The sequence below is a fragment of the Cydia splendana genome, chromosome 12, assembly GCF_910591565.1.
Source record: "Cydia splendana chromosome 12, ilCydSple1.2, whole genome shotgun sequence".
NCBI classification, from domain to species: Eukaryota; Metazoa; Arthropoda; class Insecta; order Lepidoptera; family Tortricidae; genus Cydia; species Cydia splendana.
This window is the reverse complement of record NC_085971.1, coordinates 15,246,328-15,318,416: the sequence shown is the minus strand read 5'-3', so window position 1 is coordinate 15,318,416 and position 72,089 is coordinate 15,246,328. Positions and strand designations below refer to the sequence as shown.

The 72,089-nt window shown below is 38.2% G+C and overlaps 2 protein-coding genes, 1 long non-coding RNA gene and 1 other non-coding gene across 4 annotated transcripts; 3 read left to right on the top strand and 1 right to left on the bottom strand.

Moving 5' to 3' along the window:
- The first annotated feature begins 5,078 nt into the window (after positions 1-5,078).
- LOC134795604 (uncharacterized) lies at positions 5,079-7,249 on the top strand. The gene is made up of 2 exons (XR_010144830.1): positions 5,079-7,018; positions 7,053-7,249. It is a non-coding gene; the product is annotated as an uncharacterized LOC134795604 (long non-coding RNA).
- Positions 7,250-15,986: 8,737 nt separating this feature from the next.
- On the top strand, positions 15,987-16,059 carry Trnas-cga (transfer RNA serine (anticodon CGA)). The gene has a single exon. It is a non-coding gene; the product is annotated as a tRNA-Ser (tRNA).
- Positions 16,060-45,003: 28,944 nt separating this feature from the next.
- On the bottom strand, positions 45,004-47,324 carry LOC134795695 (uncharacterized). The gene is made up of 2 exons (XM_063767629.1): positions 47,047-47,324; positions 45,004-46,162 (listed from the first exon to the last, which is right to left on the bottom strand). Exons 1-2 carry the CDS (start codon positions 47,322-47,324, stop codon positions 45,265-45,267), a joined length of 1,176 nt encoding a protein of 391 aa, XP_063623699.1. The 3' UTR covers positions 45,004-45,264.
- Positions 45,033-47,124, top strand: LOC134795702 (uncharacterized). Its single transcript, XM_063767638.1, has 2 exons — positions 45,033-45,228; positions 46,189-47,124. The coding sequence occupies exons 1-2, from the start codon at positions 45,033-45,035 to the stop codon at positions 47,007-47,009; spliced, it is 1,017 nt and encodes a 338-aa protein (XP_063623708.1). The 3' UTR covers positions 47,010-47,124.
- Positions 47,325-72,089: the final 24,765 nt, after the last annotated feature.

Below are 72,089 nucleotides of genomic sequence, written 5' to 3'. Positions count from 1 at the left end.
ATTAAGCCCCTGACTCAATAAAAAGTACGTCCAAGCTTTATAAATAATGAGTCAAAGACTGAAAGTATAAAGTTCTCTGGCGGAGTATCGCCAGAGTACCTAATTGTGTTAAATTGGCCGCGCCGCGCCGTGGTATAATCGCGTTACTAATTTGTTAACATTGAAAACCTCGTATTTTCACAAATGATACACTTAGAGAAGCAACCTTATCTATATGAAAATAAACTTCACATTTAAACAAAGCATTAAGAAAGGTGCGCTTTTTAGTAAGTTATCGGGTGATTATTCTAATTTGAGGTTGGCGGAATCCCTCAGTGACTGGAGATGTGTCTTGAGAATCTTGGTGATAAATAAGTAACAGGATTTAGAAGAAACGTAGCTGGTTTGAACACCGCGTACTTTAATCTAATTTTACTTTAGAGAAAATGGCAAGTTTTACCGATTTGTTAACGTTGAATGAAAAACATTTTAATGTATTCAATAAATTGAATCGTACATACCTACGACTAATACCTATAATTTGTAGGTTAGGGTAGTTTAATAATTGCTGATAATTGTAAGAGTGACAGTTAAATTGCTTGGTCTATAAAAGTGGATAAGTACCAAAAATATAAAATTGAGCATCAAAACACGATTGTCCAAACAATTTTAAAGATGCTGGGAAATAATATTGCTATTTAAATTATTATTTAATTGCTTTGTTTGGTTAAATGTCACTATTTTTAGGTCAAAAAACCCAAGCGTGCCTGTGCGAGTATTGCATATTTGTTTATTAGGACATTGTTTACATCGTTTCTCGTTTCTTCACTATTAACTCTACTAGCGTGTGAAGTCTAGACCGGATATAACAGTATTGCATTTGACTCGTAATTTGCACTTCCCGTCCATTTCCGGGCGAGTTTAATCAGCCCGTGAGTCCCGTGACGCAGTGGACTTTCCCAGTCCGGATTAGCGTGCACTGACCCCCAGGCAACCCTTCTATCGTAGTGTATCTAGAAAAGTGGATATTGATGAAGCTTTACCTGCCTTTTTTATTGCCCGTAGAACCGATGGCCGTTGGGGCGGAAAGGTTTTCGAGTGGCGACCACGTACCGGAAGGCGCAGCGTGGGTAGACCCCCCACAAGGTGGACTGACGACCTGGTTAAGGTCGCAGGAGTCCGCTGGATGCGGGTGGCGCAAGACCGGTCATTGTGGCACTCTTTGGGGGAGGCCTATGTCCAGCAGTGGACGTCCTTTGGCTGATATGATGATGATGATGACCTGCCTTTTTTATGATATAGGAGGTAAACGAGCAGCCGAATCGCATGATGGTAAGCATTTACCGTTGCCCATGGACAAGATACAAGATATTTATTCATAAACATTTAAGGGACTTAATCGCGTATTTAAGTTTTAAGATTTACCTCCGACGTTTCGAGGACGGCGTTGTCCCCGTGGTCTCGGAGAAGACTCCCGTTGTGTAGTTTGATAATGTTTAATAATCGTGAAAGTTTAAATCAGTGAATGTCAACTGTGTTTGAAACATACAGTAGAAGCATAACATTAAAGAAATTCATGAAATACAATGTCCATTTAACTAAAACAAAATAAAACATTAATTAAATAAGGAAAATAATTTGCCCTTATAGATATTAGATACTTATACGGAAGATAAAAACGTAAAAGTACCTATATAACACTAAATAAAGTCAAGAGTACGATTTAAATAAAACTAATAAAACATTAATAAAAATTAAATACTTTGTGATTTGAAAGTCGTCAATATCATATAAACGTTTTATACCTGCCATGCCAGACGGTTTGCAAGTGCTTTACCGGCCTTTAAGATGGGAGTGCACTCTTTTCTTGAAGGTCGTATAGTTACTTACCTATCTTAGAAAAATCTTTGTGCCTTTTATGGGTTTGCCTGCTTGTTAAGGTAGTTATACATTTCTTTTGAAAAATGTTTGTTGTAATACTGTTGGAAAATGTTTGTTGTAATACTGTTGGAAAATGTTTGTTGTAATACTGTTGGAAAATGTTTGTTGTAGTATACTGTTGGAAAATGTTTGTTGCAAATAAAATTACGCAAATCACGATGCAGATTTTTTTAACTAATAAAATATTTGTGTTACTTCTCTACCTTCAGTATTAATATGCTTTGTCACCCCTTCGCAGGGCTCCCCATCGTGCGAGTATGCGTATACCTGCGACACGATACGTCGCGAAAAACCGCCGCTAATACCTTTAAACCCCTTTGAAACCCCGACACGAAAACATACAAGTCACTAGGGGTCATTTCATCCGCACCTGCGATGTATCCTTTGTCGTACGATTACCGTCGTTACCGATAAAGGAAATTGTTTTTGTGAATGGTCTATCGGCTGTAAAAAATGCTAAAAATGGCCACTATGTACTTATGGTGTTATTACGCATTACCTAAAAGCCTGAATTAGCTATGAATCGTTTGTCTTTATCTGTCATTTTGACTGATGGATTTGTAAGAAAGGGATAGAGCATTTTAACTAATTCGGACTAATGCTGCTAGCAGCCATGTCATTAAATCTGTTGGTATATTACAAAAATCCAAGTCTACCTTCCATTTGTTCATTCATTGTATAAATACATTCATTCACTCATTCACTCAATCTGTCATTCGTTCATAATCATTATTCTTGATTCACTTGAATACAGAACGTTGAACAGTTAACACGTATTTTTACTTTGCCGACCCTACCTATACCTATAGGTTATGGGCCCAGGCCACGTGGTTGTTAAAATTCCGTTTTAAAATTACGTTCTAATATAAATACGTAACAATGGATCAACGAGCAAAAAGAAATATTCAACCGTTTAATGGCGACCGTTATAGCACGTGGAAGTTTCGAATCAAATCACTTTTAGCTGAACTTCAAGTATCGTCCGTTATCGAAGTACCAGTTCCCGAAAACCCTGACGCCGTGTGGACGCGAAAGAATCTCATCGCTAAAGGTACAATTGTGGAATATTTGGGTGACGCATTTTTAAATTTCGCCCAAGACACGGATTCCGCAAAAACCGTTATTGACAATCTCGATAAAATATATGAACGGCGAAGCTTGGCTACACAGTTGGCGTTACGTAAGGAGTTATTAAATTTAAAATTGCAACCTGACGTGAATCTGATCCAGCACTTCACAAATTTCGATAGCTTAATCACTGAATTGATTTCCGCTGGCGCCAAACTCGAGGAAATGGATAAAATATCTCATTTATTACTTACGCTACCTGCTGCTTACGATGGCGTTATTACTGCTTTGGAGACGCTCGCCGAAGATAGTTTAAACCTATCATTTGTTAAAACGCGCCTTTTGGATCAAGAAGTAAAAATCAAGAACGAGACGGTCACTGGATTAAAAGTACTTCATGTGGCAAGTGACAAATTCTCAACACACATCCCATTTCACAAAAGGAAGAGACACATGGATCACACATCGAGCTACGTCCCCGATTACAAAAAGAAGAAACCTAATTACAATCATCAGTTCAAGACAAATCCACAACCTAGAAATTCATCGCATCATATATCTAGAATGTATTGTGACTTTTGTGGACGACGTAATCACTTCAAGCAAGATTGCCGTTACTTCAAGAAATCACAAGGAAACAGCAGTGGCGGCAGCAGCAGCGCGCAGCAGCCGCAGCAAAACATCGCCCACGCTGCCGTACCGGAACAAAACAATGAGGACAGTTTCGCTTTTATGTTCTCGCAATGTAAGTCTTCAAAACCTAATCATAACAGTAATGAAATTATTTTTCTTTTAGATTCTGGAGCCACGGACCACATTGTAAACACACCGGACCTTTTCTCAACTTATACTGAATTTACCTCACCCCTGAAAATAAATATAGCTAAGTCTGGAGCATTCATACAGTCAATAGGACGAGGTCGCATTGATGTTACCACTGACATGGGAATACAAGGTTCCCTCGAGGATGTTTTATATTCGACGGAGGCTGCCGATAATTTAATGTCAGTAAGTCGAATGCAAAAAGCAGGTATGGAAATTGTTTTTAATAAAGTAGGCGTTCGTATTTATCAAAATAATAAGTGTATTATGTCTGGCATAACTTGTAATAACCTGTCTAAGATAACACTTGCTATTAATTTGCAAAAGGCGTTGAGTGTAAATGTAAACAGAAATTCAAACTTATACAATTTATGGCATAAAAGGCTTGGTCATATCCATAAACAGAAGTTCATCGGTCTTAAAAATATGATTGATGATTATTCTGTAATTGATAAAATAATTCCACCTACCGACGAGTTGTGTGAGCCATGCATTCAAGGTAAACAATCTCGACTGCCTTTTGCAAAGTCAAAACCAGAACGCACAAACAACAGGCCCTTATTTATAGTTCACAGTGATGTATGCGGCCCTATAACTCCCACTACAGTTGACGATAAAAATTATTTTGTAAATTTTATCGATGATTATACTCATTACACAGTTACCTACTTATTGCATTCGAAATCTGAAGTCTTAAAATGTTTTCAAGATTATGTTGCTAAAAGTGAAAATCTATTTAATTGTAAGGTAGTTAATTTATACTGCGATAATGGCCGAGAGTATCTGTCAAATGAGTTCAAAGATTATTGTGTAAACAAGGGAATAACGTATCATTTAACTGTGCCCTACACACCTGTCCAAAATGCAGTATCCGAACGCATGAATCGTACGTTAACCGAAATGGCTAGAATCATGGTTGCAAGTGCGAAATTGGGTAAAGAGTTTTGGGGTGAAGCCGTGTTAACATCAACCTATTTAATAAACAGGCTACCCACTAAAGCGCTAATTGGCAAAACCCCGTACGAAATGTGGCATGGTGTAAAACCGAAAATAAGTCACTTGAGGGTATTCGGTTCCACTGCATATGTTCATAATAAAACTAGAAAGACCAAATTTGACGAAAAATCATTTAAATCAATTTTAATTGGTTATGTGCCTAATGGTTATAAATTATTTAATACTGAAAATAATCAGTTTTTAATTGCCAGAGATGTATTGTTTGACGAGTCAAATTTTGGTGAATCTAGACCAATATGCAGCGATGACATTCCTAATAAAATCAGCAAGCCGAACAATGAGTCGGTGGAGTTGATCAAGCCAATATGCAGCAATAATGAAATTCCCGCCAAAATCAACAAGCCTAATAATTCGGTGGAGTTGATAGGCAATACACAAAGTGACGTAAATAACAAGTCGCTAAATGACAACAATGAACAGTTACAAAGTGACGTTAGCAACAAGTCACTCGACACCGAACACAGTTGTTTACGACGCAGCGATAGAATTCGTAATCTACCCCCTAAAAATTATGAATTAATGAATGACCCAGATTTAGCAGTTTTATCGCTTTGTTCTAAACAACAGTTACCATTACCGGTGCATTTCAATGATATTTTCAATCGGCCAGATACAAATGAGTGGTTAAGTGCAATAAAAAGTGAAATTGATTCATTACGTAGCAATCAAACTTGGTGTCTTGTGGATAAACCTAGTGGTGTAAATATTGTAAGTAGCAAATGGGTTTTTACTATTAAAAATAACGAGTTAGGTGAACCGATACGATACAAGGCCCGATTAGTAGCGCGAGGTTTTAGTCAACAGTATTTAGAAGACTATGACGAAACGTTTGCCCCAGTTGCGCGGATTACTACGTTTAGAATGATTTTAGCGTTCGCGAATCAAAATGATTTACTTGTCCATCATATGGACGTGAAGACTGCATTTCTGAACGGCATTTTAAAGGAGGACATTTATATGCAGGTGCCAGAGGGTATTTCTTCTAAGTCTAATCAAGTGTGTAAATTAAATAAAACACTCTATGGCTTAAAACAGTCTTCACGATGCTGGTACGAACGTTTCGATCAGGCGATTAAGGGCATGGGTTTCGAAAGCTCGAAAGTTGACCCATGTTTGTACATATTGAATAAAAATTCGATTGATTTGAATGTGTATATAGTTTTATACGTTGATGATTTATTAATAGTAACTAAAAGTGTACAAACAATGCAACAACTTAAGAACTGTCTAATGAAACAATTTGGGATGACCGATTTAAATGATATAAAATTGTTCCTTGGCATACGAATTGAAAGAACCAAAGATAAAATAACTTTGGACCAATCAACATATCTACAAAATGTTTTAAACAAATTTTCCATGAGTGATTGCAATCCCTCAAAATCACCTTTCCCAAATAAATTAAACTATGACGCATTGAATAGTGATGTACAATACAATGCACCCAGTAGACAAGTCATAGGTTGCCTAATGTACGCAATGCTTTGCACGCGTCCTGATTTGTGCGCGGCTGTTAATATTCTAAGCAGATTTCAAAGTAAAGGCAATGAGGAGTTATGGAAATGTTTAAAGCATCTTTTAAGATATGTGAAGGGAACTTTAAATCTTAAATTGACTTATCATAAATGTGATTATAAACAGCTAATGACTGGTTATGCGGACTCTGATTGGGGAGGCGATGAAACTGATAGAAAAAGTACAACAGGATATTTATTTCAAATGTTCGATAATTGTACAATTTCGTGGTGCACACGTAAACAAAATACAGTGGCCGTTTCCTCAACAGAAGCCGAATATATGGGTCTATTTGAAGCTGTAAAAGAGGCTATATGGATAAAATCGTTACTTATTAGTGTATACATAAAAGTAACTAAGCCTATACTTATTTATGAAGACAACAATAGTTGCATTAGCATTGCTAATAATCCCACAAATCACAAAAAGTCAAAGCATATTGATATAAAATATCATTTTACCCGTGAACAAATAAACAACAATGTAATAATGCTAGAACATATTTCCACAGGAAACCAACTAGCAGATATGTTCACGAAGGCGATTCCAATGACAAAGTTTCATGAATTAAGAGTAAAATTGAATTTAATTTGATTCTATTATAATTGCATAATATAAATGTAACATGATTGTATAAACTAACAATATAAAATGATTAAAATGCAATGTTGAGCTTGTATAACAATACTCTTAATTTTGATTAAAAATAGTTTGATTAGAGTGTATATTAAATGTATAAAATACTTGAATTTTTGAGGGGGACTGTTGGTATATTACAAAAATCCAAGTCTACCTTCCATTTGTTCATTCATTGTATAAATACATTCATTCACTCATTCACTCAATCTGTCATTCGTTCATAATCATTATTCTTGATTCACTTGAATACAGAACGTTGAACAGTTAACACGTATTTTTACTTTGCCGACCCTACCTATACCTATACTTTACCCTTTTAAATCCTTCTCCTTACGTCCTTAGAATCCTAAATTAGCATAAATTATTAATTAACCGCTTCCGACGTAGCTTATATAAAGCTGGCTTTATAATATAACATAAGTAAATATCAAGTTCTAATAATCGAGAATACAAATTATCATACAATATCAACTCAGAGGGTTAAGAATTTAATACAGTGTGATGAAGGTTTGGTGACATGTTTTTTTATGTTCAATATAAATTAAAATACTTAAACTAGATTTTGTGAATTTTCAACCTCAACCGTCAATGTGAAGTGATGGGCTTGGCACTTTAATCCCCGTATGCCCAATTAGGTAACGACGTTAGTGCTCAAAGCTCTGTCGAGTGCCTAGTTAGGCTAGATCCAGGTCTCATACGGGCCCGCATTTGCCCGTTGACGATGCCTAACGTCGAGTATGGGAACCATTCGGAGTACGAACCTTCCAAATTAACCCATTCGGATTCTACTGGCGAGCAAATATTTGATGAGGCGAAGGAATTTGGCGAGACAAAAGCTGTGCCAGCGGCTCAGTCGGCGAGGGATTTCGCCTGAGGCTACTACTCTTTGCACCCAGGAGAAGGACTTTGAAAAATAATGTGACCTAAGATATCCATGCCCAGAGCTTATGCTCATAAAAGCTGGTTTTGTAGCTTAGCTGTGCAAAGGTAATAAACAGACAGAAGGTTAAATAATCTTAAATTATAATAAATATAATGATTAAAAACTTAAAAACAAGCAGTATAAGTAAGTAATAATAAGGTAGACCAGGTATCTAACTACTTACAAACAAAAATTAGTGCAGTAGGTACGTTAACCTACACCTCTGGAAAAGGATCCTTTTGTAATCAAATTTATCTTGTACCTTCAATAAACCTTTGAATCCACCTGCATACACTGTAACCCATCCTAATTTAGCTTTGAGGGAAACTGTACCCCCTGTACAATCTAAACATATACCTACATACTAATGTTGCATCTTGCATCCGCGGGATATTTTACTATGTCGGACCGCTCGCAGTGCGAGTGTGTAAACCTGCTTCACACAACTTAACTCGTCCTAATTCAGCTCTGTACTACACTGCCCGTGTAACCTAGGCCATGAGCTGTGAGCACACGACCTGCATTGCGACGGAACTGGGTCGCGACGTGCGAGCGCTTGACTCGCTCATTACACGACCTTGCATGCTTCTAAACTAGCAGTACTTGGAATATGATAATGGTCTCCAATTTACTTTTTTGGAATTTGATAAGGGTCTTGAATTTACTTTCTACTAGGTATTTTAATTGGCGAATATTATGCAAACATTTTGAAGTCGATTTCTACATAAATGTTGGAGTAACCGGAACCACCGACTTTTCGTTGCAATCAGGAATGCAGCATTCTGTTTGAATGTGGAATAGGTATGGGTCATATCAGTGCCCGGTTTAAAGATTTGTGGTTTGTGATTGATTTGACTTTCTATATCCATAGAAGAGACATAGGTATTATATGATGATTGTGGGGACTTTATTGAGACAAAAAATACAAACTAAACAGTAATAAAACTAAACTACATGGAATATAAAACTTAAAATAATCATATAAATAGACTTATAAATGAACTTATAAATAAACTTATAAATAAAAAATGCTCCCTAGGTCGCTGTCATGAGTTATGGTGCCCAGTAGGCTGGCAGCGTTACCTCGTTGGATGGCCAGACTTAGTCTCTGGCCGAAGTAGCAGCCAGCCCTCTGGTCACCAGACGCATCTATAAGGCGCTCGGAAATTTCTTTATATAAAGACTTCGCACTGGGCCCCCACGGACCCAGAGTTTCGACTCCGAACGGTGCAAATATGTAGCCCTCGCCGAGGACACCATATTTGCGCCGCTTGTTTAGTTCCGCTGTTGTGGCCGCAGCCCCCGCCTTGACGGAGGTCGCCTGTCGGTGGGACGGCGCGAGCGTGTCAACGCAGGTGGCGTCCCACACAAGCGTCCTCCCCAGCTTCCACGGAATGAGTGACATCCCGTCGGGCCGCTTGCCGTCGTCGCGTGCGATACCGTTCGGCTCAAGTATGGCCGGCACGCTGACGGAAGCAAGCGCCCTACGGATGACATCATTCAAGGATGCGTGGCGGGAGATACGGCCGGCGCTCCTCTGGCAAGACAAGCCGTGGTGACCCAGATCGTCTACCATGGTGCCACAGCGGCAGCGGTGGGGCTCGTTAGTTTTGGTGCCCAGTCGTAAGCAGGTGGCAAGAGTGAGGGTCGTCTTGTCGAGCAGGGTGCCAATATTGGCTGATGGTAATGCGTGAAGCCAGTAACCAGCTTCCGGTTCCGCCACTGCCAGCAGACGAGCGCGCTCTGCTGAACTCTGAGCAGAGTCCGTGAGTTCTTTTAAGGTTGATCGGCAGAGCGGCTCGTCCCACTGTTTTTGTGATTTAAGGGAAACTGGAAGCGGGCTGCCTGGGCAGGACTGCAGCCAGACGTCTTGGGCCTCATTCAGAGTGGTGGTGCACTCGTTTCCAGCAGCTGGGCAAAAAATCTTAGCCGCAAGGTTCTGTGTACTATGGAAAGAGGCCAAAAACGCAGGGAGGGCCACACTGACCACTTGGCGTATGCCCAGGCCGCCATGACGGATTGGCAGGGAGGCCTGAGTCCAGGCGCGGTTATCGAGGTGGATGTTAAGGATTGATGAGAGAGTAGTTTTGAGTACGGAATCTAAAGGCTCGATAAGATGGGGATGTTTCCAGATGGGGCTGCATCTGAGTATATATGTGAATTTGGGAACGAACAAGCAAAACTTTATGATGACTAATGCCATGCTGGTATTATATTACGTAGCAAACTCATGGGGTAAAAGAGACACACAAAATAACAAGAAAACACGCTATATTATGGCCACGAAAATGACCCCCGATAGAAATAGGAATTTCTGCCATTGAGGCCCAAGGATTGGCAGGTCATTTAAAACCAAAAATTGGTCTACAAAAAGTCCCGCTAGTTCTATGTTGAGGATAAAAGTGCATTTTCCCCAACTGATGTGGGCGTTATCGACACTGCAGCCGGGATTGGATTCGCTCGGATAATGGAACCCGATCTAAATGGATGAACTTATTTGAAGCAACGTTGATAGCATTTGGATTGTGGTTTCGTGTTGAAATTAAATCCCATGTGAGGCTACAATTTGAAGAACAGGGGCCAAATTCGACATGTACAAACAACTGTCAGATTTCGTATTCCCGTCAAATCAATAGTTGATTTCATTGCATGTTGATTCTATCAAGTGTTGATTCGATCCACTGTGGATAATATCATTTGGTACAACCAAAACCCAATTCTGAATTCGGGGTGGTTCGGTTTGGTTTGGTTGTCACCTAACTGTGGATTGCTAATGTCAAATTTTTACATGTGTACGTATTCGAGAACTTATCTCCCACATCAACGGTAGATCAAAACGATACGGCAAACGTCGCTTGTCGAATAGTTAGGGGTCCAGGGATCCCTGCACATACTTACTGAAAAAGACCAAAACTATTCGTTCTCATGATATGGACTGCCGTGCTTAAATCCCACTTTTTCCTCATTTATTCTAATGAGATTAATTAAGGGTACCGTGTGGCTGTTTCTAATCTGACCCTTTTACATAAACTAGAGTCACCGCCGTAATATTTCTTAGTTACCAGACCCGCGAACCGCAATTACACCTTCAGATTAAGTCTATTATTATACTTCATTAGGTGCTATAATAAAAAGGGGTTGAAATGTAGGGGGTCTATTTGAGCAGGTCCCAGTGACGTGCCCACTGCTCATCATATGGCTACTTTTCTGTAAACGAGGAAAAAGATATTAAGTACTGAAGCGGTGAAGCCACAGCACACTCTCTTAGAGACGAGTTGAATAGGCTATAAAATTTTATCATAATTTATTAAAAAATAACAGAAAGGCAGGGAAGGATATCAAGAGAACAAGATGTTTTAATTTAATATATCAATTATTTCCTACATACTTATTAAACGTCACTTAGAGTTTAAAGCTTAATTTGTCGTTCCTTCTTTCAACATATGTTGTGTCGTTTCAAAACAAAAAGGCCCGGTTTGTCGCTTGTCATAAGGACAGTTTGACAGGTTATTCGTATAAAGATACAAAATCTCACCCTTATGGTAAGCGAAGTGGGACCTTTGACTAGACTTCGACGCATATAAGGATACCTACCTCATAATTTCGGTACAAAGCAAAGCCATCAGCGTAGGTATGGAAAATGTACATATACTTCAAAGACGAATACTATCCGTAGATAAGTTTCCGGTGCTTTAGATACTTTGGGTTTGTGGCTTTTGCTCAAAAAGCTAAGGGCAAAGGGCTAATTTAAATAATTGGTTATGCCAGAGGCTATCGAAGCGCCAACAATGATTAAGCCAATACTTAGTAATTAAGGAAAGGCTCCGTTGCGCCCTTAAAGGGCTCGATTTGATCTTTAGAGGTAATAGGAAAGTGATTAAAAGAAATTTTCCGTTTTTATCGTACTGGGTCGTTTTTGTAACAGGTCTTTTAAATAAACTTTGTTTACCGGGGCCCGAACAAACAAAAATATATACTTACCTATAGCTTGGATTAAAAATGAATAAATAAATATATGTAATAATAAATATTGGACAATATTACCCGAATCGACCTGTCCCACAGTAAGCTCAATAAATGTATATTTTGACATGATTTTTAAGTGCCAAATCATTGGGTAGGTACTTATTCTTTTTATATTTAACCCCGAGTCAAAAAAATAATGTCTGTCTGTGGCATCGTATCTTTCAAATAGATGGACCGATTTCGATACAGTTTTATTTGCGTGAAAGCGGGTTTCCTTGCGATGAGTTTGAAGACTATCAGCTCTTTTCCAAAATGATGTAAGGCATAATTGCTTAGGGGCTTGCAATAGGGGTATTTTTAAGTTTTTTAATTGATAGTTATGCCTAGTATGCTGCGCTCATGGTCCGCACTTTGGATTCGGCTCGGTCGTCCTCTCCTGAATTTTGCAGCCCAATTTGTTAACAGTCGGACTGACATAAGTCTTTTAAATATTCACCAAGTTGGGACAGCTCTACAATTACGGGATTATGTGTCTCTTACTTTTCAACGTGAAGTTAATCTGGGTTTTAAGGGGATTTGGACATAATTCAGCTTAACATTTATTTGGAAGCCGAATAGAGTAATGTTTTAATTCATAGCTTTACTAATTAAGTCAATTATGCCGTCAGCTTAGCTTTGAAAATCCGTGTATTTATGTAGTAGTTGTGTGATTACAAATTGAATTGAAATGGGATGAATAAATTGCTTTATAGATTAGGTCTACTCCACGACGAATAAATTAGTGTGAGCAAATTAATTCTAGGCGTATGAATAGTGTTACTGTGATTATCGATGATTATTTTTAGTTAGTATTATTAAATATTCTAAAAAAAGTCCCATCAGAGGTACCCCGTCTCGCCCCACCGTTGCCTACTTTAAATTAAGGTGGTTCGCTTTCCATACAAAAAAAAACGTTATTTTGTTGTTACATTGATAAAAATACAACGTATTTTGCGTGATTTTTGTATAAAACAAAGTTTTACTATCAATTTAGCGCAAACGAATATTTGAAAGTAGATAGATGCGCACATATTTATGTAGGCATAGTGTGTAAAGACTTAATAAATCACAACTGTTTTTTGTATGGAATGCGAACCACCTTATACTTGACATTTCATAGCGTAGATATTGAACCACCAAATTAGCTCAGCAATTAAAGTCCGTGCTTGTACGTATACCAGCTTAAAACCACATGACGTGGGCCTTATGATCAATGCATGTCGCTTTTATATGTTGCAAATGTAAATTCCTAGATATCGGAAGATATTTTATTTTCTCACAAGAATACAGTTCGCCTTGGGACAAAAGACGTCAAAGTCTCGGCCAGTCGGGCTTCCCGTGAAATAAAACAAAGTGCACAAGCATGTCGCGTGGAATGACAAGGTTCTTCGTGACATATAGTCCCCTATGTGTGCGCGACCTTTACAATGGCATCTATCTATTTGAGAACATCTTGAGCTCGGCGTTCGTAAAACGGTAGAGAGATGGTGCTTTTCAGGCAGTTATAAGTAGGTACTTTTGGACGGACGAACTTGTTAAAATTACCTGAGTTTTACTTTGATGTGCATCAAAGGTACCTATTTTTGTTTGAACGCGTCAACCGTGAGTTAAGAAGAGAGAAGAAAAATAAAGCAGACAGTATCTGAAATTACACTTAAAATGGCAATATTGATCAGTGGCTTAATTGTTGGGTTAAAGTTTCAAAAATAAATTTTAGAAATCTGTTCAATTGTAGATACAATGTAAAATTTATTTTACCAGTTTACCACTATTCGGGCATCCTAACCTTGTCGATATACTAACTAGGTTGCGTTTTAGTGTATTTTGAAGACACCTTGCCATGGTCCAGCGATGTATGAGCAATTTAGTTTTCAATTACCCGCCGCATCCCACAAACGGCCGCAGCTAAAATATTCAGAGCTCCCTCCACTGTTTTATTCATGCGGCCATCTGTTGTGGCGGTTTGTTGCCTCGTACAAGTACATACGTGCCTGCATATATTGTGATGCAGTGAGCTAAAACATATGGACATAATGTTATAAAATATTTGAAAATTTTACTAAGATTATTTTCGATACCTCCTTCTTTTTGGAAGTCGAGGAAAAGCTGATGTCACTTGAGCTACAATTGTTTGATACCTGATTTATCTAAAAAGGCTCAGTATTTTGAACTCGACGGTACAAATAGCAACACTCTTAACTGTCCAACGGTGGACCTTATGCCTTTTGTAATAAGGTTTACGAACTGTCAGTTAACAGTGTCGGCGATAGTACGGTGGAACGACGGATGGTGTTACCCCACCATGTGTTTATATGAAGACAAACGTATTTTTTTTGTCGTCACTCGCAATAATAAAACTGACTGACTTTTATCAAACTGCACTCGGGACTTAATCGCGTGGTTTAATAATCGTGAAGGTTTAAATCAGTGTTGTGACTGACTTTTTTCTTAATTCCAAAATATTAGCTGAAAATGACAAAATGACACAATATCCACTACTAATTAAGTACAGTCCGCATCAAAAGTAACATCATACACTATGCGCAAAAGTATATTCTCTAATAGCTTAACAAAAAGATTACTTGTATGTAGAACACTGTCTGTGACAGATACTTTAGATCGTGAACTATAGAAATATATCCCTGTTTGGAAAATAATTCCATGATGGCCGGTACTTTTCGAGCGTTGTTTCATGTTGACTGTACATTGGATGACAATGGCTTTTCTGTTACGGCTGTAATGCCTTGCAGATCTTTCAGACAAACATAAGTAGATTGTAAGTAGCTGACACAACCCACAGGCCGAATACGCCACCGTCCTGTTGAACATAATGTAACATACGAACTAGGGAAATAAACATCTTTCTATTCTATTCTATTTTTTCTATTCTATTGTAATGCCTGGTGGAGTGGTGGAGCAATAAGTATTTCGAATTTGCGACACGTATCCGTTCGTGTCCAACTGTCGATACATTTTGCATGTCTACTGCGGCAGTTTGACATCGATGTCCGCGTTTGTTTTGGGGAAGCGTAATGGACGCGGTAATCGGTTCGTTATCGCGGAGCATGTGTTTATAAGACCTTCCAGCCTGACAGCACGGTCCAAATTGACATTTACCAATGGTCAGCTCTCTATTTGGGTTCCAATGGAGCATTGAAATGAAAAGGTTTGACGTGGAGGATGAATTTTGTTGGGCCGGTTTGTAAAACCCGCGGTTTGGAGGGCAAAGGTGACCAAAGTGACAAAAAGGTGCAGGAATACATGAACTAAAAATATCCAATATATGTACTAATCCTGTTAATTATGTATTATGTATTAGGTATCTTATCATTAAATCTAATCTTGTAAGTGAAAATACAACCCTTTGTCTACGACATACGCCTACAAGTGAAGAAACGGTCTATGGAATAATCTATAAATAAATAGCGTATTATTATTGGTACCCAGCTTTATTTATTTAAATTATTATGCAACTATGACTCTCCAACCGTAAAAATGTACCGGATTTATAGTAGGTAAGTATAGAGGTCAATGAAATCTCTGCGTTTACCTATTGATTGTAGTATTTAAGTTGTAAAGTAAATGTGTATGCAAAGAAGATTTTACAATACATACTTTTATGCACTATAATAGGTAATATAGGCGGAAGTACCTACATGAGAGTTTAGTCCCAAACGCATCAATCATTCTCATCTCACTACACAATCCAATCTTGTCCAAAAAAGTGTCACTATGAAACTTCATACATTCATCATAAAGATAACAAAATGTACTCGGAATTTCAGAATAAACGTAGTATTAAAACAGGTCACGCAACGAAACGAGCCGAATTTTCACATTAGTTAGCTGACAAATTCTAAGCACGATTTTTTTCTAAGATTTAACATCTGAACTGGGCCGGTCACGTCTACCGTATGCATCGGGAGAGGTGGGCTAGCTTAGCCACCAAGTGGATGCCGGTAGAGGGACGTGGCCGCGGTAGGCCCAAACGGAGATGGCGGGATGACCTGGGCAGCTTCCTGAACAACTGCCCGGAGGAAACACCACATCGAGAGTCGTGGAAATCAAGGCAGGCCTTTGCCCAGTAGCTTAGTGGTTAAGGCATTTGCCGCGAATGCAGAAGACGCTGGTTCGAACCCAGTCCTGGGCACTGGGAGGCCTTGGTCAGTTTTTCGTTCGTATGGATTACAGTTTTTAGTACACATTTTATAATTTTTTTTTGTGTGATGATTACTAAGAAATTAATGTGGTATGTATATTTGTGTTGCGGTGTCTATCACGTGGAAGTTTATTTTCAGATACGGATACGAAGCAATGTGAAATTATGCTTGAATAAAGTATCAAAGGAAACCTAGAATTTAAAAATACCGTATGAATGCTAAATGAGAGATCGTACTGGGAAAATGTCTGGTTTTGTTTAATAATTTCCGTGTGTATCTCAGCGTACAAATCACTTAAAGTGTAGAAAAATATACATATCATATCAGCTGGACCGTTTGATATATTAAAAAGCCAATGAGGCCGCCTACTCGCAGAAAAAAAAATCACAGATTTCGTGCCTCACACGACTATCGAGCACATTGGAAATGAATCTACGGAATTCGAAAAAATATTGTCGCTGAGCGACGAGAAAGTCTGGATAAGGAAAAAGTTACAAAATAAAACTACAACGTTGAATGATAATTATTTTATTCTTAGACTAACACAAGTATCCTGGACATAACGCATGTGAACAAACAAAATGCAAAATTTCCACACGCGTATCCAAGTTTGAATAAATGTCGCCGTGGCGCATAAGTATAGGTACATATTTCATTTTTCGATGAATAAGCAAGATATATTAATGTTCAAAGTACAAGAAAATTATTACACGGCAAATCCGTAGTCAACTCGAGAAGTGGTGATCGGCAGCGGCCCATTTGCTGCAAGATATGAAATTTTCTTGACAGCAGTTTGACGCGACGAGAGATGACCATAACAGCGTTTGTCTATGTTGCACCAAACCTGAGTTCCAATAGGTACTACCAGGGTTCAGCATCAGCTATCTTGGGTAATGCTCATCATGACGAATCGGGTGTCCAAAACAGTGTGTGCCTATATTGCACCAAACCTGAGTTCCGCTAGGTACAACCAGGTTTCAGCATCAGCTCTATCTTGGGTACTACTCTCCTAAGTGCTCATCAAGACGAGTCGGATGACCAAAACAGCGTGTGCCTATGTTGCAACAAACCTGAGTTCCTTTAGGTACAGCCAGGGTTCAGCATCAGCTCTATCTTGGGTACTACTCTCCTAAGTGCTCATCGAGACGAGTCCGATGACCAAAACAGCGTGTGTTTATGTTGTATTAAGCCCGAGCTCCACTAGGTACTGCCAGGGTTCAGCATCAGCTATCTTTTTTATGTTTCTCTGTATAAGTTTTGACGACCGGTCTGGCCTAGTGGGTAGTGACCCTGCCTGTGAAGCCGATGGTCCTGGGTTCAAATCCCAGTAAGGGCATTTATTTGTGTGATGACACAGATATTTGTTCCTGAGTCATGGTTGTTTTCTATGTATTTAAGTATTTATATAAATATTATATACATCGTTGTCTGAGTACCCACAACACAAGCCTTCTTGAGCTTACTGTGGGACTTGGTCAATCTGTGTAAGAATGTCCTATAATATTTATTTATTATTTATTTATTTATTTATAAGTTTTTATTTTGTGTTTCTCCCTCTCCCTCTCCCTCTCCTCTCCCTCTCCCTCTCCCTCTCCCTCCTCCCTCTCCTCTCCCCTCCCTCTCCTCTCCCTCTCCCTCTCCCTCTCCCTCTCCCTCTCCCTCTCCCTCTCCCTCTCCCTCTCCCTCTCCCTCTCCCTCTCCCTCTCCCTCTCCCTCTCCCTCTCCCTCTCCCTCTCCCTCTCCCTCTCCCTCTCCCTCTCCCTCTCCCTCTCCCTCTTCCCCTCTCCTCTCCCTCTCCCTCTCCCTCTCCCTCTCCCTCTCCCTCTCCCTCTCCCTCTCCCTCTCCCTCTCCCTCTCCCTCTCCCTCTCCCTCTCCCTCTCCCTCTCCCTCTCCCTCTCCCTCTCCCTCTCCCTCTCCCTCTCCCTCTCCCTCTCCCTCTCCCTCTCCCTCTCCCTCTCCCTCTCCCTCTCCCTCTCCCTCTCCCTCTCCCTCTCCCTCTCCCTCTCCCTCTCCCTCTCCCTCTCCCTCTCCCTCTCCCTCTCCCTCTCCCTCTCCCTCTCCCTCTCCCTCTCCCCTCTCCCTCTCCCTCTCCCTCTCCCTCTCCCTCTCCCTCTCCCTCCTCCCTCTCCCTCTCCCTCTCCCTCTCCCTCTCCCTCTCCCTCTCCCCCCTCTCCCTCTCCCTCTCCCTCTCCCTCTCCCTCTCCTCTCCCTCTCCCTCTCCCTCTCCCCTCCTCCCTCTCCCTCTCCCTCTCCCTCTCCCTCTCCCTCTCCCTCTCCCTCTCCCTCTCCCTCTCCCTCTCCCTCTCCCTCTCCCTCTCCCTCTCCCTCTCCCTCTCCCTCTCCCTCTCCCTCTCCCTCTCCCTCTCCCTCTCCCTCTCCCTCTCCCTCTCCCCCTCTCCCTCTCCCTCTCCCTCTCCCTCTCCCTCTCCCTCTCCCTCTCCCTCTCCCTCTCCCCTCTCCCTCTCCCTCTCCCTCTTTTTTCACAACAAACACCGATAACGAACTCTGCGAAACATGAAGTCATAAATGTCCTGTGAAAAATGTCGTTCTGACTTTTTGACTATTTTAAGGTTAGGCTACAGGGCAAACCCTTAACCCGATCGTCTTTGTTTTAGGCTCAAATTGTAGCTGACTAAATTGTCCAGAGCCGTTTTTCTCAAATTTTTGATATCATTCTTCGTTTCCAAATTATCGAGCACCAAAATCAAAAATTCGGAAAAAAATTAATTTTATTTTCACTATTTCGACCATAACTTTTTTTGTTTTTGACTTTCTCAAATAATTATTTATGCACCTTACAGCTCTCGTGATTATGCGTCTTTTGAGCCTATTTTTTAATATAATATCTTCACAACTTTCCGAGATATAAGCGGATCGCACTTTTTCGTGAAATCGGACCGTATACTGGAGCGAACGAAAAGACATTTCCAATGTCAAAAATTGGCAAGAAATGTATTTTTTTCAAACCACCTAAAACAATTTCGAGATGGCCTAATAATCTACCTACTTATAACATATTTTTGAATTATTATATATAAAAGTCCTACATTTCTACATATTTATACGCCTAAATATACCTTTCAGCTAAGGATATGAGAAATGCTACCAATGACATTTTCCCTAATAAAAGTTAGATTTTCTCGCGCCGCACATTTTTCACCGAGTGCTGGTAGAGGCGTGAAATAAAAGTGATTTATACAGGGTGTAGAGGCTCGCGAACAATGACTCGCAAAGGCTTACAAAAGCTGTTGTTGTGAACTTGTGACGTACACGCATCGTAGGCTGAGACCCGAAGGCGAATGCATCTTACCGGTTATACACCCCACAAATTAAAGGCCTAAGTGATTTAAAAGTACAGGATGTGGAGTCTCGCGAACAATGACTCGCGAAGGCTTACAAAAGCTGTTGTTGTGAACTTGGGACGTACACGCATCGTAGGCTGAGAGCTGAAAGCGGTTGTACCTTACCGGTTATTATACACACCACAAATTACAGATAAGACATATTCAAGGTGTAGAGACTCGCGAAGGCTTACAAAAGCTGTCGTTGTGAACTTGTGACGTACACGCATCGTAGGCTGAGAGCCCAAGGCGAATGTACCTTATCGGTGAATACACCCCGTGCTTTGTACAAATTAGAAATAAAAGTGCTTTAGTTAAACATGGATGTTGAGTTTCAAATTTGATATTTTTATTTAAGGTAGTTTTTTCTATATATTTTAAATGTAGGTACTTGTGAAAACGCTCTTAACCTTTTTTGACGTTTGTCGATGTACGATTGCCATCTTGGCTAGGCCCCCTGGCCTCCGATGACTTCATGACTTTTCTAGCAAGATCTCGCACTACGCGCTAAGAGCTTGGCGACCTACGGGAAAACCAGCGGCTGTTTAAATAATATGCATGAAAGTAAAATATGACGGAAGATTGTGGAACCTGTCTCACGCAAATAAAATTAACACGGTATTTGTTTATGTATGGAGAAGGATTTTGTGTTTTGTTATGCCACTAAACACTTATAAAATGAGTTTGTAAATCAATGGTGCATATATATGCTTGTTATTGTGTGTGAATAACGCCATAATAAGTCTCTCAGTCAACAAGTATTTTCGCAGAATGTTTTTTGGTTTGCACCTATGATATTTAGGTTCTTAGACACGTCTGTGATCGATACGGCAAGAAATGCCGATCGGCCATTGGTTTATCAGTCATCGCAGTCGATGTAGGCAGTACACTACCTCCTCAAGATACCTTCTTTAGTCGCTGCAACTATCATCTGCAAAGATGCTGTGGCCAATGATGAATTATCTTTTTTTTTTCTGTTTACGAAAGACATATATTATGTATAATTTTTTTCACCGGATAGTCTTATCGGAAGATTAGCGCTGGACGTCGCCAGCATCATGCTGAGATGAAACCACTTCGTGGTACTTTCTCCTTCCTACGTTTTTCTGTTATGTATAATGTTCTCTTCTGTGTTTGTGCTTAAATATATATGTGCTTATACCAATATTGACTGAACAGAAACCCATATTTCATAATTCTTTATTTCGTAAATGCACGGATACATTACACGTCAAAACATTTTAAAGATAAGATTAGCACTTATTATTAATTACATTTTCCATCATTGATAATGGGCAAAATGAAAACATTCAAATCGTACAATGTCAGATTAAATAGAATAATAAATAACAATAAATTTAAAGTAGGTAAATTAAAATTAAAATTAAATGTCACAGAATTCACGAATATCATAAAATGCATTATTAAGCATTAATATAGGATGCAAATGCATTATTATAGGATGGGAAATCCTTGAAAGGAAATGGCGTTGGATCGGACACGTACTCCGTGGGCCGGACAGCCATCTGGCCAAGCAGGGTCTCCGCTGGCATGCGGCCGGCAGTAGACGGTTGGGGAGGCCTTGTACTACATGTACATGGAGTTCAGTGCATGGAGGCAATCAGTTGAGAAGGAGGCTGGCTCAACTGGACTCGGCTGGAAAGAGCTGGAAGTAGCCGCTCAAGATCGTGACAAATGGAGGATTCTTCTGCGAGCCCTATGTCCCTAATGAGGGATAAAAGGAATGCATCATCATCATAATCATCATATCAATATTTAATTTATTTCTATTCTGTTTATTAAAGCGAAAATAATTCCCCACGTTGCGATACTAGTGTATCGTAACGTGAGCTAGTCCACACAGCCTCTATATAGGTACTTAAACAGACATTTAACTGTTGTCAGAGTGTAAGCACCAAAGTCGTGAAAGTCGACACTAAGTATTAAAGTACGATGCTTACAATATCTTTGAAACTCCGCCTAAAGTTCTTCAAGAGGGCATTTTACTTATATGATTGACGACCAGTCTGGCCTAGTGGGTAGTGACCCTGCCTGCGAAGCCGATGGTCCTGGGTTCGAATCCCAGTAAGGGCATTTATTTGTGTGATGAACACTAATATTTGTTCCTGAGTCATGGGTGTTTTCTATGTATATAAGTATGTATTTATCTATATAAGTATGTATATCGTCGCCTAGCACCCATAGTACAAGCTTTGCTTAGTTTGGGGCTAGGTTGATTTGTGTAAGATGTCCCCAATATTTATTTATTATTATTTATTTATATGAAATTCACATGTCGAACGTAGTTTTAAATAACTCGTCAAGACGAATATTATATTGTATTATAATCAAATTGAACAAAGTAATTATTTAATACTTATTAAATTATTATTATATTACTAGCGACCCGCCCCGGCTTGGCGCGGGTTAACAAATTATACATCTAAACCTTAGGTGAAAACCGCATGGAAATCCGTTCAGTAGTTTTTGAATTTATCGCAAACATACAAACACACAAACAGACAGACGGGGCGGTGGACTTTGTTTTATAAGGTGTAGTGATTGCATAATTTCCGCTCTAAATACAATATAGGTAATGTAATTGCACCATATATACCGTGTTTTATTTGATTTCCGTTAATTTCAAGGGTGCACTCCTGAGCTTAAATAAAGTAACTTTCTCAAAGACACCGATATTCTAATTAACTCCATTTCGGAGATAATCAATAATTTATTTATTTCCTATAAGGCCTCTACAAGCGTGTACACTTGCCTTAGGGCCGGTTTACATATTGATTACTGTTTAGAATGAGTTCATACATTTGCTACTAAACTTAAGTACAATCTCGGTCGATCGATGTTCGAAATGACATTGATATGTCACAGATTTCAATTGTTCGGTTGAGTTAAATGTAATGCCCGTGTTATAGCAACGCTATATGCTACATTTAACTAATTTTTAAACTTAATATTTTATTTAATAAAACGCAAAAAAAAATTTTTTTTTGAAAATTAACTATGCCATTTAGTTCTCTTAAACATACTTAACCATACCCCGAAGTTAACGGAATTCAAATTCAAATTTCATTCAATCGTCGTTTAAACTATTTGGAAACTAACGACTCCACGCCAGGCGAAAGCCCTATAACTCCTGACTGGTTTTTGTTTAATGTTGGTTCCTGAATGGTAATACCATTATCCTCCTTATTATTCTAAGGGCAAGTATCGAATTTCCCACCCGGCCGCCCTACATTCACGGCTCGATTCGGGAAATGAATTAGATATGAAATAGTAAAGATATGTGACATTCCACGGCAAAAGGTACCTTATGGCGGCTGGCGCCGCGATTCGGGAAATGAATTAGAGATTCACTTTGGCGGCTGGCGCTTATGTCGCATAGCGCCGCAATAATATTGGAGCGGCGTTAATAATAGCGTAAGCGCCAACCGCCATAAGGTACCTTTAACCGTGGGACGTTACATATCTTTACTAACTATATCGTATCTAGTTAATCTCTAATTCATTTCCCGAATCGCGTCGTGAGTCTCTTCGTAGCACACCTCTCCCCATCCACTCCAAATATTTGGTAAACTTACCCAAAGAACAACTCAAAATTTCCCCCTTCTCAGTAGATAAGTCTTTCCCGTCATTTACAAGCCTCCGTGTGAAGTGCCCTTCATATCCGCTTATATTAACTTCTCAAAAGAAATAAACACGCCTTACATTTTCTATTAAAAGTAATGAAACGTCACTCTTGCGCCGCGTCAAGTCAATTTATTCCATTTTGACGGTGAATTATAAGCTGTGCTCGAGTTTTAAGCATTGGATTACTTATAGGCATTATGGGTGAAGACTACCTTGTATCCGCTAGAATAATTTAAGCACCTCCACAGAATAAATAATAGTACTAGGTACAGAAGATTCACTCTCTAACAAAACGCGTCTGTTACGATTAGGACAGATATGACCGCTAGGTGGCGCAAGCGCCACGCGCGGCCTATGGCTAGCCACCAAAATTGGTGACGCAACGAAATCTCGGAGTGAGCCACGCCTGTCACCTCTGTCGCTTTAACCTGTTTTAGTAGTTGTTAGTGACCCAGCCTACGAGGGTTCGATTTACGGTAAGTGGTAATTATTCTGTATGTCATTTAATATTTTTTCCTGGACTATGTTTTATTACGTCGTCGTCTCGGTACAGGACCTAAGAAGGCAGGGAAGTTGCAACGCAAACCATTGAGCTCACTGTGGGAGCCGATCTGTGTGGAAAGAGCATCGTCAGTAACTATCGTTATTACTGAGAAATGTGTTTTATAACATTTAAAAGGTGCAACTAGGTAAGTATTTACACATTAGTGTTCGAATTAAATCTAAATGTGGCTTCTTGAATACATTTTTATAGCTGCCTTATCGCGTTCTCATTTACTTAACCAAGTAGGTAAGACTGACGAGGCATGGCTAGGCCTAACACTACCCCTCTTCTCTCATTTTTTTTCAGTTTGGGTAAGCTTCTTACTACATTTTCTGAAAAATAGTTGTCATAACAATTCAATGCACCGTTAACTTGGAGGCGTATTGGTCAAATCGTACTTGGTACTAACTTATGGTAATCTTATATGTATGTTGGCGATGGCGTACCTGATATTGTCACTTGGTAACAAAAATGAAACGTAGACCAAAGCAAACGGAGAGCTATAATAATTAAGATCATCAAAACAAACGTGTCGTAATTCCTAAACCCCGGAGAGTTGGGGTGGCCCAAAGCAAACGGAAGCCGAGAAAAGCGGTATAAATTTTTTAATGAAATTTGCTCTCCTTGGCAGGTCGACGGCTTATTAAATTTGGATCTGCCCCAATTTCCCGTGCCATTCCGCTGGGATGGTATAGTTTGGTTTGTGTGTGTGCTGCATGGCTTTTATTATAAGCCAGGGCATTGATGCGACTATCAAGACATACAGTCACATAAGATGCACACACAGACCAGTTATAGCCACTGTTACAACTTTTTTAGGGGTCTGAAATATGGAATATACAAAGGACACTCCAGTTACAACACTTTTTATTTCAAAAAATTATATTTTTTGAAATCCGGGAGCACTTAAGGGCGCCTTTCCACTAAACTATTAAAATATATCTTTCAATTACAGCTAATACTTTATGTTTGACATTTCATAGCGTAAGTAGGTATGGAAGCCCCAAATTATATTGAATCTTAAATGGACTGAAAAAAATCCGTGACCAAAAACAAGCAACATAAAGTTCATCAAATTCATCTGCACACGCTACTCAGTCCCAAAAGTTTGATATTAAAAAAAATTAAAGACTTCGCTTTTCAACCTACTTGACTTGCTGACTGTATAAAGGTGAATTTGATTTAGTTTTTGGTAGCATATAAACCAAACTCCATCCCGCTCTAACCTTTGTCATCAAAAAGGGACAGAAAACTTCAAAGCTGAAAGTTCAAGCTATATTAGCCGTTGCAGGATAGATTGCATTTGTTTATTTAGGAGTTGATTATACCGGCCTGCGTCAGACTCGGAGCGGGGAATCATCGCAATTGCTGTTTACAAACGAATTGCAGATTCACTCATTCATTTATTGTTTTAACGTGAAAGAAACTGTTGGATTAAATTACTAATTGGCTTCTAGATATACTTTCTATTATATATTTGTGGGTTTGTACTACATTAATTGTGAACATTTGGAACTAGGTACAGTCGACTGTAAAAATATGGGTGAACAAAGCATCTCAAAAATATGCCCCATAGCTCTTATGTCAGCGAATTAAGAACTATGGGACATATTTTTGAATAAGTTGGCTACACCGATATTTTTACAGTTGACTGTACCTATATTTGAATTCTTGTGAGCCTGTAGGTTCAGCAACGCGCGTGTAACTCAGAGTTGCAAATGCCCATAGGCTGCGGTAGCTACTTAACATAAGACGGTCTGTACGCTTGTTTGCCACCGTCGTATAAGAAAACCTAAAAATATCAATAAAGTTATAAGTAAAAATTGTTTAGCGAAAACGTACGATTAAGATAATGCTCACGCGACCGTTATTTTTAACACTTTTTACCCGACTACGGCAACGCAAAAGGAGGGTTATGATTTTGACCGGTATGTATGTATGTATGTATGTTCATCTGTTCCCTCATAACTTCTAAAGTACTCATTGAAATTTGACAAACTACGTGTCATTCGAATCGTCTTAATCGTCCGCTGGTTATAGGCTATATGACGTCACAAAAAAATTAAACACGGCGCCCTCTAGAGGTCATAAAGACACGAATCAAAAAAATAAAAATAAGTAATGATGACGTGTTGTATATCATTTTAAAGAGCTCAATTAGCACATTTCAAATATATACATATTGTTAGCTTTTGCACCCGGCTTTGCTTGCATGCACCCAATAAAACATTAATTTATCTGGTAGGTAATTCGAACTACGAATCTACAATCGCTCTGGATTCTATCTATCCGCGTGTTACGCGACTACGGCGATACAAGAAGGATTTTTCAAAAGAAATTTGTTTGGCCGCTATATACATGGTGTTTTTTAAAATGACCTGCAATATTTTATAACGTGAATAGGTATAGAAGTCCAGATCAGCAATTTTTTTTACGAGATCGGGTTAGGTCCCATGGTAAAAGTTGCTTAGTAATCTTAGTATATTCACCTCGTTAAAATTCGCAGTGGTCAGGCGAAGCATACTGAAACGTACCTATGTGACGCACTGGACTCGGTCCAAAAGGCGACACTAAAATGGTCAGGCGTAGCCCGATGTACGTGGCGCGTTGTACGCGGTCCAAAGCCGGCCGCCTTCGGCACCCTCATACTAAAAGAGTCGGGCGTAGCCCAACGTACGAGGCCTGATGTACGCGTTCCAAAGCCGGGCGCCTTCGGCGCCCTCATACTAAAAGAGTCGGGCGTAGCCCGACGTACGAAGCACGATGTACGGGTTCCAAAGCCGGGCACCTTCGGCGCCCTCATACTAAAAGAGTCGGGCGTAGCCCGACGTACGAGGCACGATGTACGCATTCCAAAGCCGGGCGCCGAAGGCGCCCTCATACTAAAAGAGTCGGGCGTAGCCCGACGTACGAGGCACGATGTACGCGTTCCAAAGCCGGGCGCCGAAGGCGCCCTCATACTAAAAGAGTCGGGCATAGCCCGACGTACGAGGCTCGCTGTACGCGTTCCAAAGCCGGGCGCCTTCGGCGCCCTCATACTAAAAGAGTCGGGCATAGCCCGACGTACGAAGCACGATGTACGCGTTCCAAAGCCGGGCGCCTTCGGCGCCCTCATACTAAAAGAGTCGGGCGTAGCCCGACGTACGAGGCTCGCTGTACGCGTTCCAAAGCCAGGCGCCGAAGGTGACTTCAAATATTATTGTAAGTAACGAAATCCTGACCCCAAAATTAATTAAATAAAAAATAAGTTCAAAAACTAAAACCCGACTACTGCAAATCGCGCTCTAAAAAGTATGAAATAAGATAGAATTCTTATTATAAACTTTAAGGTAAAGTGGCATACGACCACGGCTATCCTCTGAATCTCTGTAAATATATAAAAAAATGATAACTCTTATAATTTTCCTATATGATAATTTCAGATAAGAATTCTATCTTGTTTCATACTTTTTAGAGCGCGATTTGCAGTAGTCGGGTTTTAGTTTTTGAACTTATTTTTTATTCCGTTTCTTTTTGCTATTGTTGCTACAAGTAACTTTGTTATGTGTTCAACAACGCTGGACCGAACACTCGTAATAAAATAAGGTAAACGTTCTAGTGCTCGACATGCTAATGCCCAATAGATGATACCTTGCTGTCACCTCTATTTACAATGACTTAAGTTTCAAGATGACATGTACTGGGACCGCGTCGAGCACCAGTACGTTTACCTTAATAATTATTAAGAAAAAGTTTTCTATAAAATACATCCCCGGTTATCGGTAAGCAACCGTAGTCGAGATTTTAATTAGAACTTTCAGCATACCTAACAAAAAAGAAGAAAAATTCCGGCACATTACCTGTTGAGTACCTTAGCATTATCACACTAACTCCACATAAAAAAAACATTCAATTGTGTAACTTATATCTTGTGTATAAGGTCTACAGTTCAATGAGTTTTCAAATGCAGATACTGTAGTTTTGATAAACGAGGTAAGGCTGGACAGGTGTTAATTAACCTGAGGTCATGTCTCGAGGGCCGCCGACTGGAGACTTCTTAGGACTGAACTGGACGCTAATACATAAAACACAACGACCGTAGGCATACCACGGCATATATCAATTGTATATGTTACCGTAAAAACCCGTTTACAGTGAAAACGAGTTTTCCTTAGTTAAAACCAGTTTTCTGTAACGCCTTGGTGAAAAAGCGTTTTCTCTAGTCAAAACTACTACGACGACTACTAGTCTGACCTAGTGGCCTAGTGGCCTAGTGGGTAGTGATCCTGCCTGTGAAGCCGATGGTCCTGGGTTCGAATCCCAGTAAGGGCATTTATTTGTGTGATGACACAGATATTTGTTCCTGAGTCATGGTTGTTTTCTATGTATTTAAGTACATATTTATATATATATTATATATATCGTTGTCTGAGTACCCACAACACAAGCCTTCTTGAGCTTACTGTGGGACTTAGTCAATCTGTGTAAGAATGTCCTATAATATTTATTTATTTATTTATTTAAAACTAGTTTTCGCAAAGTGCCAATATATCACAATGCACAGTGAACTGTGTGATCAACTTTGGTCAACGTGAGATTCGAAGCTTTTATCCGCATCTTATTATATAAACCACACGGTCATTAACCCTTAACCACCTACCTACCGTCTCACAGACTCATTCAATAAAAAAAAAGGTATGTTTCTAAGTGTGAGCATCGGAGAAACGTGTGTGTCCTTATACCTTCCTCCCTCCCGCCTCAGTGCCGAGTCACCGCTCGCCGAGGTCGGTCGTGCACGCGTTTAGTTTTGGTGAGTATATTTCTGCCTCGGCCCGTCTCTGAGACGGGTGGTAGGTGCTTACGTTTTTTTTCTTGGGGTCTCGGAGACGGGTTGTAGGAGGCTACGTTACTATGCACTCTTATTTTCTTTACCAAGGCAACTGTTTCAGCCTCGAACAGTTATGTGGTAAGACTATTTACTGGTACTACAAAACCAGAGAGCAGGCTCAAATTCATGAAACAACTCGCCGAACAACTAGTAAGACCACATTTAGAGCACCGTGTAACTATTGTTACTATTCAGAGGGACCTTAAAAATGCTCTAAATCGCATACTTTTCCACAACTACAACGATAATTTGCCAACACTCCAAAACGCTAATGGTGTTGAAGAACGCTTGGAAGTGCGCAAAACCTGCTCTACGTGTGACCCGAAGAAGAAACGCAGAACCCAGTACATGTGTTTCGAATGCAAAAAACCAATTTGCCTAGAATGTGCGAACAAACTGTGCATTCGCTGCCGCGAAAAGCAGTAACTTTGTGGTCTGCAATTTTATTAAAATAGTGCCTTTTTTGTAGCGTTATATTGCTAATTAGCTTTGTTGATTATTAAATAATAAGAAATAATTACTTGGATCTCTATAAGAAGTTATAATTTTCGTTGATCTCACCTTATAAAGGATATATTGTTCCTAGAGTAAAATAAAGACTGGCGCCATATGTTTAAGAGAAAAATATGTTATGTTCGTGTTTTTGATGTTATTTTTATATTAATAAACAATTTAACTTGGGTAATTGTTGTTTCTATTTCCAAAAACCTATATAAACCATAACATTTAAAATATAAGGTCGATATTATGTAGCCGTCCTAAGGACGGGAGGTAGGTGCATGTGTAATAAAAATAGTAGGTAGGTAGTTAAGGGTTAACGTAGGTACGGAATAAAGGATGACTCACTTCAGTTTTCTATAAAAAGCATCACGTGATCACCGATCACCTGTCACAGAAAAAGAAGTGTCGGAATCCTCGCCCGGGGCCGGACCGTTTTAGCGTGAGTCGTCATTAAACTGACCAAGACAATTAAAAAAAAAGTCATATCAATCTCAGATCATAGAGAAAAGTTTCTTTCTGAATTCTGTCAGTCGTGTGATTTTCAATTCGCATAATCGGATTAATCGAATGATCTACATATTTTGGGATTGTCCATGTCCAGTTGAGGATTTCAAGCGTATTAAATATGACGACGACGGTGTATTTTTAGTAGAGATGCCCCGAATAGTGGCTTTGGCCGAATACCGAATATTCGGCCCGCTTCTCGGCTGAAGCGCCGAATATTCGGCGACCGAATATTCGGCATGACATGCGAACATTTTAAGTCGCAATTATTATGAAAACTGTTCGCCAACAAAGCACAACGTTTGCTAAGATATATTTTTTGTTGAACTGAATTAATGAATCTAGTTAGAGTCAGTCAAGTCATACCCAATTACCCATGATAAGAATAAAATATTTTGTAATCAACAAATGCTCAAAAAAGGGTCTTCGTATTTAACAACTTTCCAATAGTGATGTACCGACTATTGATTTGGCCGACTAGCCGACTAGCCGACTAATCGGCGCTCGATTGGCCGATTAGTCGGCCGACTAGTCGGCTAGTCGGCCAGATCATTAGTTTCGTATAATTTCAGGTGAAAAAAAAAATAGTTTTGCTCCTTTGGTTGCGCTATTCATCATATTAGCTTGGCTATAAGGTATTCTCTACAGGTTCAAAGACCTATCACAAGAATCCTCGTTCAATTTCTGTCTTTCTTTTATTTTGCGATCCTGAGCAGACCGTCAGTACAACTTATAGGAGGTATTTCCAAGGCTCTATTTCCCGTACGTAGTCGCCAGTTATGAACCTATCTCCTGTGGTCAGCGTCTTTACGAGCAACGTGCCCTGTTTATAAGTCTCTAAATTTTGCAATAATATTAACAGTTCCCCATGGCTCCACCATTAAAAAAAAACTAAATAATAATAAAATCATTTAACTATAGAACTTGGCCATGAAATTACACGAGAATCAGTTGAGATCGACCTGTAGAGGAAAACACCAGCCCACCATACGATAACGATCAAACGGTCAATTATATGAACAAAAGTTTTCGTCTGTACCCTGAATAGGTATTTTGGTAAAATAGATATAAAACATATGGCAAATATTGACTGTTGATTTCCGTTTTCTTTCACTAATAAAGTGCCGACTAATCGGCCATTTTTGCCGACTAGTCGCCGACTAATCGCCGACTACAAATGTGGCCGGATAGTCGGCTTTCCAGACTAGTCGGCGACTAGTCGGTACATCCCTACTTTCCAAGAATCCATTTAAAATATTAAATATACCTACCTACCCTTGTTTTTCGTTTTAGGTAGGTGCAACAGATATTCGATATTCGGCCGAATAGTAGGCAAGATCAGCCGAATATTCGGCAAAGTGGCCGAATAGGCCGAATACCGAATAGTTGCCGAATATTCGTGGCATCTCTAATTTTTAGTTACGTATACTTACTCTTATCGTAGCTAAAACCCAAATAAAATTATACCCGAAATATACTTCCATACGCTACATACAAATAATTATGATTGTATGTAGTATTATAAGATGCATGCTTTGTGTTGCGTTGAGTCGATTAAGTAATTCGAGTCCTCGTTTGAACAGAGTGTTTGATCTCGGCCCCAAGGGGTTGGAAGTAGTACAGTCGCCATCAGATATATCGGAGCGGCCAAGGTGCTCACAAATATCGGAACACGCCTCTATTGTCAGGGCGTTAGAGCGCGTGTTCAGATATTGTGAACACCTTGGCCGCTCCTATATATCTGATGGCGACTGTACTAAACAGGAAAAAATACTTGTACAAAAATAAGGAGATTTAATGTTTTTTATACTTACCATAAATATATCAAAGCATTTATTTACATAATAGAATAATATATACAGTGGGACTACTAAACTAAATTAATAACTAGCTTAAATCTAAAATAGGCTCTAATAGAGGCATTATACCAAGGATGGCAGCATTTCCTCGTTGTATTGCAATGCTGATACGTTATGCGAGGTAGCCGCCAGCTCTTCGGTCAACAGTTACGTCAACCAGGCCCATATTTCACCACGGTGACAGGTGCGACAATTGTCGACATCACTGTTACTTACGTCACAGGCCTCCATCTCCATAGGCTACGGTAACCGCTTACCATCGGACGGGCGGTGTGCTTGTTTGCCACCAACATTTTAATAAAAAAAAAAACTCCATTATATCGCAAATAAATAAGTACTTATTTTGCGAAGCTAATGACAATTGTCACAAGAAACACGACAATTGTCACGAAATTCCGAAAGAGAACTCATTTCCTGTCAATAATTACCGAAAATTCCTTTAAATCTTGTGACAACTGTCATCATAAACTTCGCAAGATTTACCTATTTTTTGCCGATAGAATATTTTTTTTTTAATAATAAGGGTGCGTATCATAATGAATACGAACTTTTGGTATAATTTAAGTTTACAAACGTTCAAAACGTATACTAATCTTATGTATAACGCACTAAATCTATATTTTCAATAAGTATAACATAAAAATAATATAACATACAATATACATACCGCTGTTTGGTATAACATACAAATAAACTAATTACATTTAATATAACATTCATTATGCATATAAATTAAAATAATGAATAACATCTCATATAAGTATCTGAACAAAACACCAGTAAAATTATTTGGATAGCTCAGTATTTCATTTTAAGGTTAGAACTGTGACCCCTCAGAGAAAGAAACTGCTACCAGAAAAGTAGGTTTCGTTAGGTTAGAACTGTGACTCCCCAGAAAAAGAAACTGCTACCAGAAAAGTAGGTTAGGTTAGGTTAGAACTGTGTCTCCCTAGAAAAAGAAACTGCTACCAGAAAAGTAGGTTTCGTTAGGTTAGAACTGTGACTCCCCAGAAAAAAAAACTGCTACCAGAAAAGTAGGTTAGGTTAGGTTAGAACTGTGTCTCCCTAGAAAAAGAAACTGCTACCAGAAAATTAGGTTAGGTTAGGTTAGAACTGTACGTGACCCCTCAGAGAAAGAAACTGCTACCAGAAAAGTAGGTTAGGTTAAGTTAGAACTGTGACTCCCCAGAAAAAGAAACTGCTACCAGAAAAGTAGGTTAGGTTAGAACTGTGACCCCTCAGAGAAAGAAACTGCTACCATAAAAATAGGATAGGTTAGGTTAGAACTGTTACCCCACAGAAAAAGAAACTACTACCGTAAAAATTGGTTAGGTTAGGTTAGAACTGTAACCCCCTACAGAAAAAACTGCTACCAGAAAAGTAGGTTAGGTTAGGTTAGAACTGTGACCCCTCAGAGAAAGAAACTGCTACCAGAAAAGTATTAGGTTCGGTTAGAACTGTTACCCCCCCCCCAGAAAAATAAAAGGTTAGGTTTATTGCGTTGTATTTGTTTTGTATATTATATTATTTCAACGTTATACCTTTTTATACTTATCATAAACGATATTATATGTAAAGTTCATTATACATTATTAAATTATATAATTCATTGTTATACGTATCGCAGTTTATACTTATTGCACGTTATGCCATTCAAAATTATATTAATTGAATTTATATATTCTGAGCAATATATTATAGGTTTGTATACGTTCTATTACTTACCCGACGTCAGCAACAGTGACATTTGTCGAATTATCGCACCTGTCACCGTGGTGAAATAGGAGCCAGGTGTAGTTAGGTCTTTAGATCGTACATACTGTATGGTTGTGTGTGGTGTGGAGTCGAGTCGAGTAACTCGAGCCTTCGTGTAAATATTGCACGGATCTCGGCCCCGGGGAAGGAAGATAAATAAGCAGCTTCCTACGAGACTGAAATTACTCAAAAAAGGATTAGAATAAACAAAAATAGCATTTTGTAGAGCAAACTAGTTCATTTTGGTTATTTGATGAATTATCATTTAGCCATTTACAGGGCGCAATTTGTATTGTAAGTTGTGAGTCAAAAATTAACCCCAATTATTACTTAATTACGTAGAACTTTTAGGACGGCTAGACTTGTGTTTTTTTTTTAAATCTGGTCCATTAGGGCTCATTCATTCATTCATTAATCAATCCACTTTTGACACAGTCTAACTAAACCGTCATTGGCCATTACGCATTCCGAGAATAGCTTTTAATTTACGTTATATTTTGTACCTCATTCGTACTTCGTTGCTTACAATGAATATTATGTATATCCGCATAAACCAACCCAACCACAGTTATTTTAATCCTGAGAAGTTCGTGAAATTTACATATTCTCAAGGAGACTGAAATTATTTATTACTGACATTTATTCTCTAGCCACGACCGCAGGCACCGGTGTTATAGTATAGAAATAAAAGTATTCCATTTAAGCACATTTACGATGTACTAATTCCAAACTTCTTTTTTAATTAAATATATTGCACAGTTGTGAATACTATATTTAAGTTGTTTTTAATGGCAGATTCCTTGTAAAATTTGAATCTAGCATAATAAATTTTAATGTATAAATATTTAATGTAGTTATCTTATAACTATCTACACTACTTAACCTATCTACGTAACGTATTTAAATCCCAAGTAAGTATAAATGGTAAGTGTATAAGTGTAAAGTAAGTACAATTACACTAGGTACCTACCTAATAAAATAGATGATCACACCTTTATCAGTTATTGTTATCACACTACTACTCAAGACTTCTCAACTTTCTATAAGGTTTACAAATGCTCAGCTCTGTGAAACAAATAGGCTTTCAGACATAGCAAAAATAGCTTGTCAACCAACATTTAGTCACTAATTAATCCGTCATTATCGCATTGCAAAGAAAAACAAAAGCTTTGTGAATAAATCACTTTTCTTCATTAACTTTGCCGAACTAAATCAACACTGAACAAAGAAACGACTCCGCTGTTGCTTTTTCCATGATTCCCCTTGTATTTGCGATGCACTTGATTTTTCATTTAGCGGGAAAGGTTCTATTAGTAGTAGTTAAAAGTAACAAAAGAGGAAAATGATGGCTTATTAAAAGTTCTCTTAAAGCACTACGGTTCCAATTTCTTTTTAATGCTTCAGTAAAGAGTATTCCCTCGGGAATGCAAGAATGTAGATCTTAAAGTATTTTCTTAGTATAATAATTTGTATAGATCAAAGGTTTTTTTTAACGCAGAAGAAATGAGGAAGATTTTATCACGTTTTATTTTAATTATATTAAAAAATCCAGATAACAGTTTCATTAAAAATATCGCCAAATGAAACACAACATTTTCCGAAAGTATGTGTTTTATTAAATTAAATTCATTAAATTCATTCACCTACTTAAAATATCAAACCTATAAACTCTTTCATTTTCCCCTACGCTCGAAATATGTTGATCATTCATTGAATGAAATGGGAATGAATTCTCGGAACAGACAATCCATCCCATCTGAAAGGAAAACCATTTCCAAACATTTCAACTGGTTAAAAAAACGAATGCAAAATTCATTTTCGTGCCGTCCCTAGTACCTAGACACCTTTGTTGAGTATAAATGGTCAAGCGCTAGTTGAAGCCTTGTGTTGTGTTCTGTTTTTAGGGTTCCGTACCTAAAGGGTAAAACGGGACCCTATTACTAAGACTTCGCTGTCCGTCCGTCCGTCCGTCCGACCGTCCGTCCGTCCGTCCGTCTGTCTGTCACCAGGCTGTATCTCACGAACCGTGATAGCTAGACAGTTGAAATTTTCACAGATGATGTATTTCTGTTGCCGCTATAACAACAAATACTAAAAACAGAATAAAATAAAGATTTAAATGGGGCTCCCATACAACAAACGTGATTTTTGACCAAAGTTAAGCAACGTCGGGCGTGGTCAGTACTTGGATGGGTGACCGTTTTTTTTGCATTTTTTTTCCGTTTTTTTTGCATTATGGTACGGAACCCTTGGTGCGCGAGTCCGACTCGCACTTGCCCGGTTTTATTTACTTTTGTATAGTTTTCAGTAATAGCTAAACCATTTTAAAGGACCTTCCAGTTTGGACCGCTTCCAGTTTCTTGTAACCTTTCTTTTTAATTGAACTAGATAATGAATTAGGCTGTCCGGATCAATTATAGAAGATGTCGACATATGTTGGTCCAAGCTTTTCTTCCTTGGAGCTGGCTGGCGTACGCTCGGGATTCTGCGAATGCTTAGTAGTTACTCTGTTTCCCTACAAGTCCCAATCTCAGACTCAAGACATTTCAATTTTGTAAGTAAGTAGTCTTGAAGCTGCAATTCAACACGCAGACACGTCATAAATACGCCTTTGCCTTCGCATGCCAGATTATCAGACACTACGGGACCCTAAACGGACTGTTCTACGCGTACCTACATACCTCCAGTAATTTAGTTCGCGTCAAACCACTTTGCATTTGCGTTAAACGTGAAATATAATTTGCAGAAATCTCACAAAGCCTTGCTTCTCTTTGTTCCAGAAACTGGCTGGAATCCGCGCGGACAACGCGGTCAAAGAACGTCGGTTCACTTTACAGGTGTTATTCCGAAGTCCACCGTCGCGTCTGTCTGTCTGTCTGCCTGTATGTTCGCGATAAACTCAAAAACTACTGAACGAATTTTCATGTGGTTTTCACCTTACATTGAATAAGAGTGATTTCAACTATGCACCTTCATCGAAAACAAAACAAAATAGGTAAGTTGTTCTAGCTGCTGACAGTGTGCCAATATCGTTTATGGAAACTTTTGAATTTTTATGTTACGCTTTAAATCTATCGTGTAATGCGTGTAAAAATGCAACCACAAGTGGATATTATTATAGAAGTCAATCCAGTTTCCTAAGGGACAAGTAACATACTACGCGGCTTCCATACCAAAGGTAGTGAATTCGAAACCCCGACTCGTACAGTACCTACGGTTCAGTTCATAACTTTTTGCTAGTACCTAAGTATTTGACGCAAACCTAAATGCTCATTCATTCATTCAATCAGTGTAAATTCCCATGGCGTCGAAACGGTGAAGTACTCCTCAACGCGCCTAACCATTGTGAACCAAAGTAATTAACCGTGCCGACGCGAATGGGACAAACCCATTAATTCCACTAATTCGCTACTTCGCTCACTACCGACTAGTGCTCCGGTTGCCAGGCTTTTGTTACTTGCGAAGCTGAATTATGAATTTACGACATAGATCGTTTTCTACTAGAGTTACTAGACCCGCAATATAAACTTACTACTTAATAGTTTGGCGCGATGACCCAAAATGAGTCTTGGCCTCCAACACAACAGTAACGCATTATAAACGCGGGACCATAATCTGACGTACCTACTAGCATTGACATGTTACAAGGCCGCCGTAAAGATCTACTTAAAAGCCTTGTATGGAGACGATGTTCAGGATGAAGGGAAATGGGAGTCAGATATTTGACAGTTACATTTCAAATAATATAAAAATTTGCTCTTAGTTCACATTTTTACAACATCGAACGCCATTTGCTACTTTTATTTAGTTCCCCGATTATGCAAAGCCGATAACGCGCGAAGCCAGCGAAGCCCGTTCATTTTTACGCCGACACCGGTGTTCTTTGCTCGCCAAGAAAGCTGTTGTAGTATAAAATTGTGTGAAGATCTTAGACTCTTACATACTAAACGATGCATGCGCATTTTCAATACATTACCAATAAGTAAGTATATATTCTTATTTCTGCGTGGTGAGCGCGTCCTTTTATATGCTTAATCTAGCGAGAAGTGAACAAGTAAGCTGAGAATGCTTCCAAGCTAAACTGATGTTTCTATACAAATTCCATAATGACATACGACTTTGTAGTCTAGGACGGTAGTACGTCTCTGTTGCGGTGCTTTATGAGCTGTTTTATACGTTGCAAAGAATTTTATGATTCGCTGCAACGAGTTAATTATATTAGTTTACAGTTTTTATCCTTTTTATTTTAACGGAATGCGATGTACAAGTGTTTCCCAGTATTTGTTGGTTGTGATGTTGTTTGTTATTACATTTAAAAGAGGTGCCTAATTCAGTTATCAAGCTTTTGTTTATTTATTTGGTGTCATGTTTGTTATTTTGGTGCAGTATTGCGATTCGTTGGATAATTATGTAGGAAAGAGTTTTATTAATGAAATATCTTTACAATGAAAAATATTAAATAGGTACAGCTGGACTCGAACCACATTGTTTTTAGGGTTCCGTACCCAAAGGGTAAAACGGGACCCTATTACTAAGACTCCGCTGTCCGTCCGTCCGTCTGTCACCAGGCTGTATCTCGTGATCTGTGATAGCTAGACAGCTGAAATTTTCACAGATGATGTATTTCTGTTGCCGCTATAACAACAAATACTAAAAACAGAATAAAATAAAGATTTAAGTGGGGCTCCCATACAACAAACGTGATTTTTGACCGAAGTTAAGCAACGTCGGGCGGGGTCAGTACTTGGATGAGTGACCGTTTTTATAGATAATGGTACGGAACCCTTCGTGTGCGAGTCCGACTCGCACTTGCCCGGTTTTTTTTATAACAAACACGAAATTTTTAATTTGATCCCAACATTTGAGGACTTTAACCTCCTTTCCAACTTTAACCCTGTTTTCTGAAAGCGTTAACCCTTCGGCCACCTGCCGCCGGCAGTTTGGAAGCCCGTGCCTCGGGCAGAGTTGAAAGGGCCCGTGATAATGATTAATGGGCATTACGTCGAGATTCACAACATGGCGGTGTTGATTAGGTGATAACTTGTTTATTTATGCATTAAGTCTCTGTTTTAAGTAGACAAATCACTATGTATCTAATGTGGTTTTTGAAATAAGATAGAGTAAACTGACATCTCTACTACCCACCGTGCATTTAACCACCGTAAGCCGTAAGAGACCACTAATGTCAAAAAGAAGTACCTACCTAGGGCGACACGTAGTGCAACCCAAGGTACAGAACATTACGGCCCAAAGAATCTGGAAATTTCTGGATGCAACGGGCATTGTTTACCTTAAATGACCCAATTTCAAACGAAAAAATCTCGGACAGTGAGGTTCCCAATACCTTTAATTCACATTTTTTACAAATAGCGTCCAAGTCTGTGGTTCAAAGTGATGAGTCCTTATCTGCACAGTACCTACACCAACACCTTAGTGGCACAGACATACCCTCATTTCGTCTCCCTATTGTCACACCCGAACTCTTACACAAGACAATACAATCTCAATGTTAAAGACACGCGACACCGTAGATACATATGATATATCATTAAATATAATCATATGTATCTGGCCGGTCGTTTCTGATATCTTGGTTGTGTTGATCAACACGATGTTTCAAACTGGCGTCTACCCTGACGTGTTAAAGAGTACAAGGGTATGCCCAGTATACAAAGGGAAGGGAGAAAAAACAGACGTTAATAACTACAGGCCGATCACCATAGTACATTTTGTCATCAGCACTGATGACATACCTGGAATGTAACGATCTGCTTACTCCAAACCAATACGCTTACAGACGAAACATGTCAACTACCGCTGCAGCTCACAAAATTGTCGATACAATTATAACAGGTTTAGAAAAACGACACAAAATGGCCGGTATTATGTGTGACTTGTCTAAAGCATTTGACGTAATAAGTCACACAATGCTCCTGGATAAGCTGAAGTGTTATGGCGTGACGGGTGAGGCGCATCGCTTAATCGCTTCATTTTTGTCGGACCGAAGACAACAGGTTAAACTGTCCTCAAATGGCAAGCGATTCCAGTCTGACATTGGCCTTATCAAACTAGGCATTCCCCAGGGATCAGCCCTTGGAAACACCCTGTTTCTAGCCTACGTCAATGATCTCCCGTCTGCCATCACCACCGGGCTGTCAGTACTATTTGCAGATGACACTACGGTCATAATCAGCGCGCAAACGTACACGGAGAAAAAAATATTTTACAATATTACCAGATTGTATAGTAGTTATGTTTCTAGTGTAGGAAAACAGATTTCAGCCATGTTTAATAGACTTGTATTTTGGACAATATTAGAATATTCTAGTTAAAATATTCTAGTACACTAAAACTCTGATATCGTTTTGGTAACAATCTAATAGTAACAGAGTAAAATATGCATTTAGCATACAACACTTTACAATAATTGCGATGTTTACAATATTTATTAATTCTGTTCACCATCATCTAGTTTAACACACCAATAATAAAAGTGTGTATTACAAAATCTTTGTTTAGGGTCCACCTTATGTAATTCATTTATAGGTACTAGATTTTCTCGTACCTGTTAGCGGATTTTTAATACCTATTACTTACTCGAAATTTCTTGATTACTATGAATATTTTTACACATAACTAGATACGTTCTCTGTTGTCTAACATACTCTTTTTAATGATAACAATAAAGAGTGGTTCCAGCAACAATAAAAATTGTTGGCATTACAATATTATTGCACACTAAACAAAATATGATTTGCCTGTAACGAAAAACTGTTCAGCCCACGATATGAGCTAACTGCGGCCCCTCGCACCCCTGCGCCGCCGCCCGCAGCGCCCAGAACATTCTGTCATTTTCACCGAAGTCCGGACAGAGTTCATTTCAAGTGTCGCCAATAATAAATGAATCAGGTTGCATTCCTGTTTAGATCACCGGTTTTAGCAAATAAAAGTGTCTGTGTGTAGTGAACAAAGGCGGACGAAGCGGATAGCGGTTTAATTGAAAATGTATACATATGTTGCTAATAGTGATAAGGTTATATTGGAGTGTTCTGTTTGTGTGTTGTGTTTGCTACCAAAATTATCTCTGTGTTATATTTGCCATACGCTCACTAAAATTGCGGCCGATAATTTATGTTATGTACTACTAAAATTAAAACGAATTTAAAAAAAAGTTTGTTTTTACTTTACTCATAGCAGCTCATAGTAATTACTTAGGATTGAGATTTTTCTGTTTATGTTTCAGGCCATCACACCTATACCACAAACATCATTATTGCGGACTAAGCCAATGTAGGTACTTACTGCCGAGTTAAACAGAATAATGTTAAACACCTTAGGTAAGTCTTCGTCGCAACAAAAGCATGTTAAAGCGAAGACTCACCTAAGATATTTAACCTAACTCTGTTTCACTCGACAGTAAGTAAGTATATAACAATTTCAGTCCGCAATAATGATTTACTGAACACAAATATAAAACCCGTTAAACTCTACAATATATATAGTAAACAGAACATACTGTTTATTTCATGCCACAACAATTATATTTAACACAAACATAAATCTGGTATTCTCCAATACTGCATATAGTAAACAGAAATTGTTGATTATTTCAGTCAGCTAAAATTATACTTAAAACTAATAAAAAATCTGGTGAACACTAATGAAATATCTGATAAACTCTACCCTGTCCTATAATGATGGCTACAGATAGGTTTTGTATACTACACAAAATTTATTTTCGACGATACTAGGTATGTGGGTAATAGGAACTAGAAATGATGTTTTAAAGAACTAGAATTTTCTATTAATGTGTAAAAAAAGTCTAGTTGTCACATATAATACAATAAAATCAAGTTAAATTTACAATATTCTGGTAAAGAACACTAGATTTTTTTCTCCGTGTACGAGCAACTTGGTGAGAACATCAACGAGGCATGTAGACAGTTGGAGCGGTGGTTTGCTGCAAATGGGTTACTTCTTAACGTCAGCAAGTCTAACGTAATGTTATTCTCAGGACGGATGACTAACACGACCCCATGTGTAGTAGACTGCCCTATGCCAATGTGCTATGAAACGAAGTTCCTTGGCTTTATGTTGGATTCGAATCTTAACTGCAAGTGCCATGTTGACCAGCTATGCAATAGATTGAGTGGTGCGGTCTTTGCGTTACGGAAGTTGAAACCCCTTATTTCGTACGTTTCATTAAAATCGGTCTACTATGCTCACTTCCACTCACTTATGACATATGGTGTACTCATTTGGGGGAACTCTACGGATGCCAATCGAGTGTTTATTATGCAAAAACAGGCAATACGAACGCTAGCGGGTGTGAAGCGTAGACATTCATGCAGAGACCTTTTTGTAACGCATAGAATAATGACGCACTACTCATTATATTTATTCGAAATCATTATGTACGTGAGAAATAACTTATGTTTGTTTAAACGCGTTGAGGTATCTGGTATAAACATTAGAACTACAGGTCGATTACGAACAGTTCCACGTCGCATGGCGCTTGCAGCAAAAAACCCGCGTGTTATCGGTCCGACTTATTATGAGCGATTACCTGCAGAAATAAGGACGGAAACATCCGATACAACATTCAAGCGTCGATTGAGAAACTTTTTACTGGACAACCCATTATATTCAATAAGTGAATTTTTTGACATAACTGTATAATTTATATTCGCATACCTATTCTTGACATTGTCTTTGTTTATTATTGTTATTATTTGACGATCCTTCTCAGGTGAAATTTTTCATCTTATGTATTATTAATGAAATTAATTAATTTGGATTATCTTGCTATTATTTAAATTTATTTCTGACGATCACAATATAGATTCTTATAAATTGACATTAATGTAATTTGTACTGTAATCATATGTTGTGAAATAAATAAATCTAATCTAATCTAATCTAATCATTAGTAATGAACTTTAAAGGGCCGTCACAATAGATCAATGCTGGTCGATGCGACACTCAAAGGCCCACTACAACACAATAATCTAAATATATAAACGTGAAAGACCTGACTGACTGACTGACTTAAATCAACGCACAGCCCAAACCGCTGGGACTAGAAAGTCCAAATTTGGCAACTAGATTCCTTATAAGGTCTAGGGGTCCACTAAGAAAGGATTTTTCAAAATTCATCCCCTAAAGGAGTGAAATGGGGGTCCAAAGTTTGTATGGGGAAACAAGATTAGTTAGACTATTTTATTCCAAATTTCACAGGAGTATTCCTAAAGATAAATGAGTAAACACGTGTTTCAGGTTTTTTGAAAATTGAACCCCTAAGAGGGGGAAAAGTCCCCAATAGGGTTGATATCTCAAAATATCAATATTGTTATCGTTTTCATAGTATTTTGAGACGCTAATAACAAAAATGGCATCAAAATTAAAATTAACGTAGCCGAAGTGAACAATCATCCCCCTGGTGGGGGTGCAATGGGGTTGAAATTTCAAAATATCAATATGGGTATCATTTCCATGGTTTTGTGGGACGCTAATTACAAAAATGGGATCAAAATTAAAATATAACGTAGCCGACGTGAACTATGGCCCCTGGTGGGGAATGCTAATTACGAAGATAGCATAGACGGTTGTAACATACACGCTGATTTACAGCCACACATGATCCAGACTTTTGAGAATGCAATGCCTTAAAGTAAATTTTTTTAGCTATTAGCTCAGGGAAAATTTCACTAATACCTACAATGGCTGTTGAATCGTTGAATATTGATGGGACCATGTTGGCTCACACCGTAGTACCTATAATTGGAGATGGAGCCTGTCAGCAGTGTCTATTTCGCGCCATCTCCTATCTTCTGTATGATACGCAGGTGAAGGCCAGGGAGGTGCGCGAGCAAATCGTTAGTCACGTGGTGGCCAACTGGGAGGAGTTTGTTATTATGTCTCATAACAGTAACGGTGATAATTACTCCAGCCGGCCTAGCCAAGGTTACAATCGCTATCGCTTCGACAACGAAAAGCATTATGTCTCTCTATCACTCTTCCATATTAGCGCGATAGTGACAGTTGCGTTTCGATCGCTACGGAGAGTAAGCGATTGGCATCTTGGCTACGCGGCCTGCTCCGTTGAATACTGCCTTGAAATGTCGCGCCCGTTTACTTACGGTAGTCTCTGCGAGTTGGTAGCGGCAGGACAACTGTTTCCGTGGGTTTTCGAAGTTTACCGCAACAATGAGCTATATATGAGAGTTGGTACTGTGGGTAATCCGGTGGGGCAATTTTCAAGTGATTTGTCTAGCGGTTATTTTGACGTATATATTCGCAGTGAATTACTCGTAAGACCCACAATATCAGAGCCCCCTTCTTCACTCCTCTCTGTGGTTGCCAAGAAGATTACCACGAGAAGGAATGAAGAGATTACCACCCCACCACCCCATTTAGAATCAGACTCATCATTATCTCTTACCGCTACCAAAACAGTTACTAAAAAACGCCGTGCTAGGTTCACGAATACTACACGGAACAAACAACTAAAAGCTGCTGCAAATAAATATATGCAAAACAAATCATCAGATCACCAAGCTGCCGTAAGCAATTACCAAAAAATGAACCCTGATGTACACAGAGAAGCAGTAGCTAGGTATCAGCAAGCCCACCCCGAGGTAAACCGTGACACCTCCGCTAGGTATCAGCAAACCCACCCCGAGGTAAACCGTGACACCTCCGCTAGGTATCAGCAAATCACACACACTGATACACTTCATCCATGTAAAACTCCGCACCATTTTGCAATTCTCTCTCAAGTTGCCGTTTAATGTCGTCCGAAAAACTGTCCTTATATTTTTCCCAGAGACTTAACGGGTCAGTAAGTTGACAAAAAACTAACATTATTATGAAAAGTTCGCGCAGCTTGAAGGGAGAATCGCACAACGCAGCTTCCTCTAAAGTTGAGTCCCAATGTTTATCGTCCTCTAGCAATCCAAGGGAGAACCACTAATGTAGTGTATAAGGAGGTGCTATAGGTACAAAAGGCTACAACTACATAAATAAAAAATATAAATTAAAAGGTGTTAGGTACAAAACGTACATTAGATTATATTAAATAAGTCGAGCTCGATTAATCGATATATATAATTACAATTCAGTACGGTTACCATCAGTTTGTCACTGACATAAACGCCGTCGAGAACGTAATTTACTTTCTATACATCCCGTTTGCACTAATATGCGAGTGCGAGCGAGATGTATAGAAAGTAAATTACGTTCTCGACGGCGTTTATGTCAGTGACAAACTGATGGTAACCGTACTGGTGTCTTCAAGTCAAGAGTGAATACTGTGAATAAGCTTTTACTGAAATATTGAGCTACACCTTCGGCCTTGCCATCACTTTCCAGCAGGTGAGACTAAGGTCAGTCACTGTTCAGTCCGTAAAAAAAAACAAAATTAAAAAAACTCTCCTGCGCGTGCGAAGCCGCGGGCAAAAGCTAGTAATAATAATAATAATAATAATAAGCCGTAAGAGACATTCTAAAACTCATGATGAGTTATTTGACACGTCATATAGCCAACGAATGTTATATAGAAAATAGTTTTATACTTTACCTTAGCGTTAGATGAAAGTTATGTATTACAGCCCGTTCACACAGGGTGTCCGTTTTACTGTTCCGTTTTATCGTATACGTTTTTTTTCATTGATGGCGTATGGAGTTGTATGAGCGACTTCACATATGACACAGTATTCAGTATACAGTAAAAAATAACGGTCCGTAAAATTGTGACATTCCGTTTTGTCATCGAATACTGGATGAACGGAATACGTATCCGTCATGTATCCGTACGTTTTTACTGGATATAAACTGTGTGTGGTGTGGGGGGCGGGGGGAGCGGTGCAGCTAGACAAACAAGTTTGTACATGCACGCATTGTCTATTTTGCATTCATTAAAGAACGCGTGCTTTTGTTGCGACCAACCATGTCAATCAAGGAATGGGATAACTTAATAGACAAGGAATTGTTAATTAGTTTAATGGAACAGAGACCAGTTCTTTGGGACAAGACGCTAGATAAATACAAAGACAAGACTGCTAGTACTGCAAGTTGGCGCGAAATATGCGTTATTTTAAACAAAGATTTTGAGGATATGGAACAAAAACAAAGACAAGAGTTCGGTAAGTTTTCGTTTTATATTTGAATTGAGGTATATTCTAGATAGATTGGTCCTGCCATGAAACCGACCCAGCTTCGGACATAAAATAGTTCATAAATTCTGTTCGAACTGAATTAGCAGCATTACCACCTCGTGTCCTTCTCTCATTAGGTAGGTTTTCGAGTTGAACTTCTTCAGATACGCTATTATCACTGTTTGAGATTAAACCCTCCTCATCCCTGATAAAGTTGTGTAGAACAGTACATGCCTTAACGATCCATATAGCTGTTGTTTTATCAGTGTCTAAAGGTCGATGGAATATTCTCCACTTATTAGCTAAGATACCGAAAACACATTCAACGTATCTCCTAGCTCTAGTCAAGCGATAGTTGAATATTCGCTTATTTTTGTCCAGGTGCGTCCCGCCAAACGGCCTAAGTAAATTTTCATGTAATCCGAAACCTTCGTCTCCAATGATCACATATGGAACTCTCAACTCTGAGTTTGTTGATAATGGGCATGGTGCTGGTATTTGTAAACTGCCGTCTAGCATCATTTTCCAAAATGTTGTCTCCTTGAATATTGATGAATCACATTCTTTCCCATAAGATCCAACACTAACGTATACGAAGCGATAGTCAGAGTCTACGATCGCTAATAATACGATGGAAAAAAAATCCTTGTAATTCATATACATTGAACCGCTATTTTGTGGTTTTTTAAGTCTGACATGTTTTCCATCTGCTGCACCGAGACAGTGTGGAAAATTTGCTCTTTTGTTAAATCCATCTGCTATCTGTTTCCACTCATCGACTGATGCAGGAAGTCGCATATATACAGCACTCAAATTATTCCATATGCATCTTGAAACGTCTTTTATAATGTTGCTAACGGTCGATACACCAACACGATAGGTGTAATGAAGATCTTTAAATGAACATCCGGATGCTACATATCTGAAAAAAAAATTTTTTTGTTTCAGGAAAATATGTTATAAAAAAGTGGAGACAGATTAGAGATGCTTGGGTGAGAACGTTAAAAGATAAAAAGAATTGCAAGACATCTGGTTCTGCTGTCTCAAAGATAAAGCCGTACAAATATCATCATCAGATGTTATTTTTAAAAAATATTATTGAGCCTGGTGAAACGCACGAAAGTGCCTGTGCTGAAAAAACTGATGAGGTTAACACCACGGCAGTAAACAAAAATAATAAAACAAACGGAGATGACGGTGACGAGATTGAACATATTCGCAATGACACTCAAACAAAATCCCCCCCGACAAAACGAAGAGCACCAACAAAAAGATTAAATGAATTAGATGCTAAAATGATGGCCTACATAGACCACCAGATAAAACCCAAGAACATTGAACCGGATGATCGTAATCTCTTATTCTTCAAAGGTATTTTGCCGTCCTTGGCTGTGCTAAATGATGATGAAATTCTAGAATTTCAGTCTGGAGTTATTAAACTATTGCAAGATATTAAAAGAAGGAAAGTTAACCCGTCAACCAATTGGTCATCTCCATATACGCAAGCATCTAGTGCTAGTAATCACCAAACACAAGGGCATTTTACCCAAGCATCTGGTGCTATTAATCACCAAACACAAGGGTATTTTACCCAAGCATCTGGTGCTATTAATCACCAAACACAAGGGTATTATACCCAAGCATCTGGTGCTAGTAACCAAATACAAATTTTACAAGACCAGATTATAGTGTATAGTGATAGTACACCATCACCATCAGTACAATCTACGTGCAGTGATGAGAACACGCTAGATATGTCTGGGTTTTAATATTGTAAACGTTTGAGTAAAAATAAAAAGTACTTACCTTAAAAATATTGCTAGTTTTTCTTCAGGGCAGATACTTTTCCTCCAATTAGTGTCTTGCTTTTTTAAATCCTTTTCCAGTAGTTTAAGAAGATGATCAAAAGAAGACATCGACATACGAAAGTAATTAAAAAATTTTGAGTCGTCTCCCCGCAACTGACTCATGAGTAAACTGTAAGCACCTGCTCTACCTCTTTGCACCAAGAGTGGATGCTGCCAATAACGCCGATTGTACCGTCTCCGCTGGCGATAGTACCAATACAACACGACAACGTCCATCCTGGTAGACTAGCGGTGGTATACTGACGTGTCCGTAATTACGGAGACTACGTATGTGTGAACGGGCTCTCAGTTAATGCCGGATACGTTGAACGTTATACGGTGCCTATGTGTGAACAAAGCATATTTTTTTGTTGTATCCGTTAAAACGTGTACCGTAAATACGGATACTCTGTGTGAACGGGCTGTTGATCAAATGTCTTCTATACCGCATGACAGGTATATCTGATGAGAATATGTCATTCGTATGTATGTATATGTCTTATTAATTATATTACTTCATATTTACCTATATCAAAGATAAAGAGTTTATTATTCAAGTAGGCATATTACAATGCACTTATGAACGTCAAATAAAGCTTCACCGGCTCCAACCCTACACCTCTGCCTCGAGAAGATTTAAATCCCCCCTCTATTGGAGGAGGGTATCCCAATATGGGAAAGGCAACAAACTCGGCGGGTCACATCTATACAAAACATTACATCTTATAATTAACATGCATTACGAGTATATAAGAAAAAATACAATTTAAATTACTATAGAATTCATGCAATTACATACAGTAGGTATTTTTCTTTATAGAAATTTGATTTAATAATATGTATATATGTGTATCAAATCATACAAATACGTAGCTGTTTAAGAAAACAAATCAAATTCTTACAAAAGCAAAAGAAAAGAAAATTAATAAATGACAATATTATATTACATATAAGTATAAATCTGACTGATTGTTTGTTGTATCGATCAATAATATATTATTAGTTGTAATGTAGAGTGATAATCATCTCCGGTAGATATATACAATTATTTATACATACATATACTATACATCATGTCTAATTGTATACACGCCACGTTTATAATTATTTCCTCTCAATCGGTTCTACATGCCATAATTAGTTAAATTACCGCTGAAACACCACTAATCGCGGCACGTCTGCCGATGTACAGTCGGCCACATGTGTTAACCAAGTTTAGATTGTTATGGGTCCCAGGGTATTTAGTGGCTACGCCATTATGAGCCTAAATGGGGATAAGACAGATTATTCGGGGAATAGGTATTCTCCGCCGATAAGACCGCCTGTTGTTTACTTCTACATGTGTTGCTGTTATTCTGTATTCTTTTATAATAATATAATTACGTATGTAATAATGATTATTTGTATTGTATTCTACACTTCTGCATAGCACTGCACAAAGTCGCAAATTATTTTTTATTATTTATGTAATTAAATACAATGGTATTCTTAAATATAGTCATAGCCCCGCAAAACTCTACAATGAGTTCATCAGTCTCTGGGCGATTTTTCCGTAGGTTTTTACGTAAAAAAGTAGAATACTTCAATAGTATTCGTGAATTCACGAACTGTAAAAAAGCAGATTACTTATTTCTTCACACTTCATAATTAACAACAAATGATACTGCTCGTTTCTTAATACAATTAAAACAAAAGCTACATTTAATTACGCTCGTGAGCATAATATAAGTATCTCTACAAGCAGCTATCATAATCACCCTTAGCAAAACAAACGGCCCCCAAACATCGTTGACCCAATTCCTTTTCCAAATAACGCCGACTGTACTCGTTATGAGTAAACAGCACTTGTCGTGCGGCGTCTGTTCGCTTTTGTCTGTGACAGCTGGGCGTGTGTTAACGCCTTTAGCTTTAAGAATTAGACACACATGGCAAACAAATTATACAACACTAAAAAAATATAGGATTGATAAGACCTCAGCAGAAGTAAGGTTCTGAGTCAGGCACTTTGTGCGGTGAAATCTTTAAACAAATAGTGTCTTATAATCACGTTAGTTAAGATTCTTAAAAAAGTAAGTAATATCCCTGTATAATGAATACGGAAGGCAAAGTGTAAGGTAACTTTGTATATCACCACAGTTATTTCTAAAACATTCTGAAAAGCTTTTAAGTAGGTAATAAGATAATGAGAAAGTATGAAAGTATTTTTCGAATAGCTTGGGCGGGCTTTACGAGATTTTGAGTTTTTAGGTATAAATTATATGGCTATGACATGACAGCTCTGTCACCGTACCCAAGCTATTTGAAAAATACTATAGTGCTAAAGATGATAATCTCGCCATTTTTATAGTTGACATTTAATGTTATATAGGTAGGTATATAAGGTATATAATATATTCGACTTCGTGAGTAAGTCTCACTTCGCTTCTTGTGATATATTTATAGGTAGAGTTGGTGTGAACGCGCCCTTACCCCGCAGTCATAGGTTTCGCCGAGCGGCATTAAAATTTCACCACATCATTAAACTTGCCGGATTCCGCATTTAGCGGGTTTTCAATTGAAATACTTCAACGGCCCTCGTACGGCTCGTACGCGTTTAGGTACAGGGCTACAAGCAAATTAATGTAAGTTATGTACTACTTATGATAAATTTATCATTTATTTATTTATACTAACTTCAAAGTGTGACATTTAATAAGACTGCCTAATGTGATGTGACGCCTTGTGACGCCGTTTGAACAGAGCTGGGCACCGTTAATCAAAAAGTTAACTTCGTTAATCGTTAATCCGTTAAATATAAAGTAAACTTCGTTAAACGTTAAAACGTAAGTAACGTTTTAACGTTTAACGAAGTTCAAAAGTTTTAACGGAAGTTAAAGTTAATCGTTAACTCGAAATCGTAAATATAAGCAATAGGAAATAAAACTAGTACAAATAATCATAATTTTTGATTTTTATTAAAGACTAATCTACTAATTAACATGGTAATCATTACTAATTAATAATAGCATAGCCAATAAAAATATCATTCGCTAGCATCTGCCATATAAGGTGCAAACCTAACGCAAACTAGTCGGAACGTGATCGGCGCGGCGCGGCAGCGCGCGGCCTTGGTGTGAGTAGGTTCTTAGGTATTAACGATTAACGGACTTAAGGAAAGTTAACGGAAGTTAACAAGTCCGTTACAGGTTTTTAAACTTAACTTAAAATTTTATTCGTTACTTGAAAACTTAACTTCCTTAATTAACGATTAACGGATTAACGGACTTCTGCCCAGCTATGCGTTTGAATAGGTGACGTTCGGACGTCAACTGCACCTGTTGACGTTTAGTCCGTCGCTCATTTAATCTAAATAATAATAGATTTACCCCCTTATTCATAAAACTTTACGGGTCTGATTTAGTTAAATTTTGTTTTATCCCTTTCATAGAAATACATAAGTCAAAATGACAGATAGGACAAATGATTATTAGGTAATTGAGGTTTGTAGCGCGTTTATGAATAAGGGGGTAAGAGTTTTGTTTGTAAACTTCCTTATAATGTGTGTAATAAACTATTTAATTTTTTTTAATCAAGGAAATTTATAGATACTGCGGCGGCTTCAACGCCGCCGCTGTAATGTCGCAACAAATGTGTTGTGTGTGTAAAGTAATGTGTTTGTGTGTGTGTATGTGTGTGTGTGTAATGTGTGTAGTAATGCAACTGCAGCTACATTACTATTGCAGCTAATATGTTTATTTTTCATAGTCATCATTATATTTAATAAGGTATTGATGTAATACCAATATTGTATTTATAATATTTATATCTTGTTTTCGACACCTATTTCGGCATATATTGTCAGTATTTGTACATACTTTAGTCTCTCAACATACTTTCTTCGACTGTCTTAATCTGCCTATATAGTGCTTTAGTACCGTAAAATGGGGGGGTAGGGTTCACGGGGAGAGTTGGATCATGAATGGGGAGAGAAGAGATGAAAGGGGGGTGAGATGGAATTTCAAGGCTACTGCTTCAAAAATAATGTAATCCAATTTAAAATGGAGCTATAGTAATACACATAATAAAAAAAAATCCATCTAACAATCTTCCAAAATCACCTGTGTATGAAAACCCAACTCACCCCAAATACGAGGGACTACGGGGTGAGGTGGGATTTCCTGTTTATCGTCAAAGTTATGATATGGAACTACCCAAAATAAAATAAAAACTAAAATACAAACGTCCGGAACACTTATTATATACACCATTCAGTTTGCATATGTAAAAATAAAATGTTATCGATGTTTGAATGTCAGTTTTGCACCTACTCACCCCATTTTACGGTACCTATTTTTTGTATACCCGTACCCATTAAGCATTCTTTCTTGCGAAATTGCAACAAAGTAGTGTTTAGTGTTTTGTAAACTATTTCCCTCATGAACATAAAACTATAGCAAGGAATAAAATATAATAATAATCTAAAGAATAACACAGTACCTACGTGGCTCCGTAAAATACTCGTAGCTGCGAATTTTAAGCCCAAAACCGGCATTCGGATTTGAAAATTTGTTCTTGATTTCATATTGACAAGATTATACAGTGCCTTTAGTGCGACTTGCATTGCATTTATCGTCTATACCAGGGGTCACCAAATGGCGGACCGCGGGTCTGGATGCGGACCGCCGACCTCTTCTTCTTCTTCCTCGCGTTATCCCGGCATTTCGCCACGGCTCATGAGAGCCTGGGGTCCGCTTGACAACTAATCCCATGATTTGATGTAGGCACTAGTTTTTACGAAAGCGACTGCCATCTGACCTTCCAACCCAGAGGGGAAACTAGGCCTTATTGGGATTAGTCCGGTTTCCTCACGATGTTTTCCTTCACCGAAAAGCGACTGGTAAATATCAAATGATATTTCGTACATAAGTTCCGAAAAACTCATTGGTACGAGCCGGGGTTTGAACCCGCGACCTCCGGATTGCAAGTCGCACGCTCTTACCGCTAGGCCACCAGCGCTTCTACCGCCGAGCTATATAATTTTAATACATATTTAATAAACTCAAGTAGAAACGGACCGCGATGGTCACATTATTTAAAAAAATCGGACCCCTGAAGAAACTAATTGGTGACCCCTGGTCTATACTATTTAAAACTGAATCAATGGTTCCACCATTTAGGAAATAATCCAATAACTTATTCTTCTTCAACCTAGCGTTTTCCCGCCCTAGCGCCAGGGTCCGCTTTCCTGCTCAATTCTAAAACCAAAAACTCAAATAATCCAAAAACTTATTCGAAAAAATATTCCACAATTATCGAAATTGCTCACAAAATTTCACGAGAATCGTTTGAGAGAAATAAGACTACGTCGGACGAATGGAGAATGGAGAACAATCGGACAGACATACGATAGCATTTTTGCCCCAGAAGAGATTAAGCGCTTGTCGCTCGCTCGGTCAATGAGCGTGCATAGAAAAAATATCATAATAATATCAAATCAATTACCGATCTCTTAAATCTAAATGCCACTCTATGCGGTGTGCTATGTCCTGTTCTAGAATAAGAAATAAGAACACGAACCAAATAATTTATGACATTGCTTTCTTTATTACTGGTAGTGGTCCGAGCATTGCGAAATTTGTGTAAGCCCGACCAGATACAGCCTGGGAATGAAAATTGGATTGCAGACTAAATAAGTAAGTAGCAAAAAGCAAAATTCGTAGAATGTTTTTATTGCGTTGTTGATTTAACAATACACTTCAATCTATAGACCGGTATACTGTTCACTTTTTCTACAATAGTCCCGATGCCTGCTGAGACCGACCGGTTCATGGGTGTCTATTGTTGCGCCTATGAACGGGTTCCAGCAGGCGTTATACATGACATTAAAGCTCTTCACGCAAGCCTATCAAAAGACCGGAATTTATAGGCCCGTGAAATCCAATAAGATACAAATGGTAGTGTATGACCGTAATAACGGTTTTGTTTCGGCATAAAAAAAAACATTAAAAAGAATAAACCATTTATTCACGGAAACAGCATATTTTTACATAATAGGTACAACCTCCGTCAAACTGTATAACAGTTTGTTGGCAGAAATAGGCTCCTCTCTTTACATACTTACTGTTTTAGGCTATTTTACTTATTTAGGTAGGTAACTTGAATAGTGGAGGATTTATATGATGGAAATTCGAAATATCTATATTAGCGCCACTTGCACCATTCCACTAACCCGGGGTTAAGCGATTAAACCGTTAACCGTGTCAAATTGTACTGGTAACCATGGCAACTTCAGGTTTAACCGGATGACGAACCCAAAAAACAAAAAAACAAAAAGAAACTTAATAGTTTCCAAGCTGTTTTGAAACCCTGTTTATGTCAAAGCGCTTAACAAAATTACTGTATTTTACTTATTCCCCTATTTACCACTAGTCTGTACCCGTCACATATAAAAACCTGCGGTCTCAAGACCACAAGCAGCCCTGCGTTGCGGTTAGCTTTGTTACTTTGTACATACAAACATAGCAACTTACTAGCTAACTATTCAATAAAAACCTCATATAACCTCGTATTGACAACGAAAAATCGACTTTAACTACGCGGATTAGTGTTAACTTTTGCCAGAACATCTATAAAGAGATACGATGGTTCGTAAGTGAATGGTGGGAGGCAATCTCATGATTAGAGTCGTGCTGAACAGAGGGCGTGGGTGCTTAACTTGCCGGTACTCATTTAGGTCTTGCTTATGATTTGCTTGCACATCGGATTTGTTGGGAAACTGGCTTTCTTCGACACTTGTTGGACGTTGGAGCACGTCTTGGACGTAAAAATGCAACGTTGTATTTACAAAGAAAAAGTTGTGTTAGTTTGAAGGTATTTTAAATTGTATTAACTAGAAATCTCTCGTAAGATTGATAATTAGGTTGAAATATTTACCTAGAAAAACAAAGAACTGGCAACTAATCCACCGAAAAAACATTTTTACATTTGTATACTGTTTTTCTTATTTTACTTTTTTATATAGGCTTTCCACTGAGGCGGAGATGAGAGGAATCAAAGCATTACAGCGGAGCGATTAAGAGATGGATTATAACCAAATGCTATTGGTTGATGTTTACAAGAACTATCCATGAAGTGAGCCCGCTAGATGGCGCGAGTGCACAGAGCGAGCGCACGGTGTACGCGGGTGCAATAGGGTTGTTGACACATGTTAAATTGTATAACTAAATCTAGTTAAATAGATTGAAAATTAGCAATTTATCACAATAAATTGGAAACTTAAAAAATATACGGGAATAATAAAAAAAATACACGACCTCAAAGTTAAAAAAAAAAAATTTCAACTTCTAAATAGGAAAAAAATAATGGTTCCATACGATTCCGTACATTTTATTAAAAAAAATATTGTATACCAACAACATACATACACGCAATATTTCGATCTTTAGCGTTGCTCATACTATTTGTTGTTACCCGCTCCGCTCCGTGCAAGCGCGGACGCCGGAATAAATAAGTAAAATACTGAACTTGCTTGAGCAATCAATTGTCTCAAGTGTTGTAGTGTCTAGTGTCTGTCCGTGCTGTTCGTTAACGATGCCGCTGAGAACACGACGACCCGTCTTAATACTAGTATAATGGGCGCATTGTTGTTGGGGGAAATTGACATATTTATTCATTTTACATAATATGACAATAATATGACATTATTAATAAACGAAAAGAAAAATGTTGAAATATTACACTAGCGACCCGCCCCGGCTTCGCACGGGTTACACAAAACCTTAGCAAGTTATACACCTAAACCTTCCTCAAGAATCACTCTATTGATAGGTGAAAACCGCATGAAAATCCGTTTAGTAGTTTTTGAGTTTATCGTGAACATACATACACACAAACAGACAGACGCGGCGGGGGCCTTTGTTATCTCAGGTGTATAGAAATAGCTAGAACTTAGATCGCAAGCTTTCTCCGTTCCCTCATATTTATGGTCAGATAGAGAAAACGTCCTGACCCAAATAAAGGAGGATTGCGACCCTAATATTGTTATGTGAGACATTTACATAAAGATTAACGCTACGAGCCCCGGCTACGCCGTAGCGCTGCTACGCGTAGCTCGTAGGCGGCTACGACCGGCGGCACAGATTTAAAAATAACAGTTACGGCATCGATGTTTACATAAAAAAAATGTGTAAGTATGTGATATAAGTTCGAAACAATAAAACTATTCACTGTGGCTTGTTTTGGGGAATAGCCTTATTATTATTATTATAGCCTTTATTATTCCTTAAAAAGATTCACATTTAGTTACAAGTATATACATAATTTTTTTTTTTTTTTTTTTACAGCTTGAAGTAGTAAATACATTTCATCATTATCATAAGTTGCAAATATGCTTAATGCTATGCTGATTTTATATAACAATAGGTTACCTAATTTTTAGAGCAACAAATATATTTGATTTATAGTAGTCAAGATATTTAAATAATTTTAATAACAACATTTAGGAAGTCATGAATGAATAAAAATAAGATTGTAAAATTTAATAAAAAATAAAATATAATAAAAAAGTATACCTAATAATAAATTATTTTTGGTCATAAACCGTGAAATAAAGATAATTAATTTAATAAATGAGCAAAATTGTTGTATAAAATTATTTAAAATCCGTTTAAAAATATTGAAATAATCATAATATATCTATATCACAGTCTTAAAGTTAATCAAAACAAAAATAATAATTGCATTATAAAAATAGTTCACATTTTGTTTGTATTGCATTATTAAATCCAAAAAAAAAGTTAAAATAAATTGTAAATAATTAAAACGCATTTCATCTCGATAAATTGTAAACTTACGATTAAAAATATAAAAAATTCAAAATAATAATAATGTATAACATGCAGTATATATATGTTTTTTGTTAGTTAAAATATCTTCTAAGGACCTCTTCTCGAGTAAAGGCCTCCTCCATACTCTTCCAGGTGTCTCTATCTCTTGCTTTTCTTATCCAGTCTTTTCCTGCCACTCTGACAATCTCATCGTTCCATCTATCTTTCGGCTTTCCTTGCATTCTTTTATTGGGCGGGCCTGTCCATGTAGTGATTTTTTTTGTCCATTTGTCGGCGTTCATACGGGCAACATGGCCAGCCCACTTCCATTTTTGTTTCTTACAGTATTCTAGAGCGTCTATAACATTCGTTTTTTCCCTGATATGGACGTTGCGTATTCTGTCTTTTCTTTTAATATTTAAAATGCTTCTCTCTAAAGCTGCTTGACATGTTCGAATTTTGTGTTTGGTGTCGTTTCCATATATCCATGTTTGGCTGCCGTAGGACTAGCCTTATTACACATGTATCTTACACCATATTTCAAAAAGCCAATTTCCAAAAAAGTTTAAAAGTAGGTAAGAGCTTATTTATTTTAAAATTTATTGCACATCAAAAACGGTACAAATGGCGGATTTATTGCCTCATGGCATTCTCTACCAGTCAACCTTAGGGCCAAACAGAAAAATGTCAAGGTGGATGCAGTGAGAAGTGTTTATAAATATAAGCAAACAAGTATTAAGAAGCAAACAAGTATTATTAAGTAAATATAAGCAAACAAGTATTATTAAGGAGTGAGTCTATTAATGCCTTTGCCTATTGTAATTTTATTTTTCTGTTGACTGATTTTAATGTTGACCTTATGCGACCGAGTAGCAACGTCGCTCAGGATCTAAGTGCTTTTTTTAGCGAAAACAATCTAGAACAGTTAGTGAAAGAACCGACACGAATGGGCGACACTTCTAGCACACTTCTAGACCTAGTAATAACCGATTCACCTCAGCTATGTACTCGAGTGGAGGTGCATCATAACCCATCAATTAGTGACCACGCTCTTATTGTTACGGATTTTAATATCGCAAGTCCTCAGCAGCTACCTCGGTTCTGCTATAAACGCGTGCTTAATAATATAAATGATGCTGCCTTTACAAAAGATTTAGAGAGTATACCTTGGTCAGAAGTTATTCATATGGGTAACGTCAATAGTATGGTAAACCTTTTTAATCGATTAATAATTGAACTATTTGATAGACATGCTCCATATAGAAAAAAACGTATTCCAGATAATATTAGTCCTTGGATTACAGATACAATAAAAGAAATGGTGGCACTTAAAAATACCGCATTTTTAAATGCCCGTCGTACTAAGGCGGAACCTCAAATTGAATATTATAAAAGTTTGCGCAACTATGTTAACACGGCAATCAAAAAAGAAAAGCATGCCTACTTTGAATGCTATATTAATAAAAATAGAAATAAACCTTATACTATGTGGCAGCATCTTAAAAGACACACAGTGGTTGCTAATGCGGCCCCGCCCGGCATACCTCAACATCTTAATAGCCCAGATGACATAAATAACTTTTTCCTCAATCTGTCAGGGGCTTCAACCCTTGACCCTGATACAATAAATTTTTTTAGGACGAGTAATTACACTGAAAATCAGTTTCACATAGAATCAACTACCGAGTCGGTAATTCTGATAATTATAAATGGCATTGATACGGGGGCAGCGGGTTTTGATGGTATAACGATCCATATGATACAGATGACCTTGCCGACTACTCTACCCGTTATTACGTACATAGTAAATAAATCTATAGTTGTTGGTGTGTGCCCGGACGACTGGAAGTGCGCTCGTGTGAAACCCATTCCTAAAGGCTCCTCAGTGGAAGACTTTAAAGATCTGCGGCCAATTAGCATCTTACCTGTGTTATCTAAAATAATTGAAAGGGTGATATGTAGACAGCTCACGAAATATTTAGAAAACAATCGAATTTTGCCCTTAACGCAATCAGGCTTCCGTAGCGGACACGGCACGGCCACGGCGCTTGCGCATGTGGTTGACGACGTGCTAGCGGCCTCCGACGAGGGCTGCGGTACCGTTTTGGTTTTATTTGACTTTTCCCGCGCTTTCGATTGCTTGAGCTCTGAGTTGCTACTTGCTAAAATGCGTTATTATGGTATATCAAACACAGCATGTGAATGGTTTAAGTCGTTTCTAACCACTAGGACCCAGTATGTAGAAACTGAAAACAGTGACGGGGAGTTGCAAAAATCACAGGTTAAAGCAATAGAAAGAGGCACACCCCAGGGGTCAATTTTGAGTCCGATTCTTTTCATCCTGTATACGGCGGATCTTCTGAAGTGTGTTAAAAATTGTAGGATACACCTGTATGCAGATGACACCCAGATCTATTACTCTTTCAAAAGCTGTGACACGAAAATAGCTGAAAGTTTAATAAATTTGGATCTAAGCGCAATATCGCGATGGTCGGCTAAAAATACGCTCGTTTTAAATCCATTAAAAACCAAATTCATGATCCTCGGAACTACCGGACAATGTATGAAAATTAAAGAAAATAATCCACGTATTAAAGTAGATGATCAATTAATTGAACAAGTTAATGTTACAAAAAACCTAGGCATTTTAATGGATAGCGAACTACGCTTTTGTGAACATGTTAATAGTAAGGTTGGAAACGCATATTACCGTTTAAAGGCCCTTTATACCTTAAGGGAGCACTTGTCAGAAAAGGTACGGGAAACCCTCGTTGAAGCCTTAGTTTTGTCACACTTTAACTACTGCGATACAGTCTATGGGCCTCGGCTATACGCTAAGACCGCGCGAACTATTCAACGGGTACAGAACGCGTGTGCTAGATTCTGTTACAACGTGCCAAAGCGCGCGCATGTCACGCCTTTCTTTAATGAAAAAAAGTCCCTAAAAATGGCGGCGCGGAGGCAACTACATCTAGCAACACAGGTATATAAAATTGTTCAAACTCGCAGGCCTGAGTACTTGTTTAAAAAGCTTAGATGGCCGAAAAATAAAGACCGTGGAGTTCGCAGTATGCATGTTAATAAGTTAATTGTACCGAAGCATAAATTTATAGGGTTCCAAGGTAGTTTTACCTATCGTGCCTCGAAAATATGGAATGATTTACTACCCCCTCTCCGTACGAATATGTCATTACCGACTTTCAAAGCTAATTTTAAAAGAATTCTTTTAAGAGAACAATAATGTGAACGATGATTTAAATTAAATTTAAATTTAAACTTAAACTTAAAGTAAATTTTAACCGTTTGGGGCCCAATTGCTGGACAGGGATACGTGAACAAGTATTTCTATATAAAATTGTAATTTAGATTTAAATGAGCACCTAAGTAAATGTTAATACAGGCTACGAAGGCATGTATTCCCCTATAGCTAGCAATTTTTTTTTATACGCTTAGAGACAGGTACGGGCTGAAAAACAGCGCTGTGCAGTCGCCAGACTCGCGGCATAAGCTGAGTCCCGAGCCTATTGTCGCACTTAGGAATTAAACATTAACAAATAGTTCTAAATGTTATACCTATTATATAAATAGTTATAAAAAGATGTATGTATACTTATCGCTATTCTGCTTTGTGCTGTAATTAATGCTTATTGCCTTTATATAGGGTGGTTGACTGTCAAGTCAAATCAAGTTCTCTTTTTTTTTTGCGACGTGTCGGAACGGTTAGCGACTATGGAGTGTATATGAACGCACACACGACACGATGTCACGTTAAAATTACATTCTCCTTGTATATCTCGTTAATTAAATATATTACATATATTCTATATTTTATATACAGTCAACAACCCTATCGGACTTTAACCTTATAATGTAAGCTGTAACCTTTTTTGTTTTCTCTTTGTTCGATTTGTTGCTGTAAGTTTTGTTGCGACAATAAATGACTTTTTATTTTATTTTTTATTTATTTTATTACATACTACAAATAATACTAAAATATACCTTATTACGACAACGACAATAATGTTTTATATTGCTGCGTGACAATTACTACTCACAGAACGAATAATACAATCTCCCTAAGAGACCCCAATGTTGTTGCTTACACAACATGAAGTATTTTTATAAATTTATGTGTCATCTGTCTGCTGCGAGGCTGTGACACGACAAAGGCGACTCAATTTCGGTACAAAAAGCCGGCAAATTTTAAAAATATAGGCGAAGGGCCGTTCCAAATGCCTTTTCTTACTAACAAAATTGGTTTGCGAGACTATATTGTGTTGTCTGTTCACAGAATCTGTGACATGACATAGGCGACTTAATTTTGGATTAATCAGCGTGGCTTGTTGCCGGACTATTTTTAGCCTTAGGGACGGCTTCGCTCTCAAATGAAGTGGCTGTGGGCGTCTGTGGGAATATATTTGGGGGTTTTCAGAAAAAAACGGTACCAATTACTTTTTTTAGAAAAACCGTCAAAGTCTGGGTTATTTACACTCAGAACCACGAGTACTATGGTTAGACAAAAAACCGGGCAAGTGCGAGTTGGACTCGCGCACGAAGGGTTCCGTACCATAATGCAAAAAAAAAAAAACAAAAAAAAAAGCAAAAAAAAAAACGGTCACCCATCCAAATACTGACCACTCCCGACGTTGCTTAACTTTGGTCAAAAATCACGTTTGTTGTATGGGAGCCCCATTTAAATCTTTATTTTATTCTGTTTTTAGTATTTGTTGTAATAGCGGCAACAGAAATACATCATCTGTGAAAATTTCAACTGTCTAGCTATCACGGTTCGTGAGATACAGCCTGGTGACAGACGGACGGACGGACGGACGGACAGCGAAGTCTTAGTAATAGGGTCCCGTTTTACCCTTTGGGTACGGAACCCTAAAAAAAGTGTCCCCAGTTTTGCATACAAATTTTGGGTGTCAGTTTTGTAACGGTCCATACAAAATGTACGCGAAAATGCGTTACAAAACTGTCATATTTATGGGACACATTTTTTTCTTTTTAAATGAAAAATTTTTGGTACAACTTTAAATAGAAATGCCCAATTATCCGACCTTAATAGATCTAACAGATGAAAATGTTTAGCAAATGATTCGGCAGTTGAGCGTGTGTTAGCCCTCGTGGGGTCCTATTGACGCGCTTTGTTAATTAAAAGGCCATTCACGTGACGACTGCGGGTCGCACTGCAACTGCAGTTAGCGCTCATTTGTCTCTACAGCTCTATTTGTGGGAGCCATTCCTTTGACTGGATGCAGCCGTTTTACCTATTTGTACTGGCCGACGCGACTATTTTGACAATTGTATTTTACTAGACTTATATCGACTGGGATATGAACCGTGATTACCTTTTGTATTGTTTTCGAGCTCCCGATATTTCGACGCAGGCACAGTCGACTTCAAAAATATGTTTACACTTTTGCACCTTATTCCTTTGTAATAAGGCGAAAAATGTAAAGATATCTTTGACGTCGACTGTACATGCATCTTGTTCAAAACAAAAACACAAAAGGTAATCACAGTTCATATCCCGGTCGATATAAGTCTAGTTAAACTAACCGTGAATCATTCAAAACTGTAATTGTATTTTAATATTAGTATTAGTAGTATTTTAGTTTTTAGGGCTCCGTGCTCCGTACCTCAAAAAGGAAAAACGGAACCCTTATAGGATCAGTCATGCATCTGTCTGTCTGTCTGTCCGACCATTCCCCCCTTTATCTCCGAAACTATAGGGTCTAAAATTTTGAATAAAATACACAAAATAGTTCTTTACCCATAGATGACAGGAAAACCTATTAGAAATATGCAGTCAAGCGTGAGTCGGACTTAATTAGGTACTTAGTATTTGATCCGACCCCTACAGGTTTTTAAAGACATTTCATTCATGTTCCACATAAAAAAAAAATATTGTTAAAATTGGGTAATGTACGGAACGTGAGTCAGACTCGCACTTGACCGATTTTTACTTATGCGGACGATGTTAAAGGCAAAAACTTGTAGGGGAGAGTGGTGGACTAGCATTGGCCGTCGGGCCCGTCGGTATATCAACGGAAAAATTTAAAGAATACATATTTTTATCTCATTTCGTTTATATAATTTTACCGAATTAATCTAGCTTGCGAAAAATCTATAGATCAACTTATATCAGCTTGACTAAGGCACTATGCGTTGCAAGCGTAGTGAATGTTTTGCATTTGACACTAACTGACTGCATGTGCGACAGATGTTACTCTGATCGATATGCATATGTGTACTTAAATGTCTGGGGATCAAACATGTTTGATATACAATACAAACATTACAGAAGTCATGTGATGACATGTAGACTTGTAGAGTGTATCAAATATGAATGATGAACGAAAGGACTCACACCATACATAGGTTACAATAGTATGGAGAAAGGAATTCTAAATTTAAAATGACACCTAACAGTTTCATATTTGTTCACGTTTCAATACTATACGCACCTATGGTGTCGAGTGTAGGTACCTACATAATTAATTTTGGATCCCATACGCCCTGTTAAAATCATCCGTAACCCAACTGAAATATGTTTTAACTTCGCATGTTTCTCCTAAATCCATTAAAATAAATATTGTGTTACATTCAAACGAGCACTGGCCAAATTTAAATGCTTATTAAGTCATTGAATATTAAATTAAGATAGGTTTAATCAGACTAAAACATATGTTTATGATAGGTACTTAATAAAATTAAATGTTAGATTATTTAAACGTGCTGTGTATTAACTATAGACGGTCAAGAAAATCTTGTCAGTAGGAAAAGGCGCGAAATTCAAATTTTCTATGAGACGATATCCCTTCGCGCCTACATTTTTCAAATTTGCCGCCTTTTTCTACTGACAAGATCTGCTTGACCAAGTATATTTTAGATTAGTTTTAAGTTTGATACCCAATGTTTTCAAAGTAGGTAAGAATAATTACTTTATAATTTTAATTAATAGTACAGATGTAGTGCATAATTGTTTCCCAAAGTATTTCCACGGAAACGTTTCGTACGTTCATGCAATTTTTGTCAGTCTCAATACATAAACTACTGAGGTTTACTGAAGTACCCTGACAAATACGACCGTTTCAGAGAAAATACGATGGAAAAGAAATAATTGTTTTCCATCGTGTCATAGCATACAGATGTATAGTTCGTTTTTTTAGCATTAGAAACAACTTGAAAGAAGGTAAGCGATCTTGACATGTCTTTTAATTGAAAAACGCTTTTTAAAAATCAGTAACTATTACTTATGAAAGCAGAAGAATATAAATGATCGTATTAGATTCATATTTCTTACATATTTGCCGTAACTTATTTTTAAAATGTGTTTTTCAATTAAAAGACACATCAAGATTGTTTACCTTATTTCTAATGCTAAAAAAACGAACTATAGTACTGATGTACGTACTACATATACTTGTTATGTATGTACTACATCTGTATGCTACAAAGACATTAAGATGAATCTTAGGCATGGTAATTGTTAATAGTACACACAGTATATCTCCGTATAAATTACATTTTTTTATAAACCTTATTGCAGAAAATACATAATCAATATACAAATGCCTTCTCTACCAGTCGACCATTGGGCTAAACAGAAACATGTATTGACAATTTTAGATATCCATAGGTATAAAAAGTCGAATAGAGCCAATCAATTACAGCGACACATCACTAACGCTTATCGGTACTAACAATAACCGAATTTGTCCCATTAATACGCCCTATCGTCGGTCGGATTATCCTATACCAATCACCTATTATAATGTAACTATAAATACCAACTGTTATAATCAGGGGCTTAACTCGGCTCGGGAACGAAAAATAGTAACTCCCTCGTTGTTTAATCTCTAATTTGTCTGTGTATGATTATTATAAGGATCCTGATCGAATTTTTAGTCATCTTTTGCATTTTTTAGAAAACGACTTTTTAGGGTTCCGTAGCCAAAGGGTAAAAACGGGACCCTATTACTAAGACTCTGTCCGTCTGTCCGTCTGTCTGTCACCAGGCTGTATCTCATGAACCGTGATAGACAGTTGAAATTTTCACAGATGATATATTTCTGTTGCCGGTATAACAACAAAAGAAATACTAAAAAGTACGGAACCCTCGGTAGGCGAGTCTGACTCGCACTTGGCCGGTTTTTCTGCTCTGCACAGTACAACCAAGGTTTAAAAACTACGATTTTTGATCATCACTCACATATAGGTACCTACTCGTAAAAGGCTAATACAAATCAGGCACTAATATGTGACGTTCTCAATCAAAAGGTAGCACATTGTCGCTTGCCATAAGGACGCTCTGACCAGTTATTCGTATAAAGATACAAGCAAATGTCGTCTTTATGACAAGCGATTGATTGAGAACGTCAGATATACATATTGATGCGAGAGGGACGCTCGGCTCTGAAGTGAACATAATATTGGTGTTACATTTCACCTTTTGGACGCCAATGACCGATATATCCGCACCGCAGGTCCAACGCCAAAGACCGATTAATCGGTCACAGACCACAGAGCAACGTGCATACGCATAATGTTCAATTTCAGTTTTGACACTTCGGTGACGTGGCGTCCGAGTGACAGCTTTTGTGTTTGACACGGCGTCGAAAAGGTTAAAAATATGAATACATCTCCAGTTCCAATTTATATAATGAATGTAACGAGGCTTAAAATTGTATCGCAAAATATAATTTCCCATTACCCGGTCCGAATGATGCAATTTGGTTCCGAATTGTCGATTATGAAATCATTGGCCGAATGGAAATATCAATTAGCGATCTGTTTGCCCCGCAGCACAACTAGTTATGGACCAGTTTGTGCGCTTTGTCATCAAGAATTGAAGGATTTATGAAAGTTGATGACTTGAATGACTTGCGATATTTCTCTTTGTAGAAGAATTGCAATATCATTAATGTCAAAATCGATGTTGCTGCCCGGATTTATGATAGATATTTGCGGCAGCAATGCAGTCAGCAGTAATGTCGCGCTGCTATACTGCAGCAGTAATGCTGGTGCAGTCTGAATCCGAATGTCACCTTTAGACTTAGATCATTTAGTAACTGCAGACGTCATCGCTGTCGTTTTCTTTACGAAACAGTCTGCTGATTTTTGCGGGGGAGGAGACGTCAAATGTATTGCTATTTCTACATGATTTGTACGTAACGTACAAATAGCTATGTCAGTCCATACAAAAGTTTGCACAATTGTGCAAGTTTTTCGGCAGAGGGGTAAGCTCTTAAGGGCGACTCCAGTTATTAAATGCTCTAAGCCTTTAGACAATCACGGGTTTTATTCTCGTGTTGTGATTCGCCAAATTGCAAGACGTCAAAGGAAACATGCCGAGCGGAACTCGTAAACAGGCGAATGGTGGATTACGACTGATATTAATAAAACTCGTCGCATAAAACGTTTCATGTTTTCTTTATTTATTTATTACGAAACCCTATAATTATAACTACAACAACGTTATTGCCCGATTCGAACTTTAAGATACGTCAATTAATAGATCTAGAAACGATATGGATTAGATATGTCAGTGTCAAATGTGACGTTTCTTCAAACAACAACATTACTTTCGACACATCTAATCCATATCGTTTCTAGATCTATTAATTGACGTATCTTAAAGTTCGAATCGGGCCGTTAGTCATAGGATATTTACCTACTAAATTTTGAAGTGAGGTTGGCGAGTGATTATCTGTATAACTACAGAATATAACATTTAGCGGCTCTCTGAGCTGTAGACCTCGCGAACCCCCGTGTCTCCGACATTTTCGAAAAATTCCAAAAACGGAATCGATAAAAAACTGTTTCATTACTGAAACTGCTCACAAAATTTTACGAAAAGGTAAATAAATATGAAAGTACTTTTGTAAAAGCTAAATAGGAGATCTTCGTTTCACTCGGTCAACTATTGTAATGTATAAATGTCCAAGAAATATGACACCGTTAGCTTGAAATCATATATTATTTCGAAACTAGACTTTAGCCACGCTAAGTTTCCTCCGACTTGACACGGACAGTGCATATCCCATAGGAGCACCATACTTGACGTAAAACTTGGTATGAAAACTTAGCAGCATGGTCCCACGAAAAATTTAAGATTCACAGGTACCAATTTATTCTAAGTAATTAAATTGATATTTTTCTTGATTATAGCGAACATATACAGTAAAAGCACAGTTACAATAAAAATACACAACGCTACGAGTAAAGTTCAGCTAACCAAAAGAAACCGCATTTAATATGTAATAACAATATACGTGGACCATCAAAACCGAAACCCGTCGCAGGATAGATGCGTTCGAGATGTGGTGCTGGCGGAGAATGCTCCGGATCTCATGGACTGAACGCCGTACAAATGCATCAATTCTCGACGAACTTAACATTAGAACGAGGCTCTCCACTGTTTGCTCCCAATGTGTACTTGGTTTCTTCGGCCATCTGAGCAGGACAGGGCCAGATAGCCTGGAAAAGCTCCTTATTACTGGCCGCATGGCAAGGAAGCGTAGGGGTGGACGTATGGCCACGCGTTGGGCGGACAGAATAACGTCAGAGACAAACGCCACATTGCAGGCTAGCATGCACTGGGCCCAAGACAGAGCGGCTTGGAGAGCGCTGGTGAAAAGTGTCCACATTCGTCACATCCCTCAGCCATGAGGATACGACAAAGAAGAAGAACAATATACGTGAATTGGTTTAAAATTAAGTGAAACTAAAATACCATTAAAGCCTTCATTTATTACACGTTTAAATGTAGAATCAGAAATATCGTAGCCGAGTAACGCGATTTTATTACGGGTTAATTTAAAAACTCCGACATTAAGGCAAAAGTCAAATATAAATGAAAATGTATTTCGCATTGAAAAGCGGAGTATTTCGTGAAATTCTGTAAACTCTGTCTCATGTAACTTAAATACAAATATGCGAATTCGAAGGCGCTTAGCTCGGATTTTTTATTAAAAATTATTAACTAGGTAGGTACTATTGTTACTGTTGGTACGGTTGTTAGAAGAGCAGGTTCATCTCGATATCCTCGACATTAAGAATAAACGCATTCATTAGATCGATAACATTGTATTGAATTGGGACTTTTTTTGTAAATAACCATATTGAAACCAACGTTCTTTTTTTCAATGACGCAAATGTCTTTTTTGTATGAGATTTACATTTTAATATGTCCATTGTTCAATTAGGTATGTACCTACCTATTACTTACATTTCATAAATTGTTACATCTATCCTTTTAGCCAATGTAAGCTAGTCTACATACATGTGCATGCATGGCTCACTCCGCGATTTCGTCGCTTCGCTATAAGTACATGCGGCCACACCAGTTTTGGTGTCTAGCAGTTGTAGTTGCCGCGCACCGCTACGGAACGGACGCCTGCTCGCGCTTACGCCTTGCAGTCATATCTGTCGTAATAGACACGTTTTGTTAGAGAGTGAACCTTCTGTACTAGCACTATAATTTATTCTGTGATATGGGTCTAGAGTTCCCTTTAGTAACTCTTTAAGCTATAACCAGCGTGCTTCGCCGTAAACGAATTTTTAAAACATCAGGTGTACCTGATGTTTACAGCAGGTGCAATTTGTGCTGAAATTTCATCATGAAAGGAATTTTTGAGATGTTTACGTTATGACTGAGCTGTTTGCTCGTCTCGGCTTGCCGTGAGGACGCCTTCGCAAATACTATAGAAACACACGGCTAGGAGTTACAGACGGTCTTACTAAGGTTCCATTAACCTTACTAGCACAAAACTACACAATTTTGAGTTGTTTGTGAGTTATTATTCGTAAACACCATCTCACCATTATACGTATAAGAAGGCTTTATATTAGGTCTTTAAGCAAAGGTTACGAAGTTAGCCTCGAATGCCGAAGACATCAGTTCAAATCTATTAACTTAGGGCTTAGGGTACTAAAGACGATGGTCAGCCTCTATTTCATTGTATAATTATACCGTAATTTCACATTAGGAAATAAAATATTTAACAATAGTAATTTACTTTAAAATAAAGCTGTTTAAACGGATTAACTATATCTAATGAATTTAAAATACATTCCAGTATTCTGAACATAGACACACATCCTTTAACATAGTGTTATTTCATGAGAATCATGAGTATCGCCGTAACCGGAGAAAATATTAATTTAATTTGGTTAAAAATTACGCCTCAAGGTAAAATAAGGCGTAGTAGGCGGTCTCCTACACGTGGAGACACGGAGGCAGGAGACGTAGGCTGTTAATTAAGCGAGTGACGGCCGACACATACGTCTCTGTCGCCGGCAGGTGCTGAAACAAATTGTCACTAGGGCGACATTCACACTATTAGCGGCGTAATTCAAGTCCTTCGGAAACCAGTGTAAATGTAAACGCAACTCTGTAAAATGATACCACAATGCTTATAGATAAAGAAAACTGGTAAAATTTACTGTCTCGGGCATGACACGGACTCGCGACTCCTGGATAGGTACTCCGGGAGTCCGGAATGTCGCGTCGCGAGTTCGGGAGTCCGTGGAGGCTCGAGGTAGTGTATGTTTCAACTTTTCTTTTATATCTAAACAAGTTAACATATAAAATAAGTAATGTAGCGAAAAACGGAGTAGACATTTTTAATGTCGACTTTTGCTAATCGTCTTGTGGGCGGCTCGCCGACCAAATTAGTCAGGCTCAGGCTCAGCGCTCAGCTAATCAACGTGACTAAGCGAGCTCGCATAAAATGTTTAGTTTTATGTTACTGTACATGTACGACGGTACCTATGTTAGCTTGTAATGTTTTTATTGCCTGACAATGAATGATTTTACATTATATTTTATAGCAATCGACTCAATTTGATTTATCCAAGTTGGACTCGCCCTCGCTCGCTCGACGGATAGGAACGAACGGATCAGGACACGGAGCAAACGAATGTGGACGTTAACGGGTTCATTACAGTCTGAAATGTCTGAATTGGCTGGTGATGAATGAAATTAAACGTGACTTTAAATATTTCCAGCGCTCGACAGATTTCTGCTGCGAGATTAGAGCGCACGTTTTCTTAATCGGGAGTTAGACTAGACCAAGATAAGTCTGCAACGATTTTGATAACACACGCAGTTCAAGTATTATTTTAAACGTCATATTCGTTTTGTATTGTCGTGGAAACAAACTTTTATCCTAAAATTTTAGTCCATCCTGTTTGTGAAATGGGATTTATAATAAGTCTACGGATTACATATGAAACTATCATTGAATCAATGTAACTTAGCCCAATAAAGGAAGACCCTGTATTCTGCCTTTGAAGATCTCTAGGAGGTTAGATTTCAAAAATACCGAATGAGTATCGCTGACTAAGCTGACTCCGCACTTTTTCACACAAAGTTAGTGCAGAATTAGCTTGGCCTAACTCTAAGTATTTTTTTTTTATTCTAAATAATAAAAAAATATGCTACAAACTGCATTTTCATTTTCTAGTGTCCATAACATAGTAAACTGATCAGAGAAAAATAGAGCTTTGTAAAAGGGCGCAAAGATAGATATTATAAAACCTATTCCTAACCTGCAATATGTGCATGTGCACGATCCGCAAATTCAAGCATATTATTTAAGGTACCGCAAATACTCATCAAATTAGGGGTCATCCATTAATTACGTCACATGAATTTCTAGGTTTTTTGACCCCTCCCCCCCCCCCTTGTCACATTTGGTCACATTTGGCAAACCCCTCCCCCCTAGTGTGACGTCACATTTTTTCTACGAAATCGCCAAATCGTATTAAGTAAGTACCTAAGTATTATTAATATTTTATCAAAATATTTTTGACGATATAAATATTAGTAATTTTATAACCCAAAACTGCTTAGGAAAGAAAATTAAAAGAATAAAAACGATTATCGTTTTAAAAACTTGTTATTTAAATGTACAGCGAATAAAATAATTTAAAAAAAATTTCGGTTACTGATGAAGTTAAAGTGACGTCACAAAGTTTGTGTCTCCCCCCCTCCCCCATGTCACAATATGTCACATTTTCTTGACCCCCTCCCTCCCCCTAAACGTGTGACGTAATTAATGGATGACCCCTTATGAGAAATATTTCAACGTCCTTATCACGTAGCTAAAAGGTCCACAATCGCTTGTCAGTGCTACTTGGTATCACCCGTTAAAAGGATCAAGTTTCGGCCAGTTGCCAGCGGGATTGATTAGACTTTCCTAATTACTCGCGCAAAACCATTTTTGTTTTGCGGTTTGAGAGGGCGCCACTGCCCTCACTGAAGTACAAGTTAGTACGGAAATTGGTTTAGTTATACTTGTTTGCCACCGCGGGTGAACTCGCGTTTGCAACCCTTCCGAAAAGTTTTCAATTTCATGTTGGTAACTACCAATTAGTTTAAAATATCAACTTTACTTAATGCGGTGTGCTGGGTCTATAACGTGCATATTCTGTCGCGTTGTTTTCCATATCACTTAAGCTTAAGGCAAGCGTGGTTCACTCCGCGATTTCGTCGCATCGGTACAAGTACATGCGGCCCACACCAATTTTGGTGTGTAGCTGAAGTAGTTGCCGCGCACCGCTACGGAACCGGCACCGCTACGCCTAGAGGTCATATCTGTCGTAATAAACGAGTTTTGTTAGAGAGTGAACCTTTTTTACCTAGTACTATTATTTATTATGTGCTTGGAGCCGTGATTTGCTGTAGTCGCTGCTCGCTAAGCATTGAGTGGATAGCCGTGTGTGCCCGGGATCGGCGGTTTTTTGATTAAGTACTCATTTCGTTCATGTCATGTCAATATCACGTTAGCCCTTTAGAATTTGTTTTGATTACAAAGAGGCACAAGGGCGTCTAAATCATTAATGTTTTTGCTAAATATTAATGAGTTACACGATACGAGAGAGACATTACGATGAATTATTTTTTCACTTTAGATGACACACATTCTACGAAATACTACATATAAGTATATACCTACATAATATTTATAAATTGAAGCCATTTTCATCAATCATCAATATCATCATACATTTCTTATAGTAGGTACTCGTACATATAAAAATAAAAGATTACATGCGTCACAAAACGCATTTTGTAAAGATGACCTACTTTCCCCCCTTCTCGTTCTGAAGCTACGAACCGGGTGGATAACATTTCACTCTTAAGCTCGAGAAGTGTGAAAAGTGATGATATTCTCGACACGTCGAACTGTCTTAAGCAAGTGTTCAACGTACGGTTACCATCAGTTTGTCACTGACATAAACGCCGTCGAGAACGTAATTTACTTTCTATACATCTCGCTCGCACTCGCATATTAGTGCAAACGGGATGTATATAAAGTAAATTACGTTCTCGACGGCGTTTATGTCAGTGACAAACTGATGGTAACCGTACTGTAACAAACCAGTATGGCCCTGTTTCACAACGGCGACAATTGTCACTTGACATTGACAATCTGCTGGTTCAATAAGTAAATATTGACTTAAGGTATTTGTTGAAGTTGAAACTGGCCACCAGGTTCATACTTTTTATATATAACTGCTGTATTTTTCAAATGTATATTTGACAAACTTCATTAAAATTGTCCTAGAGGAATATTTGTTTAATTAGAAGTATTGTACCAGAACTGACCTGGAAATAGACAGAAAAATGTTAAGGTGTTTAATTTTCAGCGTGGTAAAATAAGCCTCTGATCTCCGATAACGCATAGATGTTACGAAGACTGTCAGCCGTATTCGAACGTTTCTTCAAACAAAAACGTCACTTTTGACACTTGTTTGACACTGACATATCCAATCCATATCGTTTCAATATCTAGTATTTGACGTATCACATTGTTCGAATACGGCTGTGTGAGTTTCGTAAATTTACGTTTGAATTTATTTCTAATTCTAGTTTTTCTTCAGTCGATTCACCCTGACCGCGATTTGCCGCAGTTGATGAAGCCCGGACACTCCTGCTTTCGGGTAAACTCGACTCCGTTCGGCTCAGCATTGCTCCGACCAATTATTAGGGTTGGCACCACTTGACGTCCTTTTGCGTGCACGACCACAGATAAGATAATCACTTGAATTTGGACAACCTTGTTTGTATTGTGAACGTTTTTATATGGACGAATTATGAATTTATATAAGGGAGGAGCTATAAAATATTGGGTACCGAGCTTAACGGTCTATAAGATCCTTTGAGAGAGTTTATGAAACGTAA

Bases quoted from the DNA above. Each gene is read 5' to 3' on its own strand.
- LOC134795695 (XM_063767629.1), bottom strand. From the start codon at position 47,324: ATGGACGTTGTCGTGTTGTATTGGTACTATCGCCAGCGGAGACGGTAC. The intron at 46,163-47,046 runs GTAAGTACTTTT...TTTTTTTTTCAG, and splicing joins AAACTAGCAATATTTTTAAG to ATATGTAGCATCCGGATGTT.
- LOC134795702 (XM_063767638.1), top strand. From the start codon at position 45,033: ATGTCAATCAAGGAATGGGATAACTTAATAGACAAGGAATTGTTAATT. The intron at 45,229-46,188 runs GTAAGTTTTCGT...TTTTTGTTTCAG, and splicing joins AAAACAAAGACAAGAGTTCG to GAAAATATGTTATAAAAAAG.